This window comes from Tripterygium wilfordii, chromosome 22, assembly GCF_013401445.1.
Source record: "Tripterygium wilfordii isolate XIE 37 chromosome 22, ASM1340144v1, whole genome shotgun sequence".
NCBI lineage: Eukaryota > Viridiplantae > Streptophyta > Magnoliopsida > Celastrales > Celastraceae > Tripterygium > Tripterygium wilfordii.
Genome location: NC_052253.1, coordinates 12,597,727 through 12,666,299, shown reverse-complemented (window position 1 = coordinate 12,666,299; position 68,573 = coordinate 12,597,727). Strand labels below are relative to the sequence as shown.

The 68,573-nt window shown below is 36.6% G+C and overlaps 10 protein-coding genes and 1 non-coding gene across 18 annotated transcripts; 6 read left to right on the top strand and 5 right to left on the bottom strand.

Moving 5' to 3' along the window:
- Positions 1-196: 196 nt before the first annotated feature.
- On the top strand, positions 197-1,458 carry LOC119990417 (probable WRKY transcription factor 51). Its single transcript, XM_038836315.1, has 2 exons — positions 197-319; positions 1,225-1,458. Exons 1-2 carry the CDS (start codon positions 255-257, stop codon positions 1,418-1,420), a joined length of 261 nt encoding a protein of 86 aa, XP_038692243.1. The 5' UTR covers positions 197-254; the 3' UTR covers positions 1,421-1,458.
- Positions 1,459-9,320: 7,862 nt separating this feature from the next.
- LOC119990898 (MLP-like protein 328) lies at positions 9,321-10,492 on the bottom strand. The gene is made up of 2 exons (XM_038837033.1): positions 10,209-10,492; positions 9,321-9,807 (listed from the first exon to the last, which is right to left on the bottom strand). The coding sequence occupies exons 1-2, from the start codon at positions 10,411-10,413 to the stop codon at positions 9,545-9,547; spliced, it is 468 nt and encodes a 155-aa protein (XP_038692961.1). The 5' UTR covers positions 10,414-10,492; the 3' UTR covers positions 9,321-9,544.
- Positions 10,493-12,129: 1,637 nt separating this feature from the next.
- LOC119990342 lies at positions 12,130-16,733 on the bottom strand. 3 transcript variants are annotated; one of them, XM_038836210.1, is made up of 7 exons: positions 16,147-16,733; positions 14,342-14,583; positions 14,106-14,228; positions 13,829-13,945; positions 13,436-13,618; positions 12,998-13,098; positions 12,130-12,581 (listed from the first exon to the last, which is right to left on the bottom strand). In XM_038836210.1, exons 1-7 carry the CDS (start codon positions 16,559-16,561, stop codon positions 12,533-12,535), a joined length of 1,230 nt encoding a protein of 409 aa, XP_038692138.1. In that variant the 5' UTR covers positions 16,562-16,733; the 3' UTR covers positions 12,130-12,532. The 3 variants fall into 3 exon arrangements, with proteins under 3 accessions (XP_038692138.1, XP_038692137.1, XP_038692136.1); XM_038836209.1 differs by having other exon boundaries at positions 12,957-13,098; positions 14,342-14,442; positions 16,147-16,729; XM_038836208.1 differs by having other exon boundaries at positions 12,957-13,098; positions 16,147-16,727.
- Positions 16,734-19,995: 3,262 nt separating this feature from the next.
- Positions 19,996-22,969, top strand: LOC119992093. Of its 3 annotated transcripts, none has more exons than XM_038838717.1 (7): positions 19,996-20,178; positions 21,027-21,263; positions 21,433-21,488; positions 21,597-21,675; positions 21,761-21,899; positions 22,021-22,134; positions 22,445-22,969. In XM_038838717.1, the coding sequence occupies exons 2-7, from the start codon at positions 21,094-21,096 to the stop codon at positions 22,634-22,636; spliced, it is 750 nt and encodes a 249-aa protein (XP_038694645.1). In that variant the 5' UTR covers positions 19,996-20,178; positions 21,027-21,093; the 3' UTR covers positions 22,637-22,969. The 3 variants fall into 3 exon arrangements, with proteins under 3 accessions (XP_038694645.1, XP_038694643.1, XP_038694646.1); XM_038838715.1 differs by having other exon boundaries at positions 20,992-21,263; XM_038838718.1 differs by lacking the exon at positions 19,996-20,178 and adding an exon at positions 20,223-20,364 and having other exon boundaries at positions 20,992-21,263.
- Positions 22,970-24,673: 1,704 nt separating this feature from the next.
- Positions 24,674-25,552, bottom strand: LOC119992092 (10 kDa chaperonin-like). Its single transcript, XM_038838714.1, has 3 exons — positions 25,319-25,552; positions 25,096-25,235; positions 24,674-24,977 (listed from the first exon to the last, which is right to left on the bottom strand). Exons 1-3 carry the CDS (start codon positions 25,421-25,423, stop codon positions 24,929-24,931), a joined length of 294 nt encoding a protein of 97 aa, XP_038694642.1. The 5' UTR covers positions 25,424-25,552; the 3' UTR covers positions 24,674-24,928.
- Positions 25,553-25,920: 368 nt separating this feature from the next.
- On the bottom strand, positions 25,921-26,002 carry TRNAS-AGA. The gene has a single exon. It is a non-coding gene; the product is annotated as a tRNA-Ser (tRNA).
- Positions 26,003-29,969: 3,967 nt separating this feature from the next.
- LOC119991002 (probable sulfate transporter 3.3) lies at positions 29,970-33,932 on the top strand. The gene is made up of 12 exons (XM_038837170.1): positions 29,970-30,444; positions 30,542-30,590; positions 30,696-30,903; positions 30,986-31,157; positions 31,389-31,454; positions 31,666-31,779; positions 31,896-32,012; positions 32,162-32,288; positions 32,405-32,882; positions 32,987-33,072; positions 33,484-33,560; positions 33,671-33,932. Exons 1-12 carry the CDS (start codon positions 30,130-30,132, stop codon positions 33,830-33,832), a joined length of 1,971 nt encoding a protein of 656 aa, XP_038693098.1. The 5' UTR covers positions 29,970-30,129; the 3' UTR covers positions 33,833-33,932.
- Positions 33,933-34,593: 661 nt separating this feature from the next.
- Positions 34,594-39,271, top strand: LOC119990599 (SEC12-like protein 2). The gene is made up of 10 exons (XM_038836587.1): positions 34,594-34,956; positions 35,750-35,844; positions 36,495-36,645; positions 37,153-37,244; positions 37,365-37,464; positions 37,569-37,644; positions 37,749-37,869; positions 37,977-38,093; positions 38,187-38,251; positions 38,904-39,271. Exons 1-10 carry the CDS (start codon positions 34,657-34,659, stop codon positions 39,023-39,025), a joined length of 1,239 nt encoding a protein of 412 aa, XP_038692515.1. The 5' UTR covers positions 34,594-34,656; the 3' UTR covers positions 39,026-39,271.
- Positions 39,272-40,323: 1,052 nt separating this feature from the next.
- On the bottom strand, positions 40,324-54,966 carry LOC119991738. 4 transcript variants are annotated; one of them, XR_005466252.1, is made up of 26 exons: positions 54,619-54,966; positions 53,326-53,438; positions 53,079-53,205; positions 52,597-52,695; positions 52,452-52,520; positions 52,218-52,352; positions 52,077-52,145; positions 51,309-51,364; positions 51,035-51,194; positions 50,015-50,179; positions 49,653-49,737; positions 49,305-49,538; positions 49,090-49,184; positions 48,928-48,970; positions 47,811-47,968; positions 47,382-47,492; positions 46,203-46,271; positions 45,870-46,013; positions 44,944-45,018; positions 44,681-44,857; positions 44,475-44,560; positions 43,432-43,486; positions 42,668-42,793; positions 42,434-42,547; positions 41,308-41,470; positions 40,324-41,005 (listed from the first exon to the last, which is right to left on the bottom strand). XR_005466252.1 is itself a non-coding variant. In XM_038838173.1 (26 exons), exons 1-26 carry the CDS (start codon positions 54,715-54,717, stop codon positions 40,940-40,942), a joined length of 2,847 nt encoding a protein of 948 aa, XP_038694101.1. In that variant the 5' UTR covers positions 54,718-54,966; the 3' UTR covers positions 40,324-40,939. The 4 variants fall into 4 exon arrangements, 3 of the variants coding, with proteins under 3 accessions (XP_038694101.1, XP_038694102.1, XP_038694103.1); XM_038838173.1 differs by having other exon boundaries at positions 41,308-41,424; XM_038838174.1 differs by having other exon boundaries at positions 40,940-41,005; positions 41,308-41,424; positions 53,079-53,200.
- Positions 54,967-57,162: 2,196 nt separating this feature from the next.
- On the top strand, positions 57,163-60,210 carry LOC119990830 (nudix hydrolase 25-like). The gene is made up of 6 exons (XM_038836955.1): positions 57,163-57,474; positions 58,399-58,449; positions 59,008-59,100; positions 59,318-59,412; positions 59,730-59,841; positions 59,953-60,210. Exons 1-6 carry the CDS (start codon positions 57,409-57,411, stop codon positions 60,058-60,060), a joined length of 525 nt encoding a protein of 174 aa, XP_038692883.1. The 5' UTR covers positions 57,163-57,408; the 3' UTR covers positions 60,061-60,210.
- Positions 60,211-65,664: 5,454 nt separating this feature from the next.
- LOC119992194 (homeobox-leucine zipper protein HOX3-like) lies at positions 65,665-68,119 on the top strand. The gene is made up of 4 exons (XM_038838862.1): positions 65,665-65,851; positions 66,040-66,251; positions 66,442-66,521; positions 67,653-68,119. The coding sequence occupies exons 1-4, from the start codon at positions 65,773-65,775 to the stop codon at positions 67,978-67,980; spliced, it is 699 nt and encodes a 232-aa protein (XP_038694790.1). The 5' UTR covers positions 65,665-65,772; the 3' UTR covers positions 67,981-68,119.
- The last annotated feature ends 454 nt before the right edge of the window (positions 68,120-68,573 follow it).

Sequence of the window (68,573 nt, the reverse complement as noted above, 5' to 3'; positions counted from 1 at the left end):
GAGCACGTCGGGGGCAGCTCAACGGAGCATAGTGTTGCAACATTAAGAGATACAACCATGCAAGTGATTCGCTATATATCTATATCTATATTTATATGTATATATATATTGATCGATGAATCGGCTTTCGTTTGTTTGATTCGCATGTAAGAATTGAGATGTAGATCGTATTCCTTTTTTGGAATCGCAGGAACAAGAACAAGACGGAAGAGACACAGAGGATTGCATTTAGGACTAAATCGCAGCTGGAAGTGATGGAAGATGGGTATAAATGGAGAAAGTATGGAAAGAAGTCTATCAAGAACAATCCCAACCCAAGGTAAGGACATATATGCCTTTGATTTCTATCATCTTTTTTATGCATATATTATAGTGAATGCTTAAAGATACTAATTTTGGGAAACATATATATTGCTTAATTATTTAAAATTTCTTGAAAATATTTATTTCTTTCTTTCTTGTTGTTTTTTTAAAAAATAATAATAATAACAATGCTTGTATCAATACTATTCATACTACCAAGAATAAACTTCCACATTAGTCTGGCATAACCCAGTCAAGTAGTTTATAAGTAAAATTCAACTATTCTCACATTGAAGACGCATTTTTATAGGGTTGAGAACCAATGATAACAACTCATGAAGAACAAATCTGTGTAGGTTCCTAGCTAGAATGAGTAATATTTTTAATGTGTTTAGGATGTGAATTTCAACAAATACAGGCTATTCTATAGTTTGGTGAAGCTAAGTCTATAAAAATGATCCGCATGTGAGAAAGCTTCATATCTATGTGTGTGTATGCAAACCCCGCATCACACTCAAATACTGAATGTTAATTAGGATATTCTTGCTCTTATTTTTCTCAACCATGCCATATATGTACATTAAATCCGCGACTTAGATTTCCAACCATCGATAGTAGTGCCCGCAGATTTGTGTTTCAAGTTTCAACGGTCTTACGGATTTCAATATTTTTTGTCCTAACTATACCAAATATTGAGATAGACACACACGATTTCATATGAATCACATAGAGTCCACGATTTCGGATTTGAGACAAAAAACAGTGAGATCCTTAACATTTTTGTTTGTGTTTTGATTGGCCTTTCAAATTGGAATTTATAGTGTATACTGTATAAATTCATTTTCCTTCTTTTGCAACGCTGCTTTACAGTCTTTAATGTGCATGATGACATGAATTTGAGATTATACTTAAATTGCGCAGGAATTACTATAAATGTGTAGTTGGAGGATGTAATGTGAAGAAGAAGGTGGAGAGGGACAGAGAAGACTCAAGTTATGTGATAACAGCATATGAGGGAAAGCACAACCATGAAAGCCCTGGTGTGGTCTATGACAACCAGATGTCCCCTAATGCTTGGAATTCGCTAGCATCTCTTGAGTATTCCACTTATTCTTGAATTTATTGGCTTCCACATATATTATATCTTTCATATATATATATATATATATATATATATATATATATATATATATATATATATATGAATTCTCTCATCCAGACTAAAAATAAAGACTTTAAATGCGTGCATATATATATGAATCCTGGAATTTTTTGGGTTGTCTATAGGCTTTTTGGACATTTGGACTTGACCCATTATATTTAAAGCACATTCTTGAAAGGGAGGGGCGGGAATTCTAATTGGCTGGAATTATTGTTTATCTCAAGGAGGGCAAAGCCATGGGTTCGAGGGCAACATTCTGATTTTTTTTTGAGTTATTTATTAATGATGTTTTCAAAATGATAGAAAACAATATTATAAATCAAAAGGTTGTAGCAATAAGTAATAATTGAAAATTAATTTACAAATATCCTTGATGAATTTTTCACATTTTGAAATCATTTCATGACAACCTCATTTGGAATAGTATCAAAAATATATTTATCAATGTAGACAACTAAACTATCATTTAATTATTGATCGTTCAATTGATTCTAAATCCGATTCTTGACAATCTTCACGACAGAAAATGCTATCTCTATTGTAACAGTTGCAACCAGTAGAACCAATCCCAAACTCAAAAAATCAATGTGTATACGCTATGTCTTGTAGTATCAATCATTTCCTAAGAAACATTACAAACTAGAGAATCTCGTAACAAGATAAAAGTTTAACCAAGAGATGACTCAAAGTGCAAAGACTAATATGCAATGCAGGCTGCAATTGCGGATGTCGATTGATGATCTAGGGTTTGAGACTGAGAGGTTGAGACTAAAGTTGAGTCTCACTGACTAAGGGAAAGAAATGAAGGGGAGCGTGAGATTACTTAAAAAGATATCAAATATCACTTAACTATTTAAAATATTACAAGACTACTATTGATGTAATTTTCTTTTCTTTTCAAAAATTCTTGCCTATCCTTTCCCTCATGTGCGTCAGCTCCGGGCTAGAATTGACTGCAATTCCTCCTTGAGTTTGATTTCCATTGATATGGTCTTAAGGGTTGATCATGTTTCCTAGCACTTTCTCAAATCACCTTTAACACAGCACCCACAAAAATTATGTGTTTACTTTCAAAGGGATTTCCTAGTTATTTCTTGGAGGACCTTACCACACATTTGTAAGCACGTTAAAGGGTTGGGGGTTGCAATTTTAACCAGAGAATGAGACGTCGCACTCATAAGGGAACTTCCTTGTATAGCTCCAGGAAAGTGTGTACGAAGGAACAAGTTTCAAAGAAAGTCGAACACACCATACGTACAAAAGAAAGAAAGAATTAATGTCTTGACATTTATTCCCCCCTTACACTTCCAGCTGGTGTCAGTTAATATGGAACCTCCTCATCAAAACGCTAACCCTAATTTTACTCACTTCAGCAGTCCATTCGTTGATTCATTATCGTCATCGGACTTTGAGTTCTCAGAATATATCGACGATGTATTCGAGGATGATCATTCTTTGCTGCCGAGTATGGTGTCATCGGAGAACATCGGGGCCAGCTCAACTACGGGGCATAGTGTTGCAACATCAAGAGATACAACCATGCAAGTGATTCGCTATATATCTATATTTTTAGGGGTTTTTATCTATAAGGACAAAACTTAAAAGTTGTATTCCAACAAGTACAATCTAAAAAAACCTTTAGAAAAAAGGACAAAGCAAAGCAACTTATCACAATACCCTCCTTTCTCCTTTCTTCTTCCTCCTCTTTCTTCTTCCTTGTGCCTTCATATCGGAAGTTGGTCGTCCGACCATCATTTTCGATGAACGAACTATCGAAATGAAGCTCTAAGTCAGCCCGATCAAAGCCCAATCATCACCAACAATAGAAAATCACTTGAGTATCCAAAAAAGCTTCGTGAAATCATGGTTATCAATTGAAAAAAGAGTTAGATTCGACCAAAACGGCCAACGTCGGCGACCATCAACACCTCCAATCAACTCCACAGTCCAAGACACATCACCTTTGAGGTTTTATTGTTTTTTTGAATTTATTTTTCCATCTGAAATCGGATTTGAATCTGCAAATATTATATTTGTTCGTATATGATATTATATCTGTTTCGTATCTATTTTGTATCTGTCAATATTCTTTTGAAATCGAATACGAATATGCAGATATTATATCTGTTATGATATGTCATCGGTTTTGGTTCTTTTGGAACTTCAAACAGATAACATTTCATTAAGAATAGATAACATTTTAACAAAACAAATAATATTATAACAGAAATCATATTAATTGAAACATATAACATATCACTTGCACTTTGCAACAGGAATCAGAACCAAAAAAATACGAAAAATCACCACAGAAACTTTCAAAAATAATGATTGATGATAGATCAAAGGAAAACTACAAGTCTCGTGGTGAGTATGATCAGATCTAGAAATTCAAACACCAAGAATATCCAAAATCAATAGGATCGCAAGGTGAATCATTATAGAAATTCAAAATTGATGGCAAATTCATATTAGAAAATCAATTTCACGAAGAAAATTGAAAAGAAAAATATTCCCTACAGTTATAGTCGTGAAAGATGAGCTTTCATAAGTGAGAGAGGAATTTCTGTAAACTTTATGATTAATTTCTAAAATTTAAATAATTAAACTGAGGTTATTTTAGTCATTTAAAAAAATTAGGATAAGAGTTTGTCCTTTTTGGAATATTAGTTTAAAGTACATGAACTTTATGGAATAAGACTTTTAAGAATGTCCCTATTGGAACAAAACTCTCCCATGAAGGACTTATATTTAATTTTCCCATATTTTTATGTATATATATATATACATAAATCTATAGGTATTTTTTTTTAATTGGTCGATGAAGAATTGAGATGTAGATTGTATTTTTTTTTCGCCCCTGACCCACATAATGTCTTAGTCCTTCTGGAGGGAGACGTAGACCATTATGTCAGACTAAGCAGAAAAGTCACAAGGGACCTTCCTCTTTAATTATATATATATATATAGAGAGAGAGAGAGAGAGAGAGAGAACACCATGCGAGTGAATTCAAAAAAAGTTTAAGAAAGCTGGGCCTTGGACAGGAAATGAAACTGGAGAGCTTGGGAGCTTGATCAAAGAATTGTGGCTGAATACATATCAACAAAAAGAAGAGCTTGATCAAAGACTTGTAGCATTCAGGGTTATGAACAATTCAGATTGGTTCCTTATGGTAGGAAATACCTACAAAGCCACTTTTGCTTACTTTCCAAGACAACTGAAGGCATGGAAATTTCTGTTGTCTTGGAAAGTAAGCAAAAGTGGAGAAATTTCTATCGATTTGATTTGATGACCTTCTTGCCCGTAGAAGTAAGCAAGATTGGCTGAACAATATAAAATCGTTTCTCTTTTGTGTGTGATTGATCTTGATTTTCAATTTCTTTATTCCTTTTGCATTGGTTATTGCTAATCGTATCGATCATGAACACCTTTTTTTCAATAAAATTTTACCCATTTCTAGTACATTTTTTTGTTACATAATTTGTGTATCAGTAATGATAGGGATCCCAACGGCTGATATCCCCAGCAACAGCAACTAGTATCCTAATTATTCTAGTCGCTGAAATTGTACACATAAATTTTCATGTGCATCATGTGATACATGTAGAGCTTATATTACAAGATGAAATAATATTGGTTAATTTTTCATACTATTGGTTAATTTCTAACTTTCTAGTTTTAGAAGTTTGTCTTTGTTACTAGCTAGCTAAAGGCACGGTCTCAAAAAGATTTATATGACAAAAGTAGTTTTATATTTTGTATGAATTATGGTAATTTGTTAGGCAGTAGAAGCTTGATATGTGTACAACTCTAATAAGCCTTGCCAATGTCGGTAGACTTACTCGTTTGTGTGTTGACAGGAGAGAATTACTTCAAAATTTAAGATAAGACTAATTTGAAACGATCGAGAATGTCATTGTCGTTAAACGATGGACCACGTGTAGCCCAACGCTAATTCCGCTCTTGATTATAATAGGGATCCTAATAGTTGTTATTTCAACTGATGAGTTATACGCATAAGATTTCATGTGAATCATGTGAGAGATATGGAACACACGAATTTAGTTGGATCATATGCGTTCAACTTAGTCCCTGGGATATATAATTGATAAGTTACGTTCCGATTAATTATTGCAACCATGCATTTGGTTTCATGCAAAATGGTTTCCAACATACGTATGTATGATGTATTGGTAATTAAGATTAATTGTCCTCCATTACGTGCCTAGTTTCTTACATAATCACATGATTAACCCTCTACAAGCATACAAACGTATCAGACTTTTAAGTTTTAATACTCTCTTAGACTCATAGTAGTTGAGTCTTTTTTTAGGTATTATTTATAGAATCTCATGGTGATTGAGCTGATCAGTATTTGGACTCCAAGCAATTAATTAATTCTAAAATGAATTCTGTTTTTTGACTGAGAACAATACCATACAAGTTTGTCATTTGGACATTCGATACGTGTTGGCCTGTGCACACAAAAGTTTCTTACCTGATAAGAGGATAAGTTGGGTCAAAACTCAGAGTGAGGCCATAAAAATATTACTCCCTATGGAAATCGAATTCAGGACCTTTCAAGTCCAAACAGTTACTACCCAAATGCTATACAATGGGTTGCAATTAGACCTAAATAAATATAAGGATATTTTTCTAATATGACTTGTGTGTCTCAGATCCCATGACGAGTTGTCAGTACTAATCCAAAGGTAAATAATACTGAGGTTAAAATCATTTTTGCACACCGAAAGATAGTCAGTGTTTCAATTTGCATACCGTTGTTTAAAATGTTGGAATTTGATCACCCAATGATAAAATTGTTTCAAGTTGGTCTCTCGGATAGGTTTTTCCAGAGCTTGACGGAGCCATGAGAGTCCCATTCTCCTTCATGCACGTCGACAGTTTCAATATGTGTAGGAGCATGGTTAGGGACATGGAAGGCCTGGCTCTTGAAGAGATTGTAGAATTTATCAGCAGGTGCTTCGATTTCGAACGAGGTCTCAATCTTTCTTTGTGGATACATATGTCGCAATTACTGCCGCCATTGATTCCCTGCAATATTTTGTTCGTGATTTGCAAAAAGATGCAGGGTTATGCATTAATGTATAGAGGTACGTAGCGGTTGATGAAGGGGTTTTACTTGGATCTTGCATCATTTAATGTGTATAACACGTGGTTATCGTTAAAAGGCAGATAAATTATTGTCGAAAGGACACATATTACCTACCATAAACGTAGGTGGAGAGTTGATTAGCGCTGGAGGATCAGTGTTTGGAGCCTGACTGGTCAAGTCTTGTGTCTTCTCAATCAAAATATGTTGGTAACTCTACTTTTTCGATTGCATGAGCCCTACGCGCAAGGATTGCGCTTAGAGTAATGCAATAATGTTACGGATCCCCAATTTTAGAAGTGAAAACGGTTAGTTTTTTTTCAATTTTTTGACGAGTTATATCGATCGGTCGATTATTGGTTGATTTTTAAAAAAAATTCGTATATTTTTTTGAAAAAAACCGACTGACTAGTTCGATTACCGATTATTCGATTTAGTTTTTAACAGTCCTATCCAATTTATGATCTTCACTTTACCCTCCATCCATGTGACATGTGGGATAATTATTTCAGCATTTGACAATAAAATCAGGTCTCAAGCATTTTATCTTCACAAGTCACAACTCACAAGCATATTTGATTGGGCCTAACATTGCCAAAGTCAATCTGGCTCAATTAAATTTTATGGTCCAGTATACACAGTACAATTGGGCCCATTACGGAGTGATAAAAACGTAAAGCTCACTTGTGTCTGTCAGGTGCATTAAGTTATGGGCCTCAATTATTTCGCAAGCCTGGCCCACTTTCTGTATCCAAAGTAAGAAACCCTAGAATGGAAGAAGACACAGTTAACAGCAGCGGCTTTTTTAAATAAAAGGAAAGAAAAAATTGAGAATGACAGTATACATGTTTGTTTTTTGGACATACAATGTGGCTATAAACTCGAGCCTTCATGCTTGCGTGCACAGAAAGTTTTCCATTTGAAGGTATGATAAGTTTGCTAAAGTATAGTGCGTGGCTACAATGGTATTGTTTTTAGTACAAACCGAACTCAAAACCTATCAAGTCCATATGATTTTGCCCCAAAAAAGTTCACCAAGCAAGTTATCACTCAAGTGGTTAACAATATCTTCTCTCTACACCAAGCAGAGGGGGGCATCAAAAACAATGATTGATTTTTTAGCCGGCCGCTCACTCCTTTGCATTTAATTTGTTGATGGTGAGATCAGTACATTTGGCTGGATGGCTAAGAGAGTGGATGGATCGACGTGATCACAACTATAATTGCAAACCATTAATATCCAGTTGTAGAAAGATCTGGCATGATCATTAGGTAGATGACATAATTAATAGACAGACATGGCCATTCAATGAACTAGCAATGGATGTGGCTCTGCCTGTTGTTGTCAAGATACTCGACGTTATCATCTATCGGTGGTGGTTAGGCGTAAGTGCGCTACTTCAAAGTAGACCCTGTATTGGCAGAGGCGCGTTAGGGCATTTACATCAATTTCTCTATTCAGATTCTTAAAGGCATTCCCAACCACAAAAGTGATAGGGATCTCAATTTCATGTGACCCGAAATTTACCAATCAGTTATTCGTTGAACAACTGTGTGAGTTACACACGTTACCAAAAAATTGTTTAAAAAACTCATCACATTAAAGACACTTGAAAAATGAATGAAAAAAAGAGCTAATTAATATGACATCCTCCACAATACCAAACACATCCTCCATTATCTTTTTTTCATTCATTGACCAACGTCCTACACCACCAAACTTTTGATTTCTGTGCGAAGGATTGTAAGAGGTTCCCCATCAAGTCAAAAAATTTTCATATTAGCCCCAACTCTTGATTTCATTAGTAATTTTTTTGATAATCAACTATTGATTTGATTAGTAATTGATCAACAAAAAACCAATTATGCCTAACACACACTAAGAAATCAATAAGTATAGCATATTAGTAATTTTTTTGATAAACAACTCTTGATTTGATTAGTAATTGATCAACAAAAAACCAATTATGCCCAACACAAACCAAGAGATCAATAAGTATAGCATATTAGTAATTTTTTTGATAAACAACTCTTGATTTGATTAGTAATTGATCAACAAAAAACCAATTATGCCCAACACAAACCAAGAGATCAATAAGTATAGCATATTAGTAATTTGAAAATCATCCAGGCATTCTATTGAACACTTGATAGACTCCAACACAATTTAACCCTAAATTAGTGTGAATAAGGGATCCAAGCCAATTCACAATGTAAGCTAGTTGATTGGCACATAGAATCAGTCACACAAAGAATCACACGAAGCTTGGGCAAGCCAGCCATTGGACGGCTCAGTAATATAACACTGCCAGTAGTTTAGAATTGAACTCCTGACCTCGAATGAGATTCTTTACGTTTGAAATCCGGATAGATAACCAACTAGGGCTACACTAATTAATTAAGCCTTTTTAACTTTTTTTCCTATTGAATTAATGTAATATTTTATTTAATCACATGATAAAATTGTTCCAACTTGGTCTCTCGGACAGATTTTCTCACTTTGGGACAATCAAACTGCACATATGGCACATTGACTGTCCAAATATTGATTGCCACATACGCATTTTGGCTGTCCCAAAGTGAAAAAATCTACCCTTGAAACAATTTTATCATTGGGTGACCAAATTGAAACATTTTAAACAACGGTGTGCAAATTGAAACACTGACTATCTTTCGGTGTGTAAAAGTGGTATTAACCCTAAGAAAACATGTTCTAATTTCATATTCACAACGAGAGAATATATAGAAGCAGCAAGCTTTCGACTTTTATTTATGATGAAAACATTATACACATACACACTTGAAGCTGAAGCACAAACACCAAGAAATCGCGCACACACAAACAAACCCAAGTGAGCCTATACAATACTGGCTCTTACATATTATATATGATCCATCAATATATACATACACATACTAATGGACACACACAACTGATCATACGGCAATCCTTATATTCCTTAATTTAGGACTTGACAATGCCCTCAGATAAACTCTTGGTGAGTCCAATCATGAAATCCATGTAGTCAGGGACTTTGATACTTTCGCTGATTTTCTCATACACAATTGTCAGTATTGCTTCGGTGCCTGTGCCCTTTGGGATGAACTGAAAGATTGGCACATACTGCTTCAAATAAGTGAATGGATCTCCATCAATACCAACCAGTTTCACTATCAGCTTCTCATCATCAAATTCCACCCTCTCCTTGAAGGTCGTAGTTTTCCCTTCTATACATACATAAACATATACATATATTAATGCACAAAATATCCCGAAACATTAAACGGGTCATTTGAGGTCCTTAACAGTAGAATTTGCCAAGAATAGGTTGGGGTTAGTGGCACAATGACTAGCTAGTCTTGTCAACCACATCGAAATGAGTCTCCCAGTCAAATTTCGCACATTAGTTTTCAATATTATCAATCGGTTTCTTCCTCCAACAATACATCATTTAATTTCGGGTATCACGTTAACGAGTATCCTAAAGACACTTGTTTCAAATACTATATGCTTGAATTGATTCAGAAAGAAAATGTAGCAAATGAGGAATATTACATATGGGAACCGATCACATATATCACCATAAAAAAAAATGTAATTTAGATGGGTTGTGTTGCATTATACGTACCAAATGTGTAGGTCCAGACCTTAATAGAGCCATGTTTGTCCCAGGCACCTTCATGAACCTCAACGCCTTGGATGTGATTAGGAGCATGGCCTGGAACATGGAAGGCTGTCTCCTTGAAGACATTGTAGATCTTCTGAGCAGGTGCTTCTATATCAATCACTGTCTCCATCTTCCTTTTGGGGTATTTTGTGATGATATCCGACATTGTTTCTTCGCTTGCTTCTATAGGTTTTGCAGAGAATATATAAAGAGAAGTGACGATCGAGTTGATGGAGATGAAGTAAGTTGGCTTGTGATTTATATAGAGAGGTCTGGGAGTAGTGACTCATGCAGAGAGGTCCTACGTAATAAATTAAATATGAAAAATTATTTTTGACGTGGAGTGAATTGATTTCTTCGTCGTCTTCTTCCTTTTCTTTTTATATTTTTTAATTTAGACGTCCTTATAGGGGGATCTTGGTTATGGTCACCATATCCTTTGGCATCGCTGTCACCAGTTGTATCCACATTATGAAACTCTTTTTTTCTTTCTTTTTTTTACCCTCTTGGATGCATCTTGACGGAGTAAACCCTCGGGAATTTTCCTACATAGGATCTGGGTATCTCATTGACATTTTATCAGGGGTATAGTCTCAAAATATTGACGAAGAGTTTCGAACCTAAGATTCAAACTCTGCCAAGGGATTGGATTACGCTATAATAGTTGACAAAGAAGGCAATATTAATGCATAATTTGGAGATAAGCTAAGCATGAATAGAAGAAAATGTAGTTTTTATTAGAATTTTAAATTAAGTAGTTGATATAACGAAGACAAAATGCCACATAATCGACAAAAAAAAGTGATCCATTTTGTCAAAAGGGGCTCCAGGAAAAGTAATTATAGTAAACAATGATTGAGAAAGCTTCAAATTGACCCATTTTTTTACACCTTCATTTCCATGATTGATCATGATTCTAATAAATTAATAATTGTTGATCAATTATTTTTATTTTATTTTGTAGCAGGTGAATTATTTCACTATACTAATATTAAAGGTATAATATAAAATCAGGGGGAAAAAAAAGAGGAAGAGAATAATAAATGTTTGGGTAGACAAAAATGGGGTCGGCCAGATATGTGCTCATCTAAACCATCGATACCATCACCCAAAAATTAATAATATAATAATTAAAAAATAAATCAGTGACAAGAAACATGTGATTGTTTATGCTAATTATGGTGAGATTAGTCACGTCAAGCTAGATTTAGATTCAGATTTTTCTAGAACTTATGATTTGAAATATATAATAGTAGGCCCCGCTGATACATTTACGGCTGAAGCAGTCCACACCATTTATAGGGTAATGCGACTTTTGATCATCAAAATAGTTGTTAATTTTCAATTCGATAATCAAATGTTCAAACATGAACAATATAACTTGAAAACCCAAAATTAAAAATTGTTCTAATATGTAAAAACGAACAAATTTCTCATTGTTCTAGAATATGTCTCATATAGAATTTTTATGTCACATCAACAATTTAATTGTCTAAATAGTCGAAAATCTATCTGAGTGTACATATTAGAACAATTTTCAACATTGGGTTCTTTCCAAGGATGAATATTCGGTGGCCGAACAAGACCTGATCAACTCTTTTGGTACCAAAAATTAAATTACCCCAAAAATAATGACTCATACATCACATTACATGCCTGTTGACATTCATAATCTATAGATCAAATCAGACTTCTTTATATAATCCTTTGTCCTCTAAAAAATTGTCACTAAAGACGAGCGACAATTACGGATATCTACCAGCACAATTTGTTAAGTCATGAAGCTAACATTCTCGTTTTCTTTACTACGAGTAGTACAGTTCCTTCATATATCATCTTCAAACACCAAAAGTATTCTGAAATAATTCAAGCTTCCCAACAGTTCTCCAAAGAATATTCATACTTAATAGCTCAAAATAGTACACAAGATGTAGAATTACATTTCAAATACCAGTCATGAATTCATGATACACTTACAGTATTGCCCATATCCAATTCCATTATATATTTGTATAGGAGTATCTATATGTAAACATTACTTTATATACATTCAAGGCAAAGAGCCTTTTGAGGCATTTAACAGCCATTTAAAAGTGGCTATAGATCAAAGACTATAAGACTACAAGATGATACAACTAAATCAAGTAGAGGGAAGGAGTTACCCGCGATATTACTTTAAAAGATTACGACGGTTATCGTTGGAACTAATAACAACTGGGGTGGTAGAGAGACCATTTTTCTTATCTGATAACAGATCAGCTCTCTCTATCAGCCCTTCATTGACATCAGACTGACTTGGTGATGATGCGAGTATCTGTACTGTTAAGCTTCCACCTACAAGATAAGATAAAATTTAAATTTAATACATCTATATTAAACATCATCAGTTCAAAGTAGGAATTTCACATACAAGCCAATAATTAAAATAAGGTCATTTGTTTCAAGTTTAAACCCCTAGTTCTCATCAAGATATCTGATCCGTTCATCAGGTACGTCAACAGCTAGGTTTCCACCACAATGATTGGAAAGTTTAAGTTTCACAATATTCATATCAACTGACATCAACTCTCCAAGTTCAAATTTTGAAAATATCATCGAGTTCAATGCTGCTTTCGTTGCTAAACAGATCAGTCGAAATTCATAGCAAAATATGCATCCAGAAGATACAATCCCTTTTGAAGAAATAATTTCAGGGGACAAGGTTATCACCAAGCACAAGGGCAGCCCCGATCCATCCAATGGCACCCCACCTTTCACCAAGGAGAAACCAGGCAAAGCCAGCACCCCAAACAGGCTCCAAGCCGTAAATAATTGCAGTTTCGGTGGCTGATACATCACGCATTGCAGACATCTGTACAACATCATTCAACCCTTTGAAAAACGAGAAACTGGAAAGCAAAGTTTGTAAAGAAATTAGGGTAATTCATTATCCAACTAGGTAATTCCCACAGGCCTTATGCCAGTAAAAAATGTGAGACATTAGCTTTAATCAACATTAAGGTAAAAAAAAAAATGGAAATATCAATGCAGAGTTCTGAGGGATTAATATTCAGGAAAAAACTTTAGTTAAAGGAAGCATATCAGCCAAGGAGTTACAACAAAATGACGGGGCAGTGAAATGTAGTAAGAAGAATATTTTAAGCCAATCAACAAACATATGAACTCTACATCTATCCTATGAACTGTACCTCTATCCATAAGCATAACCCCGTCGTCAATATGCCTGTATAAAGTGCAGGAATCCATGGAAATGTAACCATCCAATCCCAAAAGACGGTCCATGTCCAAGACGATGGACTAGAGTCTTGGATGCCCCCAAACCAGCCTTGGGAAAAATACCATATTGTTGAAAAGAGGGCAATAACACATACCTACATAAAATCATAGAATTGTTAAAATACATAAGGGCCCCCCCCCCCTTGGATGCCCCCAAACCTGCCTTGGGAAAAATACCATATTGTTGAAAAGAGGGCAATAACACATACCTACATAAAATCATAGAATTGTTAAAATACATAAGGGCCCCCCCCCCCCCCCCCCAAGCTGCATTTCAATTTTCGATAAAAAGACAACATACGCACCTCAAACCCAAGAAGAGGTAAGAATTTCTTTTTGTGCGTGGTCCTTGAAATGTGTTCGGTTCTTAGCATATGTACACCAAAAAACACTGCACTTAAGAAGTTGAGTAAATCTCCAACCTGAAATGTATAATAAAATTGAATGAAAAACAGAAGTTAAATGACAGCTCATCAACCATTTGAAATAAAATTCATCACTCAAAGAACAATGGCGGTCATCATTGGTTATATCAAATGTACCACAAGCGCCTAAAATGATAATGATCAAAAGAGCACTTACACTTGGAGGAGATCCACTGGACTCCAGCATTGCAACTCCTATGATGGACATAAGAGCTCCAAACCAGGTATGGGCAGGAACTGTTGCCCCTAACATACCATCAAGCAAGGGAACCACAATTACCTGATAGATTCAGCCAAAATATGCTAAAATTGCACCTTCATGTGCCATTATAAAGAAGACATATAAAGAAGACACATCTTGACATATCTAAAGAGATTAATCAAGAAACTTACAGTGAGCGTAGATATAAAGGACGCACGCCCAGCATCAGATGTTAGAAGTCCAAGAGCCTGCATAAGGTATCCTAGACTAACCCAAAAACCTAACTCTATCCCTGCATTGCGAGTGTGAATATCACCTCGGGATTTTAATACAAATGGGAGGAATGGAATGGCACAAGCAACAAATCGCACAACAGTGAAGGATGCTGGATCCACGATGGCTTCAATTTCTTTCAAAACCGGAATATCACTTGCTACAACAACATATAATAAAGAAATCAAACATATGACCCATCCTTTATTAATACACATGGTAATGAATTTTTGAACGCAATACACCAAGTAATTAATTGGATATGACCAACACATAACCAACTTGCTATTGCTGTTCATCCATCAGAGCTCATTTAAGGGGTGGATAGTCGTCAAATCATAATTCTAATGTTAACACTTCCTAGACTGACCTGGTCCCTCAAAGCCCACCTTCTATTTACAAGTTAATGAAAGGTGCGAAAGCAGGTCAAAGTGTCAAACATCTTTCAGGTATTTATCAGTTAAAACTTAAAAGCATAATGACTCTCAAAAGGTAAAGAGATCTACTTGGTGTTTCAGAAATAACAAAAGATTTTAAATAGCCCTCATTCACATATGTTGGACATGGAAATACAGATTAGTGTTTAAGATATTTCAGAAACTAGATGATAATTGATAACTATACAAGATAATTTACAAAAAATTAAAAATCAAGCTCTCAAGATGATTTGAACATTGCATCTTGAGAACACAAGTAAGAGACATAACCAACTCCTCTGGTGACTTAATGGTTAGTCTAAATAAGCAAAAATAATACTTATTTTCTTTATTTAACAGGAAGATAAATTAATAATTGGAGCAATTAATAGCATATCCGACTCCTTTAATGACTTACCAAGAAATTTGACAGCCAAAGCTGACAACAGAAAGTATGACCCATGGCTGTACTAAGTTAACAAATTATATACATTCAATGTCTCTGAGCATCATATAAGCCCAACGCAGTATAAGCCATGAATATTATTTTTATTCAAATTATAAAGTTGATGTCCAACAAACTCACCCACTGACATCATTATTGGATGTCATTAGTCAAATGCATAGCCAGGCCGCGAGCCTGTGAGTGAATTCCTTTTGCAAAAGTAACTTTCCAATTAAGAGCCTAAAAATGACGCTGTATTTCTGTCAAGCATTGGATAAAAGTCCCAGATCTTGAAAGGGTATCAAGGATCTATTATTAGGTAGCGAATCAGAATTTTCATAACGTAAAGTACCAGTCTAATTATTACTGTGCGCGTAAAACTACACAGGGTGAAACTACAAAGCAATCATCGTCGTCTATATGAATTGACATTCAGCCACATAAATTCCCCTTTGCCATTCATTCCTATCAAAAGATACTCTCCACTAATCCTATAGAGTCCATGTCCTTGGATCTCCCTTTCTATTTAGTATCTCCTACTTACATTTTCCCTGCCCTGTCCACTACGGAATTAATATGTTCCGAACCATTCCAGGCAATCTCTTGCGTCTAATCTTCTATTGGTACTACCACTACCCAAGATCAAATATTCTCCTTACCAACCTACATTAGCAATATCACAGACATTATTTGAGAAAAACAAAAAAATTAAATTACTGTAGAATACATCCAGCTAGAGAAAAAGCAGCCGAATCAGGGAATTCGCCCCCCAAATATCCAAATTAGAACCTTGGAGGAATTTACAGATTAAAGTAATAATTAACAACAATTAGAAAGAGAGAACAATAAATAAGAAGCTTACCATAGATAAGCGTAAGGACATTGAGCAAAATTATACTCCTGACTTTCTTCGACGCGAAAAAAATCCTTCGCCACAGAGATCGCTGGGTTTGTTTCTTCCGCGACCGATTTATTTGGATGGAACCCGCCGAAACCTTGGAGGTGATGCTATTTGGACTATTATTACTGAGCTCGGCCTGCTTCCGGCTCCCGAAATCAGCCCCAGATCTAGACCTGGGATTTTCATCACCAAGAGGATTCGATGATGAGGATGGTACTCCTGACGGGGAGTTGTGCAGAGAGAGAATTCGAAAACGACAGCGCTTTGACGGAGTTTCGTGAAATGAGAACACGATAGAATAAGACAATTTTCTCGAGTACGAGTAGCTCCTTGTCCCGCACGACCACCGACATGACGGTGGTGGTGGTGAAGCCATGGCAGAGTTTGGCTTGCTCCCTCAGTCCCTCTAGCGCCTCCGCTTTTAAACTATCTCTGTTTCTCATCTCGTGCCACGCATCAGTACGAGTATCCTTAAATCGACCTATCACGTTTCGACACGAGCATACACAGAGTGATGAATTGACGCTAATGCCACTGAACTTGGTTCGTAGTAGTTCTGATTGGGTAATTGGTGGGGGTATATAATAGTATGTAAATGGTCGGTGAGGGAATATAGGCGCAAAAAAAAAAGGAGGAAAGTGGGATTCAATTTTGTTTTTTTGGCCGAGCATAGAAACAAAAAAGCAAGAGCAGGTGCAGGAGGTGAGGTTTTGGCGGTTTCACACAAAACGGTAAGGAATGGGTGGCTAATGTCCCATGATGTTTATGGACATAAAAAAAGGTATTCCGAATATTTAACTCCAATCCAACAAAAAAATAAACAACTATCACGTTTATTTGGTTCGAATTTGGAACCTGGTCTGATCAACGTCAAGTTATGGTGGGCCTTGCTTTGGGCCCACGTATATGTCCAGCCCAGGCATGGGATACGTACGTGAGTGATTCATATAGAAAACCAGGCCCATGATGTCCAAATCCAATATGATAAACCGACATTATTAACTTATCTATTTATTTTGGAAAGGTAAATTGACTTCAAACAATTTATTCTGTCATATATATATATATTTATTTATTTATTGCAGGCGAAGGTGATGGGGAGACTTGAACTCGAATACTCGATACCTCTATGAGAGACCACACATATGAATATGAGTTACTCATAGTTCTCAAAACATGTGACTTTCAAACAAATTACCATATATTATCCATTTTCGTGACCTTTTTGTGTTATACCTAGGTCGGGCCGTGGGCAAAAACTTAAAACTTTTTGAGTAACGTTGCTATGATTGAACATGCCATGGGCTTGATTAGAAGAGGGAAGCTATGAGGTTCTCCAGGCATATTTAAAATTGGGCCTCGACGATTTTTGGCCATTAAAACAACCATATGTAACCCATATGTGTACCTTGATGTGTCAAAATCTCCCCATTGATTCCAATGCTGTAAAATCCGATAATGATGATGTATAATTCTCTAAGACGGAAATAAATAATGCAAGATCAAGTTAGAGTGAGTTGGTGACTTGGTGGGTGGAGGCAATAAACAATTGATTTAATGGAAATTGACGGGGAAGAGAGAGATGATGAGCCATAACATATTAACAACCCTCTTTAACTCGGATATTTAAATGCGACATTAATGGCCTCCCAAGCAAACATTCATGACTTCTCTTCTTCCCCCCCCCCACAACCCCCCCCCCCTCCAATAATTTGCACATAATCTTTTGAACTTTGTGAAACTTAATTACACACTAATTACATTATATTTATCTTTTGAACTTTGTGAGAGTATTCTTGTTTTAATTTTCTTAGGCTAGACTTAAACCCTAATCAAGGTTCTTATTTAGATTTCGGTTCTTTGGTATATTATTGCCTCGATTTGCTTGGGCTAGGGTGTGGGTATTTATGTGACTTTCCATCGAAGAGATTGTATTAGGGTTTCTTTTTGTAAATTATATTCAATCAAATCTATCCTCATTTTCAATCATTGTTCTTATTTGCAGTTGTTTGGTGCTTTGTGTTGTTCCGAGTGGTTTGGTGTTGGATTTGGAATCGGGTCCCATCAATTTCATACAAAACATAAATGATATTAAATTGGACCCAAATATTTATACACTTAATATAAGTTCATTTTTATATGTATATATGTTAGAGCAAATGCTATGGGTGTAATTTAAGGGGGCATGGAGGCCATAATTTGTCCTTTTTAATGGGCCATGAGAAAATTAATGCTCCAATGGTGTCCATTTGTTGTCTCAATTATGTTAGCCCAAACATGAAGGAATGGAGTCATGCTTGCCCACATGTTGGTTTCATTTGGACTCACCTCAATTATCACACTCACAACTTTGTCATATTGGGCCAATCCATATTGACCCGAACGACTTTATCTTTCTAGTCTTAACATCAATCCATACTAATTTGAGTTCAGGTAAAGTGTTTGTTATTCCAGTTTGGAAGAGTTTGACGTGCTATATTTTGTTAATTCACATCTTCCCTTGAAGGATGTGAAACAAAAGACTTAACCTCATCATCACTCAATAGCTCGCTTAACATCACCTAATTTGATACTGCATAAGCTTGTACCCCTGCCCAGTCAAACCGGTGCCAACCTTTCCTTGGTTAGCTAATTATCCGTGTGTTCTTCGGTTCGTCCTCTTGTTTTCACTACTTTTTAGGGCATGTCTCTCTCAAGTGGCTTAGAGGGACTGTCCGGTATTAAATGCCGTTGTCTACGGATTATTAATTAATTGTTATTATAGTTCAGTGTTTTGTTTTTGCAATGAGACAAATCAAGTAATCAATCTAAGAAAATTGTCAAAATCTGTCTTCAAAAGATTTGTTTACCTCATCGTATAGTTTTGAACATTTTTTTATGGTATAAGTTTGTTTTAAAAGAGTTTAATATCTAGACTTCAAGTAACCACTTAAAATATATATATCTATATATATATATATACGAAAAAAAAATATTTTTTAGAGAAAAAATTATCTTTTTAGAGTGTTAGAAAAGTGAAATGACAAATGGTGTTGTTGATTTGGGTCCAACTTATTTACAAAAATAAGAAAGATTCTTGAGTCTTCATCTTAAGTCCGCAATAAGAAATTTCTGTATGCAATAAAGGTTTTGTTTTGATGAGTGGATGAGACTCCGTATAATACAAAATTATCCTTTAATGAACTTATCGGGAGTTTGGACGATTCTTAAAATACTCGGGATAGTATAACTTTATACAAAAACGGTTTTTATACGATATCGGTTGTATAATATTAGAATATCTCCAACTCGTTTTTATTTTATACGGAACACTTAGTATAAGAAATAAATATCAAATGACAAAAAAAACCCTCACTCTCACTTTAATTGAGGGTAATCCAGACATATTATCATAAATCTTATATTATATAAGCCTAATATAAGATTATTTCCAAACACCGGATATGATTAAATTATACATTGGATAGAAAAATTATACTATCCAAACATATTATCATAAATCTTGTATTATATAAGCCTAATATTAATTTTTTTTCAAATACCGGATATGATTAAATTATACATTACATAAAAAAATTATACTATCCTAGACGGATTTCCAAACGAAACCAAAGAGTTTAGAATTTAGAGTAAAGTAAAAAATCTACAAATCGTTGAACATTATTGTAAAAGGACTCTATTGTCCCTACCACTTACGTCCGTGATCACCAAAAGAGAACAACGTGGCCCAATCAGACCGCGCGTGTCATTGGCACTGCGTTTCCGCGAAGTCTTAAATGGCATAAGATGATTCGAGCGAAGAATATGCGAACAGTCGGCGGAGGAAGATTCGTGACTCACGCGGCATATGCCGATGGTCGAAAACAACAAATCTAGCAATTCCTATTTCTTCTGCAACTGAACTTAACCACCACATATCCTCCTTTATATACATAGCACAATCCCCTCCCTCCCTCCTCAGCTTAATTACTGGATTCGCCACACCAATTCCAGGTTCTTGTTTTGAATCTTCTTTCTTGTTCCTCTAATTTAATTTCGCTGTTTTGGTTGTTTAATCGAAGACCATTGCGGATTTTAGTTTTTCGATGCATTTATTGGGGGGTTGTAATTTGTTTAATTGAGCTGTTCAACTTTTTATTCTTGAAGGAAAGATTAGTTGTTCGACGGAACTAAGGCGAGGTAGAATTTTGGTCATCTGTTTGGTTTTCTGATTTTGAATTTGTTTGGTAATGCTGCTGGTGACGAGTTTGTCATAAATTTTGATTTATAGCTGTCCAGTTATGGTGGTCAATCTGGCTTAAAGGCTAAGATGTTCTTGTTTTTGTAAATGGATTATGCACTTGAGCTGGATGGGTAGCTCGAATTTGCCTGTAGGAGGAATTCTTGCTAGATTGAGTCCAAATGCTTCATATATGATATAGAAATCGACAACAAACTCCAACATGACATTGAGACTTAGCAAACACTTACAATCGAGCGGATTGAATTTCCATTTATAGTTGTGTATGTGGAGCACTAGCCCTATTCCCTTCATGAGGTAACCCGGGAAATAACTTTTTCTGGGGGCGAATATTGTGTGAATTCATAGATAGCGACTGAGGAATTCTGTTGATAGTCTCAGTGACATGCTTAACTGTATTGTATTATCATTTCAAGCAAATATTTTAGTAAAAAAATTGCACTTGTTTGAAGAATGGAAAATTGGTAGGACACCATCTTTGAGCAATTTTTTTAAAGATGGATTATTTCTTGGAAGTCTTGGTCTCTGCTCTACTCTTCTTAAATTGTTGTTCTCTACTGGTACAGGGATTTTGCATAAATATTGATTGCTTCTTGCCCAAATATTCCTATTACTGCCAGCAAGCTCTTGCTGGCGGTCGAATTGGTTTGCTGGCTTGTGAATAGCAGATGAATCCCCAGAGCACCCTGAATCCTAGTAAAGCCCTTGAGGGTTTGCATGGAGTGCAGGTGGTGCCACACCCATCATCTTTACTAGAAGAGACTACTGAACATGGGGAATTCCCACAATCAGCATATGGAAGTTCAGGCACTGGAGTGAATGAGACATTGTTGATGCAGTAAGTGAAAAGTAAACCTCTACCAACTTTTGGAGAAATGTTTTCAAAGTTGTGACCAATTTGTTCACTTAATTCCGCATCCCTCGTTCTCTGAAGTATAATTGCTATGTATGCTTGACTAAAACTTAAATAAAATGTGTAACGCTCACTGTATTTAAATTTTCTCCAGGCGAGTATGGCAACAAAGACCAGCATGTTTGAGGCCAATCCATTGTTCTCTTCCTGGTATTATGAGGAGAAATACTGTTCTTTATTTTCTTTTTTATTTATTTTAGTTTTTTGGTTACTCGGCTGGACTTTGACAGGAATTCCAATGACTTGTGCTTTTGCTAGGTGATCAAAATCTTGCAGAAAGATTTGCTAATGTGCTTACTTCACTTCCTTTTATTGCTCTTGGAATCCAAGCCCCGAGGTAATATCTATCTTCAACTTTCTTAAGAAAAATAATGCAAGCTGATTTATGCTGTGGCTGATTACCAACTTTACCATGAATGCAGGAAGGACTTGAATACTAAGCTGTATGCCAATTCCTTAATTGGAGTTGGAGTTGCCTCAAGTTTGTATCATGTTTCCCAAGGAGAAATAAGGAAATATTTGAGATGGGCTGACTATACAATGATAGCCACAGCCACAGTAGTAAGTTCAAATTCATCAAATTTCGGGAAGTATTTATCATGGTTATTGTGCTGCTCAATTGCGTATATTTTCGAGTGTTATCTTAGATGTAACATTCAAAGTTGTTCTAATTTTGTTGCAGTGTCTATCAAGGGCCCTCAGAAATGAGAACCCGAAGTTGCTGATGGCTGCATCTGCAATGTTTTTACCATTCCAGCCTCTGATGGTTTCAGCAGTTCATACTGGGATGATGGAGGTGACGAGTTGTTTCCTGACCTCTTTGTGTTGAGTTAATTATGCTGCATGCAATTATCTTTTACTTCTATAAATTGTGGCTATTGAATCACAAGACCTAGTGAAATGTGTTTGACAAAACTAGAGACGGTTAACTTCGTTGAACATATACCCATTGGATCTTCTTCCATCTCTTATTTTCTATATGAATGCTAGAGGCCATGGTAGTTACTCCACTGCATATAATTATTAGTAACATACCATCTGAGTGAATATCGTTATTATTTTCGCGGTGTAATTCAACTGGAATGGTTTTTTACTTATTATTATAGGTTGCTTTTGCAAAAAGAGCGTTGAAAGATCCCGACCTCAGGATGGCGCACAATGTGCATAAGATGTCATCATTGTTGGGAGGTTTTCTCTTCATTGCAGATGATGTCTTTCCAGAAACTCCTTTCCTTCATGCCGGTTGGCATCTTGCTGCAGCTGTTGGTGTTGGCACCTGTAACAAGCTTCTACAGTAGTGTATGTATAATTTTTTATTGAATCAATGCTTATTGATATATTCAAACAACTTCCCTCGAGGATCAAAACCTTTTTGAACTCACAACCTTAGTAGATACTCACCACAATAAGGTGAACCAATGTAGGAGGAGTTGTTTAGCTTGTTGCAGTTCAATGGCTCATACTAGTTTAGGCTTCCTAAAAGCACATTCTTTCCATGAGTCTATGTATTCATTATATATGTTCTCCAGCATGCCTGTGAACTTTGAGCTAAGATGTAAAGTATTTCATGTACTTTCTTTCTCCAAAAGGAAATATATATATATATATATTTTCTTCCTATTTTCCCATAATTTTTGTCCTCGTGATTTTATGTTTCCCCTGCTGAAAGTTATATTTCCTTGCAAATGGGATACTTAGCTAACCCTCTGCAGGTTTGAAAACAACCTGAAGGTGCCATCTGCCTTGCATGGTAATTCAATTTGGCCCTTGAAGGGATGAGCAGAGTAAACCATAACTGTTTGCAATTGTTTTTCACGTTCAGTGCGGGGTAACTAATAAAAATAAGTAATATACATGTACGTGTTGACTGTTGTCCATAACTGGTTCAATAACAGACAACCATCCCATGGCCTGTCTGATGTCCGAGGCTGTGTGCCGCTACGTTCTCTTTCAGTGTTCGTGAGTGGTTAAAATTCACAGGACGAATGTTTTGTTTAACTAGCATTATAAGGATACAAAGCACAGCACTGGTTACCTTCTTCGAACTTCAATCTTTCTCAGGGTCTGTCAGGCAAAGAAACCAAATATTTGATCGAAAGGTCGAAGCAGAGTCAACAAGAGCCCATTTGATGTTGGATTTGTTATGAAAAAGTTCTAAACGAACCCAACACTTATTGCAGGAACTCAAGTCTAACTCAGTTCTTTATTTTGTGTTCCGCAGGGACTTGTTTTCCTGCATAGAACTGCAAGAGCAGAAAGCAAAACAAATGGTTCGACGACATTTGAGGGGGGGGGGGGGGGACTCCAACATAAAAGTAACATGCTGGAGAAGCATCAAACTATACAATTGTCCTGCTCTTCTTCACATCTCATGAACAGCATAACACATGCTTTGGATGCAAGTACCTAGCAATGACACATCTATTACATAAAAAGTCGACCCTTCCTGAATCAACAATGGACTGAAAAAGAAAATTTAAGTGGCAATCCTGCCATTAAAGTGAAACAAATGACAATATCTATGCCTTGTTCACTCTGAATCACAAAAATCACTTCCATTGTCGTTAAAAAGAATCCATCCAGATTCAAACAGTTTCTGGCCCATCCAACATGATTTTAGCATACAGGGATTTCATTCAAAATCAAAATGAAGAAGAATTAATCTAACCTCATATCAACTCCAATCATTAATAAGTATCACATCTATAGAGAGAATTCCTTGCAGGCTAGCATCCATGAGCAACAACATGAAAACCAATCAAAGCAAAACAATCCTTCCTAGCAAGCTCAAATTACTACTACTGAAAACACAAAAGCCCCATTTATTTAGTCCTCCAATCAGTTACAGTTGGATTTCGTAAGCGTACTATTAATACATCCCCTCATGTTCTATCCTACTATAATGATTTGGTTTTGTAAAAGCCTCACGCCTTATCCAGGGCTGGTGTATGACCTAAATTTACTCCTCTACATTTATTTATACATTCTTTTTCTTAATTAGAAAGGCAGACACAAACGCAATCCAACTCCGGTTTCCACAAAACGACTCATTTGCACATCATAACTGAAAAGAGATGAAGAAGCACTAAAAACATAAATCAACAACCAACTTCAGTTTCCACAAAACGACTCATTTGCACATAACTGAAAAAAGATGAAGAAGCACTAGAAACATAAATCAACAACGGCAAGTTATCACTGGTTTCCATAAAAGGAATAGTGTCCCTTCGAGATAATCTGCCTACTTTTACACAATCACAGAGTTCCAATTCAGCATGTTTTCTATCTTCTTCTATAAGATTTCAACTTCCGAAGATTGCAACATATATATGAAATAAGCAGAAAAACATTTTCAAACTGTAATTCCATACTTAATAAAAGTAAAGAATGACAATAAAGCAAAAATTAGAGAGAAAATATGTCCAACATTTATCTGATTCCAAATAAACATTAGCATTAGGGGTAAAGCAAGGATTATCGTAATCATTAACTATAACATCCTCGTCCTTGAGTAAAACCTAAAAACCCCAACCATAACCCTCTAGAACAAAACCCAGTAGACCGTACCAATCAATGGCTGATTCAGTATTTTAATCATGCAGAGTGCCCAAGATGTCCTCGTCCCTAAACAACAGATACCTGTAAAAAAAAAACCAGCAGCCCACATACACAAAATAGTCATTACATTCATACAGGGTGATATAAAACTGAAATGAAAATAAATCACAAAGAATCAAGGCATAAAAAAAAAACATACTCTTTTTCACCAAGCTTCACTTCAGTGCCACCATACTCGGGCAAAAGCACAGTGTCGCCTTCCTTAACAGCAACAGGAATAGCATTCCCCTCTCTGTCCCTTCCTCCAGGACCCACAGCCACCACTTTCCCAGAGTTCAGCTGCATCCCCATCAATTCAATCAGAACCCTCTCATCCATCACATACATCTATAAATACAAGCAAGTAAACAAAAAAAATTCACCTTGGATACTTTCTCAGGGAGGAGGATGCCGGCGTTGGTTTTGGCAGGAGGGACGATCTTCTCGACCAGGACGCGGTTTAGGGTTGGGAGAAGGCGCTTCGCCATTGCTAAGATCTAGTTACTGCTTGCGTTGGATGCAAATTAAGGGTTTTGCTGCGTTGAGACAGAACTTTTGAGCTCTATTTCTTTCTCGATTGGGATGGAAGTTTCTAGGTCCTAGGGTTTTAGCGAAGAGTGTATAGGGTTTTGCCGTTTTGGAGAGATGTGGGCCTTTTGGATGAGAGTTCTGGCCCATTTAGAAGGCTAAAAAGGCCAGGCTTAGTAAGAGAGAGGTGGATTGGGCAAAAAGTATGGCCCAAAATGTCGTGAGCGGCAGGATTCGAACCTGCGCGGGCGAAGAGACAGAACTTTTGAGCTCTATTTCTTTCTCGATTGGGATGGAAGTTTCTAGGTCCTAGGGTTTTAGCGAAGAGTGTATAGGGTTTTGCCGTTTTGGAGAGATGTGGGCCTTTTGGATGAGAGTTCTGGCCCATTTAGAAGGCTAAAAAGGCCAGGCTTAGTAAGAGAGAGGTGGATTGGGCAAAAAGTATGGCCCAAAATGTCGTGAGCGGCAGGATTGGAACCTGCGCGGGCGAAGCCCACATGATTTCTAGTCATGCCCGATAACCACTCCGGCACGCCCACCTTCATATTTCCACGTCCCTTTATTAATTATGTAACGCCAAATCAAATGATTGATATGGTTCGTTCTTACAATAATTTTATGAAACAAGAAAAGGCATTGAGCAGGCAAAGAGGAGCCCCTCTAATCGAATGGCTTGACTCTCTCTTTTTTTTAATCGATCAACCCTTAGCTCAACAAACAGGGCGTAAACCTCGGGATATCATAATAGTTTGCACCATGTTGGTAACAGATAAGATTAGATTGAAGTTCATGCTAGTAGGAGCCCGAAAATGGGACAAGTCCACAAAATCGACAGGATTCTAGCCACTTAGCTTAACATGCCCTTCGGATGAGCATAAACCTTGGGTCGTAAGAAGAGTCCACACCACGCTGGCAACAAGTAAGAGTAAGACCGTGCCAAAGCCTATGCTACTATGCGAGTGGGAGCCCGAAAGTAAGACAAGTCTACGGAATCAGGATTTCACAAAAAAACATCATAGCTAGTTGATTTGAACTGCCAAATTCGGGCACCATAAACCCTAAATCCGAAAAGATAACTAACAAAGCGATCGCCCATTGCGAATTGTGGTTGGAATATCTCGACTCCCAGCCACTTTCCTCTTGTTCCAGGTTCAAATCCCTCTATTCCCAAATTCTTTCCAATAATAATAGTGACAAACAAAAAGATTCAAAAGGAAAATACATGAACCACAGTTGGGTTGTGGGGATGAAACTTTTGCAAAGATTGATAGTACATGAAGAAGAATCCATGCATGAAAGGTAGTAGACTAGTAGTAGTGGGGTAGGCACCACAACACAAATCTTTTGAAAAAGAAAAACCTGTGATATATATATGGTCCACTAGCAAAAAAACACAGGCGTCAGGCATATAATTTAGATCAGAAACCCTTTTAACACAGGCCATATATGATATATCCTCTTTGGACGGCAAAGTGGTGATGGAACTGACAATAAAATGTGGTTCTGAGAATGTCGTGCCATCTTTGTATCTGGTTCCGCCTGCATTTTTTTTTGTTAATTGTAACGATTCAACGGTGGAGAATAAAGAAAATATTACGAATCTCAATGTTTTTTTTGTCTCATTTATCTCAAATGTTGAGATGGACACACATGATACATATGAAATCGTGCGTGTCCTTCCCAACATTTGAGATATTTGAAACAAATAACATTGAGATCCGTAAACTGCTTGTGAAAAAAGAAAACATGTATTTCATGTCTCTGAGTTCCAAAAGGTTGGTGCCATTATTTGCACGGTCTAGATATTATTTTTACGATAGAGTGAGTGACAAACGTCACAAACCCCAAGACGATAATGTTGATCCAGTAGTTATGGTGAAGCTTTTTACTTCTTAGTGGGCGTCCATTTCATGATCCTTGATGAATATTCAATGCTACTCCATTGCATTATTCAATCTTATATACATACATATATATATATAATTAATCTGTTTTTCTAAGTATAAATATGCTTATTCACCTTTTGCTTTTGCTCTCTTTAGACAGAGCCTTGTGTTGATTAGGATGACTATGGAAGAGTATTGATATACATTATTTAATTCCCAACAAATGAAGTGAAATGTAATCTGGAAAAGTTAAAAACTATTTTGTTATTGTGAGGGCAAAAATCCTAGCACGAGGATTTATTGGAGACAAATCTTGTATCAGCCCGTTGTAATTTTAGCTCTAATAGCGTATATTTCCGTTGTTGTAGTAAAAAATTCGTAGTTGGATCTTTAGTTGGGTAGAGCTGTCCGCCTCTCAATGTGCACCTTCCCTCCTGTCTAGTACTAACGAGACACTCTAGTCCAGTGTAGATTTTTGTGTCCTCTACAATTTTTCAACGTGGGAAGTTAATGTTTGACCTCAAACCTTTTTGCTCTGATACCATCTTATAATTTGTTACGTAATTACCTACGTAACACAATAATATTTATAACATATTCTAACCTATCCCTCTCAAATAACGTGAAATTCTAACCACTAGCTTTGAATTGGCTTCCAATTTAACCTTAGGTTCTAAGGAGCTAGCTACAATGCCATTGCTATGGACCAAACACCTAATCAGGAGTTTAGCCACACTCATAAAGTGCACCGCCATTTTCTGCGGTTGCTACATCAAGCTCGGTCCTCATCAGTGACCCAATAAGAAAAAGCCTAATCAGCTGATTGAATATTCTGTAGAAACATCGAAGATAAGAATCTCTAATCTTCATCATTTGGATGTTAATCTGTCTTTGCTTTGGCTTTATGTCATATATGGATATTCTTTTTCCATAACTAATCATTATTTTTGTTCCCTTTCTTCCAATCCCTTCTGGGATTCCTCGTGTACCAATACATTTTTGAATATAATCTTCCTGTTTCAATCAAAAAGACTTGGTGTTAGAGAGTTTAGTTTCGATTCCCATTGAGAGCAGGGGTGAAGCCATAAATGTATACGAGGGGACTAAAAAAGTTGACGGGTTTCTCAAAACTTTTTTTATGGTTATTTATTGAGAAATTACCTAATTTTTCATTGATTACGTAATTCATTACTGTTGCCCTTCGTGGGATCCTGGCCTTGCACTCTTGCCATGTTAATGGTGGGTCAATTGGCTTTGGATTGAGCTCTGTGGGCCTGTGACTGCTGCGATTCTCTACATAATATGAATGACTTATGATATTATATATAAACAAAAAAAAAATTAAAAAAAATCCGGAAGGGTGATAGTTTATTCTCTTCATATACTAAGGGTCTTACTCCTTTAGTTTATGTTCATATTGAATATCCAAAGAATAAACTGGTATGGTTTATTCTCGATTAACAAAAACAAAAAAGTTTAGTTTCAATTTCTCACTTTTAATAAAATGACATATTTTTCAAGGGAAAAAAAAAGCCATCCCTACGAGTATCCAAGGATAACAATTTCTTAATAAAAAAGGCGTCTCTCTCTATAATATCTTAAAAGTGAAGCTAATCTGGATCATAGATATATATTTTACATGTTTAGATATGTTTGTGCAAACTCAATAGGATAGGATGTTGTCATAAAATTGATAAATGTCTGCAAACTACCCTATTTGGAATCATGCACGCATCATCAAATAATAGTGCCTATACATGTAAAGTGAAAGAGAGAGTCACATTTATGGGAAGACTTAGGGAAGGGCGATCTCAATTGTATGTAAACCAGGCCAACTCTACTACCTCTCTCTGAACAGTATTAATCATCTCTAACCATCCTCCTAAAATTCATAACCAGCTTAGGGGAGTGCACCATGCCAAGAACCGAAAAGGACTTGCACTGGCTCTAAAAAAATGACATTTGGCAAAACTAAATTAAAGTGTGAAATTAATGGGTATTTACGTGCTTGATTTTTTATTTATTGAACATAAGATATAATTACATAATATAAATCTATGTTTAATGAAAATATAAATCTACTTAAGTGAAGAAAAACTCATCTACCAAACAAACCTTTGACCATTACAATCAAAGCATGGGCCCCACTTAACTTTTAAAAGAAAAAATTTAAAAAATACAAACCTCTAGCCATAAGCTTCGTATTGGAGCTTATGGCTAGCTATAGCTAGCTTATTGTGCATGTTTGGCACTAACGGTTCCGTAAAACGGGACCACCAGTTCCGCTTGGTGGTCCCGCTTTGGGAATCGCCCTCCCAAACAGGCACTAGAGGTATTATGCAGTTTATTGTAAAGTTTGAAGTTTAATTCCCAAACCATTATCATCTATAAAATTCGAAGCGTTTGTTCATATAGTTACGATCTTGTAGCATTTTTTGTGTTACTAAAACTAGCGCATTATGTCATTTTTTTATAAAAATAAAAACAAAAACAAAAACACTTATTTTCGTAATTAAAGTTTAAAAATAGGTTTGTACGGAAATAACTCTTCTACTTGCAATGTATATTGTGTACAATGATATATAAAGCTATAACAATTAACATTACCTTGTTCTTGAAATAATCTGTTCTCTTTTTGTTCTCTCGAAGATGAAAGATGAGTATATCTTTGTTGCGTAGCGGTCCCCAAAGAGATTGATTGATTGATGGGTGGAGAACAGAGAGATCACTCTTCACTACCATAAAAGAGAGAGAGATGCAAAGCAGAGACCACACACCCAATGGAGGCAAATGCAAGCAACAATAACATGCAGCAGTCTCACAGTCACAGCTGCCTAGAAATAACCATGGAGGTTCACAAGGTTGTGCCACCGCCACCTACAAGCTCCTTGAAGAAACTCAAGACCAGGCTCAAAGAGACCTTCTTCCCCGATGACCCTCTGCGCCAATTCAAAGGGAAATCTCTCAAGAAGAAGTGGGTACTTGGAGCTCAGTATGTATTCCCAGTCCTTCAATGGGGTCCTAATTACAACCTTAAACTCTTGAAATCTGATGTTGTTGCTGGCCTCACAATTGCTAGCTTGGCCATTCCCCAGGTCACTATCCATTTCTATGTATTAATTCACAACTCAAGATATCTATCTATCTATCTGTCTCTGTCTGCATTTGACCTCTTTTGGTCTTAATTCACAGGGCATCAGCTATGCTAAGCTTGCCAATTTGCCTCCCATAGTTGGTCTCTGTGAGTATACATGTTTTTTTCCCTTCATTTTCTCAGAAAATATTAGTTTCTTTGATACACACATAGATATGTAATAAATGTGTGTCTGTGTATGTATCTGTGCAGACTCCAGCTTTGTTCCTCCTCTTGTATATGCAGTTCTGGGGAGCTCCAGGGACCTTGCAGTAGGTCCTGTTTCAATTGCTTCTCTAATAATGGGATCAATGCTTAGGCAAGAAGTCTCTCCAACCAAAGAGCCTGTTCTGTTTCTTCAACTGGCCTTTTCTTCAACCTTCTTTGCTGGTCTGTTTCAAGCTTCTCTGGGGTTGTTAAGGTGATGATGATCCTTCTTTAATTTCTCATTACTGTTACTCAGAAATGAAAACAGGGCACTGATGGGTGTAAGATTTGTGCAGGCTTGGATTTATTATTGATTTCCTTTCAAAGGCAATACTTATTGGATTCATGGCTGGAGCAGCCATTATAGTCTCATTACAGCAGCTTAAGGCCTTGCTTGGGATCACTCACTTCACCAAACAAATGGGTTTGGTTCCTGTTTTGAGCTCTGTTTTCCATCACACTGATGAGGTAACTTTACTCTCCTAAACAGGGAGAAGAAAAAGTCCAATTATGTTTAATTTAAACACTTAATCAAACGGGTTTGTTATCATAATTTTATCATAAAAGTATACGGGCAAAGGCAGTTGCAGAAGCAGCCAAAATTATTTGAAGTATCGAAACAGAACATTTATAACACTGTTTGCTTCTTTTTTTATAATTTATTCTTAACCCTTTTGCTGTGTGTTTCTCGGGTGGCAGTGGTCATGGCAAACGATACTGATGGGCTTTTGCCTTCTTGTGTTCCTTCTGCTATCAAGACACATTGTACGTAATCTCTCTCTTGTAGATTTGCTCTTATTATGACAATGATACTGTTGGTAAATTGCATATCTGGATCATACGTGCATAATGGACCCAAAAATAACATATGCGACAGTTTTATATTTGTATGCATAGCATGTGTTGTATAATGTCTCTAGTTTTTATTTTATTTATATTTATATGGTAATGTGTGCCATCTGCCATGTATGTGCAGAGCATTAAAAGGCCAAAGCTGTTCTGGGTCTCAGCTGGTGCCCCCCTTGTCTCTGTGATTCTGTCCACTCTCTTGGTTTTTGCATTCAAGGCTCAAAATCATGGAATCAGTGTGGTAAGTTTCTGGGTTCCACGTACTTATGGTCAATTTGACGTAGTTCCGTTGATCTATCACAACCAACCTGATCTCAACATTCTTTGTTTCTAATTAGTGCTAATTGTTATATTTAGATTGGAAAATTACCGGAAGGACTAAACCCTCCTTCCTGGAACATGCTGCGCCTCCATGGAAGCCACTTAGGACTTGTGATCAAGACTGGACTTGTCACTGGCATTATTTCCCTCACTGTAAGTTTATTTATTCAAAACCAAACCCAGCATGAAATTCAGGTTGACAACATTTTTACAGGCCGGTATCTTGGCCCATGATCATGTCTTGTGTACATATTTTTTACACAATTGAATTCATGTTGTGTTTTGACAACAAATATTAACAGGAAGGGATTGCAGTAGGAAGGACTTTTGCTGCCTTAAAGAACTACAGAGTTGATGGTAACAAGGAAATGATGGCAATTGGGCTCATGAACATGGTTGGCTCCTCCACATCCTGCTATGTCACGACAGGTTATTAAATTTTCTCCAATCTCTTCTTCTTCTTCTTTTTGGGTACGGAAGTGGGGACTCGAGCTTGGCTACCACCCAATTCAAGCATATGCTTTAACCACCTTGGTAAACTTCAGGCGCGTTTTCCCGATCAGCGGTGAATCACAACGCCGGAGCGAAAACAGCAGTGTCTAATGTAATAATGTCAGTGACAGTGATGCTGACACTCCTCTTCCTGATGCCTCTCTTCCAATACACACCAAATGTTGTATTGGGTGCCATAATAGTCACAGCAGTAATTGGCCTTATAGACATTCCTGCAGCTTATCAGATCTGGAAGATCGATAAATTCGACTTCTTTGTTCTGCTATGTGCTTTGTTGGGTGTCATTTTCATTTCTGTCCAAGACGGCCTCGCCATTGCCGTGGGAATATCCATCTTCAAGCTTCTCCTGCAAATCACAAGGCCGAAGACAGTTGTGCTCGGAAATATTCCGGGGACGAACATATATCGCAATCTGCATCATTATAAGGAAGCAGTGAGAGTTCCAGGTTTCCTCATTTGGAGTGTTGAAGCTCCCATCAACTTTGCCAATACAACTTATCTCAATGAGAGGTTGGTATATATATGTGTGTGTGTATATATATATATATGCATTCATTTTATGATGTGCATGGGTTCAATCTCAATATGATTTTCTGAATTTGTATGAAATTAAGGATTTTGAGATGGATAGAAGAGAATGAAGCAGAGGAGGATGAAAAGAAACAACCGAGCCTTCATTTTCTGATACTTGACATGTCAGGTGAGTTTTGAACACTGAACTTCGCTCATCGAATGTTTAAACGTTCTAACTTGATACCTCAAAGTTGAAAATTATTACAAATTACGACACTCGAGCAGATTTTCGATTGTTCGGGCAGTCAAATTATTGATGTGGCATAAAAATCAATAAAAAGAATCCACCTGAATAGTGAGAAATCTGCCCGTGTGTGCAATTTGAACAATTTTAAACTTTGGGTTTTCAAGTTGAAACGTCTAAACATTTAGTGACTGAGTTGAAAATTAACAACTATTTCAGTGATCAAAAGTCGCACTACCCCATGTTTGGCTGAGGTTCTGATACGTAAAATTTTCAAAACAAAGCCAATTTCATTAAGCAATGCCTTTCATTAGTGACTGTAGTGATCAGAACTCTCCTTGTAAATGTTTTCAGCTGTAAGTTCTATAGACACAAGTGGAGTTGCATTCTTCAAGGAACTCAACCAAACACTGGAAAACAAAGGTGTTGAGGTTAGCATATATATATACATACACACACTCATGACCTTGTTTCCCTCTCTGATTTGGACCTTAATTTCTTACTGCTGCTAAGTAATTCTATGTTAAATTTGGTGTCACAGCTTGTGCTGGTGAATCCTTTGGCAGAGGTGATAGAGAAATTACAAAGAGCAGATGATATTCGTGATTTTATGATGAGACCTGAAAGTCTTTACTTGACAGTAGGAGAAGCTGTAGCTTCACTCTCACTCACAATGAAGGGGCAATCATCAAGCAGTGTATAACAACAACATTTTTTATAGCTAATTCTTCATTTCACAAATGAAGAATAGGAACATTATACTATGTATTAATTTAGTCTATATATTTTTAAGCTTTATATTTTGCAAATTTATGCTATATATATATATATATTGTATTTTTTTTAATCTGACAATAGAAGTACACACATGCAACCCACACACACTCACATAATTCACACAAACGCACACACAAATACTATCCATAAGAATTGAACCCTTGATCACAAGGTAGAAATATAAGAATGAGAACTAGCTAGGCTGACATCCTGCTTGTAATATATATATTATTCTTATTGTAGCAGGTGTTTGACATTTTGTTTTGGGGGGTAATAACACAATAATCTGACCCAGTTTAACTCGGGAACTCATTTTTCAAACTTTTCAAGTTGAACTGGGTCAGATTATTCAGTACCTAAAAGTGTTATTACCCCTTTTGTTTTGTTTAAACCGAGAACGAGGCTACCACTATTTGAACATCCGATATATGTCTAAATTCGGGTTGGTCTACAGTTTCACACTCGATGATTGGATAAATTGAATCAAAGTTCGTGTAAACAATGACACTGTTTATAATGAAAATCGAATTTAGAATCTCCCAAGTCTATATGCTTTGGCCCCACAATTTGAAGGATGGATATAAATTTTAAACATTCCATTTTTCTACATGCCCTAGTCGGTAATAAATAATAGACTAACTATAGAAGCTTTGATTAACGCGCATTCGCAATCACCACGAGAATTGCTTTGATCGCGCGATACCACCGCCAGCGCCACTAGCAGCAGGGGCAGCTGAGATAGATAAAACAATGGGGAAGACCAAAGGCCCGGACCCTCCATGCTTTCAGAAGTACGGCGTCCCTTTCTTCGGAGCTGCTTTTGTTCCTTACAAGGACGTCAGGTCCAAGCTCTCCAATCTTCAAGAGGATCACCGTGATTCTTCCACCGATGAGAATTTCGATGATAAATCAGCCGCTCTGACGGATACTACCGATGACGGAAACTACGTCGTTTTGGCAGGTGGAGGCGGCGAAGGTCACAGCGGGATCCCTAACTCCATCCTCCTTGCCAGTTTCGACTTCGATTCCAATTCTCTCTCTGCACAGCCGGTAATACCTTCAGTCCCCCCTCTATTGCTCTAATTCATATCAGAGTCTCTCTTTTTTTCGCGTTTTCAGTATAAAAAGCGCTAGGTGCTTATGAACCTGCGTTAACATATAAGTATTGCTGTATTGGCGAAATTTATCTTCTCCTTGCTGACGATTGACTGAGAACTTAGATCTATGGAAGCTGTTGTTATAGATTTTCCTTGAAATTATGTCATTATAGTGCTAAATCCCCTTCAAATGTTGTTCTAGTTTCAGCGCATCCAAATGGTACATGATCAATTGATCTCGTATATCACTTTTCAGGTTTACGTTTATCATAGTACAGCCATCAGTTTCTCAAAATAGGTTAACTAATATTGATCTCTATGTATATAAATCGTGTTTCCTCAAGCAGAGCACACTTTTTACATCTTGATTTCTATGTAAGGTGAGACTTGACAAAAAAAACTCTTGTCAATTGGAATGTTACCTAACAAATTTTGATAGGAATGTTTTTGGGATATCTTGAATTGATATCATCGTGTTAACACATTTCGGTTGGTATAATTGCTTTCATTTTATCTGCAATTTTTTTGTTTCATTGTATCTGCAATTTTTTTGTTTTTGCAATACAAAGGCTGTGTAATTGATATAATTATTGCTACCTTGTGTAATTTTCTATTTTTGCTAAATCATAAAGTACTAGTAATAGAACTTCTTTAAGTTGGGCACTAGTAGTTTACATGTTTAGGTATTTGCTTTTTCTTTCTCTTGTGTCAATTACATCTTCTCTTGTGCTTTATGTGTTATTCAGGTAGCGAAGCTTGGACTTGGTTCTGATTGTCCTTATAGAATGGTTGTTCACCCAGGAGGAGATGGTATCATTTGCGCATTGCCAAAAAGTTGCAGGTGTGTTCTCTATATAGTCATAGTGTGCCTCTTACTTTATTATTAAGCCAAGATTTTAGGGGAAGATATGCTTATGGGTCAATGCGCTGGTGGAATGAAGTGTCATTCTTCTTTTGGCATTGGGAGGCGTTTTGGGGTAGAATTCTCACTATTGACAATCTGAAAAGAAGAGGCTACATCTTGACTAATAGATGTGTTCTTTGTAAGTCAGAGGAAGAAACAGTTTCACTTCTCTTGCTCCATTGCTCCAAATCTAGGAATGTGTGGGGACCTGTGTGTAATCTAATGTGGTATTAACTGGGTTCCGCATAGTTGTCTGGCCTCAGAAGTTGAGGCTTGGCGCTTCTTATCTATTGGCAAAGACTGGAAACAAGTAATGCTTCTTGTCCTTCAAGCCACCTGTTGGCTAATCTGGAATTGGAAAGAACGGATCTCCTGAATTTTTGAAGATACAGAGTACTCCATCTTAGTTTTTATGGATAGGTGACTTTCTGCAGTGAAGCTCTGGTTGAGTGGTTATTGTTCCAATTTATTAGATTGTCTTTAAGTTCTCAAACGTTTAATTTTGGTTTCCTGCACAGTTGCACTCCCTTGGTGCTGTTAGTAAACCTTTTCTTGTAAAGAAAGATGACCATGCCTTTCATGGGCAGATTTTTTGAGTGGGATGAGGTCAAGAGTGCTGAAGACCACAAACTTGGGTTGAAAGCGTCAGATAAAGTGCTCAACCCGCTAGAAGACATTGTGCAGCAGTTAGCATTGGCGTTTAATGCTGAGGGTTCTATACTTGCTGTCGGTGGAGAGGTACAAATCGAATTTCATAATTTCCTATAAGATGGATGCAAATGATGTATGAAAGTCCTGTTTGGTGTCTGTAGCTATACTATTGACTGAAAGGCATGTGAAAGTTTCAGGTTCTGAATCATTCTTCATTTTCCACATGAAATGTTATCAGTTTAGTGTTTATTTCACTTGTTAGGCATGAATATTATATTAAGCAGAATCAAGTCTTGGCTTATTAAGGTTATTATTCCCGAATGCAGTGAGGTTTTAGGATCTGCTTCTCAGATACACTCTCTCAATCGTAAGTCATGTTCTCGGAAAGCTGAAATGTTGCATTAAATACGGTTAACATCTCTTGCTTAGGTTCTTGTTCTAGAAAATGATTTTTTCCTTCATCTGAAAATTGTTAATTAAAGGCACCAAGAGGTGCAAACTGAAAATTTTAGATAATGATGTTGAGGAGCAATAAAGATATCATTTATATCAGAAGCAGCATGATGTATGATCTAATGATTTTGTGCAGTACAGGATGGAAATTTAAGGGTTTTTAACTGGCCTGGTATGGAAGTTCTTCTCCACGAGGCTCAAGCTCATTCTTCTGTGAAGGACTTGTCTTTCAGGTTTGCAACCCTTATGAAATAATTATCTGTTTCTTCCTGATACTAGATTCATAGAAATGAAAATGCTGTTGTAACTTCGCTGATATTGGTCACTACATGTTTGGCCGGGTTGTTTTGCAGCCCTGATGGAAAATTTCTCATCTCCTTGGGACGTGGTGGCCCCGGTAGAGTTTGGGATGTATCATCATCAATGGTAGTGGCTTCTCTACCAAAGGAAAATGTAAGCCTAATCATGATAAGTTCTTGAAGCATTTCGTCTTTTTAAGTCATTTCAGATGCTTCATGATGAATTTTTAAGTCAATTAAATTATTTCTTTTGTCCAGGATGAAGTCTTTGCCTTTTGCAGATTTTCACAGCGCAATGATGGGCATCATGTTCTATACACTGCTGTAGTAAAAGGTGAATATTTGGTATTAAAAGCAACTCCCTGTTTCAGGAGTGAAGTTGCCCTCAGCTGCATGGCTGTTTTATGAGCTAACCATCACTGATATTATTTAACATAGGACAACGTGGATTTATTGTGTCTTGGAACACAACATCATGGAAGAGAATGAGCTCAAAGCAAGTCGTTCGTGATCCCATATCCTCCTTCAATGTTTCGTCTGATGGCAAGCTCCTTTCAGTGTAGAAAATCTTCGCTTAATTGTTTGATGTACTTGAACTTGTTTAGAAGCACCAATATGCTTTCCTATTAACATTTTTTTTTCCTCTTGTGATTGCTTGACATGCAGTGGAACAATTGAAGGAGACGTCTTGGTACTAAATTCAAGGAACATGCAAGTTCAAAAGCTAATTCGAAAAGCGCATCTTGGGATGGTTACGACATTAGCATTTACTAATGATTCAAGGTTAGATGTGAATCCGTTCTATTAAAATTTAACGCTATTTCCCTTTTGCGAATATCAATTGGTAGTGACCTTTGTTTTTTTTGCTGAATTTAGGGCTTTGGTGTCTGCATCTATGGACTCAAGTGCAAGGGTAACAGTGATAGAGGAAAAGAAAAGAGGTATATAGCTTGTGTATTCTCTTTCTTCTCATTTTCATCTGGATTTTTTAGTTAGTGGTCATGCTCTGACCTTTTTTACTCGATGGTTATGTGTAGCCACTAGCCAGAACCTCACCACTAACAAAAATTGTGTTGGCCTCACATTCAAGGCTGTCTGGCTAGAAGATTGCTCATTAATATGAGCAAGCAACCATCAGTTTAATTTCATCGCACTACCTGCTCATTCTATCTTCTCAATCACGTCTTTGTTTTAGATGCAAGTTAATTTAAAAAAATGTGTTTTATTTTCTCTAATTATAGCATTTACAAATTGGGAGATTAGGTTAAGGCTAGATGCTTCATACATGGAGGTTGACATTTTACAATAACTGAGATGAATCGGTTTGAAGTATGAAAGTAATGCAACACAGAGAGAACGTGAAAAAAATGAATTTGTGATAATATTCCATAGCATGTAACTTGTGCTCTGTGATAACGTCTCTCGTACTTAGCCTGATATTTTCCATGCTCATGCACTGGCCTTGTTGGGTCGAGCACTTGGATCTGCTCTAGTACATTTACTTCATATTTCCTCTTCAGATTAATATTTTGAAAATTTGGCTTCTAAGAGCTTACTTATAATGTCTTTAACTTCTCTTTTTAACTCTTGCAGGAGGTCTAAGCGTGTGGGGCATCATGCTTATCATTTTATTTGCAATTGCTGTGTATTTCCTGAAGCAAGAAGGAATCCTTCCTCAGCTGATAGAGAAGAGTGGCTTCATTATCCGAATGTGAAAACCATGCCCTTTTGTTTTCTACATGAATAATGACAAAGAACAAATGAGAAGTTGACAATACTCGGAAGGTAAGGATACTTTTTTGATGAAAGAACGGTTATGTTGTTTTAGGGCTGACTGCGCTTAGCTTATTTTAAGGCAGCTCAATTTATCCGTGACGAAGGAACACTTTATATGGAGCGTGGCCTGCCTTGTAATTGTACATTCAAATAAACTTTATATCTATTAGATATTACATTGTCGAGCACTGCTCTATGTGGGATCCCACATTTTATTTTTAAAGTGTCTGATCCATCTAACACTATTCATGTGTGGATCCCATCACATTTGAATCCGCACTTACATCAAAATGAATGATGTTAGATGAATCTCGCATTTTAAATAAACTGCACTGGAGAGGGACTTAGATTGTCACCTTAATGAATCTAAAATATGTTCATCCTTCTTGATTCGATATTGTAACTGTTGATCAATTAACATTCTGGAGATGTTCTGCAAGGAAAAGTTTCAGCTCCTTCCTTTTTAACCATCGTGAACAATCCTATGGCCCAGCCCGTTTAGGCAAATGTGAAGAAGTGTGGATTTGAACTTAGCTCGTCAATATGAAAGCCAAGCTTCGAACCACTAAACAACTACATCAACAATCCATCTTTCCCTCTTTGGCTCTTTAATATCTGTAACAGATTCAACTTTCTTATACAACATTGCATCCAACCATGCAGGCCCGCTGGGCCCAGAATGGCCCATCATCTATAACTACAAGATTTTACGCCTCGCCTGTAAAGATGTGTTGGGCAGGGACTAGCATGGCCCATTAATTTACGCCTCTAGTAGAACCCAGTGCATAGTTTCCCCATTCCATGTAAAATTGTAAATGGTGGCTTCCGCCATCACTAGAAGATTTTACATCGCGAGGCTTTGAAGTCCAGGGTAGAGCAAATAGGCCAATAATTTGAATTTGAAGTCAAATAGTTGGAGGCACTATTCAACTGTTATCTAAAACTTCTTAGCAAAATCCAAAGGCTGTGGACCTTCTGCAAATTGGCATATTTAATGCCCACTCGAGAGTTTGATTGGAATCTCATCCACTAGTTCTAATCAACTAAGAAAAATACGCAATGTAAACGGTAAACAAAACCAGCTTAGGGATAGACGTGATATAGGCAGGTCTTAACACACATAATGTGGAGAGACTTTTTTGATGAACACGGCATATATTAGAAACAAAACGAGGGAAAGAACAGGGCATCTAAAGGATGGCCTGGCAGAGAACATAAACAAGAAGCAAACCAGAGAAACATAAAAACCAGTACAGGATCAACGTAAATAAAAGAACAATGCAAAGGACAAGGACTACAAGTCATTGTACATCTGCAACTCTACCACTAAGCCACATACTCGCCTATAATATAAAAGTTAGCAATGAGCAATGTGACCCGAAAAAAAACAATTACCTGTGAGAATTCAGAAGTCCGGGTGAAGATTAACTGCAGCTTCTGCTTGACTTGCGTCAATCACATTAATACGTAAAATGTGTGGAGAATATACCAAGGGATCAAAATTCTAATTAGTCACCAGAAATTATGAACACAAATTCAACGCATAAAGAGCATATACCACCTTTGCCATTTATGCATATACTACCTTTGATATCTTTAATTCTAATAATCGCCTCTCCAAACACTCACTCCCCTCAAAATTAAGAATTCACAACTCGGAGCCACTGAGCAACTAAAAATTTTGCTTTGAGGTTAAAGTACCTCACTATCACCCGCTCCTGGAGGAACTGGACGCTAAATGTAAACTGTGTCAAGAATCCAAGTAAGCAGTTCAAAGAACTCCCGTGAGAAATTCAACGAGAAAAGCTCTTTGACAAAGCAAAATCCGCTGGCTCGACAAGCCATAATCAGTATTACTGCCGCTTTCTCTGGTAAAGTGAATAACCAACAAGGGCAGACATCAGGAAAGTCCATAGTACCTGCCACGGAACGATAACTTGAGTGGCTCTATCATGAATTCAAGGGGATTAAAAGACTTTGGAAGTCGATCAAACCAAAGACACAAAAGCAGTCAAAATAAAACAATAGGCTTCATTTGGCGCATGGATTGATTACTTTAGGTATCTCACCCAGTTCCATCATTTACAATACCTATACTGGCCTTGGCTGATCAACTCCTCCAGAACAATAGTAAAGTAGAAAGCATACCAGACATTAAGCTATTAATCTAAACGAAGACAATTTAATACAGCAGCTTTAGTGGAAAGAGCATTGCTACTACCGTGTTAATAGTATGCCATCGTTCAAGCCTTCTTATCCTGCACTGCATTTCTTCAATTATGCCTTCCAGAGGGGAAGCCTCCCTACTTTGTGAGGATTCTGAAGCTGAACTGCTTCCCTGGTAGTTGGACAACAATATCCCAACTAAAATTAGCATTTTCCGCCTAAAGCCACAAAATATCCAAAGATCAACTTTAAAGAGAAGTTTCAATGTATCCCATAAAAAGATTCAGAGCTGCATACAGTGATGGCATTGGTTTATCCATGATTATGTTCATAGTACATACTACAGAATAAAATACGGTTGCTTTGTTTTTAGTTTCATCACAACTCCACTAACTATCACAATTCATTACAAAAAAAGGGCAAATATTATGGTATCTCTTCAGATCCTATGTCACGGTGATCAGATGAAACCAGCATTCTGCTGAGCAACCACATACATACAATCCATCAACACAAGCTCAAGTTGAGGGAGGTCTCTCCCCTTTAACATTGATTGTTTTCACACCACCTGCGTATTCTTACTGGCTTACTGCACATTCAGCCGTTTCCAGTTCAATTTAGAGTTATGTTTTCCTAAAGCTCATAAGCTGCTCATGGACATAAAATTTTGCATATAGTTTCAGATAAATGGTAGCTTCCCATTAATTATTATTTTCTACTAGTGCAAAAAGGTAAACGAGTTTAATTTCGCAGGACAAAACTCATATCCCCAACCAAATTTCTATTTCATTCATTTTGATAAAGAGATGCAGACTCTGTCACAAAACAAAAAATAATGTCACGATATTATTTTACTGCAACATTATCCAGAGAATCTACAAAACCTTACCATCTCAATACCTGTAGCACTATGGTGATTGCAGCTACAGAACTACAAAAAGGTAAATAACTCTCATGCACAAAACTCTGCAGTGGGCGAGGTCGGGGATAGACAGAATGCACGCAAACCTTACTCCCACATAATATGTGGACAGGATGTTATGTGGGGAGGCTATTTCCAGGAATTGAACATGTGACCTCTAGGTTGCACCACTGCAACTCTACCACTGGGCCACATTACACCTGATGAACTAGCAAAGATCTAAACTCCAACCTGACATCATATAACAATAGTTAAATACCTGAGATTGTATAAACTCAACAAGTTCTTGCAACCTTGCAGCTTGCTGAGCATGGATTCCGTTGGAACTCCTCTCAACGGGTGGTAGTCTTTCCAAAATTATTTGAAGATAACTCTGAAAGCAAATTACCAGTTCAGCATTAAAAAAAAAACGCAGCTATAAAACACACAATAACAGACCAGCACTAATACAAGCAGAGAGTGACATTGGTATGCTGAAGATAAATGGAAAAACCTTCGTTGTATATGAAGCATCCAGTTTAAGCATTGAACCAGCAGCAGCCACAGCCTCCTTATCAACCCCTTTGATCTGAAGGTAAGGGCTAGGGGAATCTTGTAGATGATCAACCTCAATAAGAATCTAAAAGAGACCATCAAAATAAAATCATTAAGCAGTCGTACACCCGGGAAGGGATGTATGTATGATAAACACAAAGAAAGCCCCAGAAAATATGAAGGAACTTATAAATGAAGTAATATGAAAGGAAACCGAGAAGAAAACCAAATCATTACACATAAGTTTTCAAGAACCATTAAAGTACAAAAAAGTGCAGCAGTTTGAGTCTATCCTTAGTCTTTAGGTCAAGATCAAAATAGAAGAGAAAGAAATCAGCTTTCAATCCTATCCCAAATTTACTGGAAAATCTGAAATCTAAATGTGGTAGACATTGCAAATAAATGTCAGATTTACTGAAATTTAGATAAAAGATGTAACCTATTTACTTTAAAATGTGATCACGACCATATTCGCATTGAAGTAAAACTCAACATGTCAACAGCGAACCAAATTTAACCACAAGCCCAAACCATATGGTCATTTTCATATTACACACATCATGCTTAAGAGTTAGCTGAAGCATATAGGGCAGAAATAGTAGCTTTGAATAAACAAAAACAAAGACTTTATGATGAATGGAATTGAGATGGACAATGAAGTTGCTAAAGTGACAAATAAAGAGAGAATAGATCCTTAAAAGTGTAAAAAGAAAGAAATATAACCTTTCCATCCTGGTATATGTATGCGGATGCTTCAATATATGTGACAGCTTGATACCTGAATATCAAAAGATAAAAATTACTTTTCAGCCATAGAACCTCAAATTATAGATAACCCATCCACAATTCCATTAGAATGTCCCAAAATGTTGGTCAGTTGAAAAAAAAAAGGAATAATTATTTATTTTGACTCCCTAATACACTGAAGATTCTCAAATAGCTACAACTCAATCAAAATCAAGGGAGACAGTTGTGTTATGTCTTAAGTAAACGTCAATGCAATTAATATAACCTCGTACTGAAACAAGCCTACAGACTGCCAAAACGCACTCCAAAGAGAAAAGAGGAGATGTATTTAAAGGTAATTGAGAAATTGGCAAAGGATTACCCACATCCTAGTAGTTTTCAAAAGAATAACAGATGCTGAAGTTAAAACTCATTTATTTCCTTCTCTTGCTATCTATGAAATTCCAATGCACTTAATTTAATAGAAGAAACAATCTGCATCCTATTGCAATACCAAAACAAAAAGGTTATCTGTTAGAAGCTATGAAAATGTTCATTAACATTAACATGGATGCGACACGTTGAGAAGACTGTGTCGTATCATGCTGTGGACAACATAAGACCAAGTTTTATACGGCATGTTTATGATGCTTAAAAAACTTGAACCAATACAAAAGTCTAAGAAAGAAAGAAGAACAACAAACTTAAGCTCCCTGTTCCAGTTATTGACTGTTCCCTCCCAAGCTTATAGGAATAATTGTCGTGTCATGAATGTACTGCTAATATAGTACAACATAGACAGTCAAGAAGCGATTAAGTGTGTATTACAAATACAGATAAACTTACAAGGCCCTAAGCAATCTTGGGTATAAATAAATTCGCAGCAGAACCTCCTGACCTCAGTGACCAAGATAGAGAATTGGTATTGGTTATGAAGGACTACTCGAATATTAGGGGGAAAATTACAAGAAAATGAAGATTACTTGAAAAGAAAAGGAAAAGGCATCAATCATTGACTTTTAAACCTCAAAATATCTTACCCAAGGTTAAGAAGGCCGGCCACTGTACTGATGCTAATATCAAAATCCACTTTGGGCTGAATGATGAAATCCCCCTCTCTTATGGGCTAAAAACAGTGTTTCGAAAAAAAGAAGTAACATTCAAATATATTATGGAGAAATTGAGAAAAAGCATCCACATTTTATGTAGAAGAAAAAAACATGCTATACATGACATCAATACAAACCTCTCGTATAAGCAACGCAAATCTACCCTCACATATTCTGACACGTATGCAATCACTCTCTGTTAATTGCCCATTAGTTGGAATTCCCGGAAGCCTCAAGTATATATCAATGAAATTCTGAACAGAACTACAAAACTTTGCAGGATCTAGGACTTTTAAAATATCTTGGTAAGCTACCTGTCATTCATTGCAAAGACTATTATTTTGTCAATTGCAAACCACCTTACTTGGCATGATGACAAAAATGTCGAGGGTGAACTTACTTGCTTGTTAGTCTTTAAAACAAACAACGAACTCTCGGGGGAAAGCACCGGATCAAAGTCATTTCGAATCTTTAGCTGCAATAGTGAAAAAAAAATTCTAAAATATTTCGTTGTACGTAAGATAGTCAAACCGGACATCAAGCATAGCAAGTAATAGGACATCAGGTGCCAATGCCATAGACTGGCCAGCAATCAGAAAGGCGGGAAACAAATGCATGTGCTTCTTCCTGCGTGCATGTATATGCAACGAATAAAATCAAACAATCTGCAATGACCAAACTCTCTGGGGAAAGCACTGGAACAAAGTCATGTTGAATCTTTAGCTGCAATAGTGAAAAAGTTCTAAAAGATTTCGTGGTACATAAGATACCAAACTGAATATCAAGCATAGCAAGTAATAGGGCATCAGGTGCCAATGCCAGAATGGCCAGCAATCAAAGAGGGGGGAAACAAATGCATGTGCTGCTTCCTGCGTGCATTCCTGTAAATTCTTAATTGCTTTCCAGTATAATATTTGGCTACTCAAATCTCACAATTAATGCACGCAATTGGTGTCCCATACAATTTAGGTGGCCACAGAGGTATCTTGTACGGAATGCACTGACAACCCAAATTCCCCTTGATTTAGCATCAATTTCTGAGGGCATTAACTAGTGGTCCAAATAATGACATGAATTTGCACCCTAGATGCTACAAAGAATAAGGATGAGCATGTTAAATTTCATTGAGACAAACCAGGTCTTGATCATGTTTTTCCAGATCCAAGACTATACTAAAGAGATTTTATAGGAGGTCTGCAGAGGAATGATTTGATAATGCCGATATCAATTATGCTGAAAATTTGAAACTATGGTAGGCAATGGAATAGTCTTATATTAAAGCAAGAAATAAAATAAAAGGTTTCAGAAGTTTTCATCTTTACTAACATGTGCATGAACGAGATGAGGTTCAATGTGCTGCTGGAAAATGGGAAACACCGTCATCATGATCTCATTTTGAGATAAGAAGCACCCCACTTTACTCTTGTCCCTCTGAACTCGAGAAATCAGATGCGAATGAACACCTCCAACCTGTTTTGTAAGAACAAAGTTACTTAATATACTTTCGCATCAGTGATGTTGGTTCCCATGTATTCACAAGCAGATTCCCCAACAAACACAGACACACTTGACGCACACCAATTAATAATGTACACATATGCCCATAATGAACATGAACATCAGAAAGAAACCCTCAATGAGCCGAGAAAGTCGACTTACAACAGCAATCCACAAGTCAAGTGACTTTCGGATCTCAGGATGCAGAGCGTAAACACCTTCAAAAATTATCTGGTCAAAGCAAACAAATAAAAGATTAAGTGGATTAAAAAAAAAAACAAGCCAACTAGCATAGCTAATTCATAAAATATATAGACTGACGAAACAATATCATAGATGATTCTGATCATGAAAATATTGAGGACATCAGAAGATTTACGCAAGTTTTAGAAAAAAAAATCAACATTCCGAATGACATTTGTCTGAAATCTGAAACCGACTGACATAGTTCTTCGATCACTTCAGTGCCCCCCCCCCCAACCATTGCTTGAATAGTATGACCAGAGAGAAATAGAAGAGTTTCAAACTGCATAAAAACTGAGAGCAGAAATGCAACAGAAAAGTAGTCTCTGGATTTTTCAAAGCTGTAACTTCAATCTGTTTCATCTTACAGAGAAAATGGACATGTCTTTCCATTGAAATAATGCTGTTCTTAGTATATCATCATCATCATCAAAGTTGGGGCCGGCTACATAAATCCAAATGAGAAATTGGTAAAAGACTAAAAGTTGTCGCATGACACTAGTTCTTATCATCTCACTTTCACCAAGCTGCAGAGCAACGGAAACCATAAGGCAGTCTCCCCCTTTCTACTCTAGTCTCAATCAAGAGGCCTGGATACCCATGTAGAGCTCCCTACCTCATAAAAGCAGTCTCATATATATATATATATATATATATATATATATATATATATATATATATATATATATATATATATTCAGAGAACCGGACACCATGAGCCCTGTAACTCACGCATGGAACAGGTACAGCACAGTGTAGACTTTTTTGACTTCATAGAGTATTGCCTGAAGGTATTAATCAAATCCATAACGAGGAGATTTCTCGAGAAAACAGCCAATTAATTTCTCCATACAAAGAAAAAAAAAACCTAATTATTGTGCCCATGGCTCAAGTTACAAGGGAAAATAGCGTCAAGTAATATAAGTGAAACCACACTCAAAATTGATGTTTGCAAGGATAAACAAACAGTGGGTGACTTTCTACCTCCATCTCTCCCACACTCCCTTGTGATGCATGTTCTTCAGGACATAGTAAGACTACAATAAGCAGAGAAAAGCAATGGCTAGCAGCAAAAGAGAATTGAGTTAGAAAACAAACCACGCCACAATCTTCAGAAACTTCAAGCTCCTTGAAGCCACTACGAGCACCAGTCTCCAAGTCAAAAATGGGTACTTTTGTTCTTCGACGGTTCAGGATGTCATCAATGTTCTGCAAATGAAAGAAAAAATTGATCATCCTATCACAAATAGAGGTGAAGCAACTTACAGATGTTATATAAACTGGATGATGTAATGAGAAGCTAAAACCATCGTCATTTTACACAACTACCCAAATTTTTACTGAAATTGCAAAACCCACTCTTATGTTCATTGACTTAAACCCTAAACCCTCACTCATCAACACCAATCACACAGACACTTGCATACCAATGTCTACTAAAATATTATTTAATAAGCATGTTTGTATGACAAGTCAAAGTACACACGGAAGAACTAAACAATATGCAACCAGTGCTTGTCATCTTACCTTAGAAAGCAAAGATAGATCAAGAGAGCTAAAGTCATCATACTTATAATCCTTCACTTGTTCAGATTTAAAATAGCTTTCAAGGGAAACTACTTCGCAACCAACAATATTTGCCATTTTGTGAGCCAAACTAGTTTTCCCAGATCCACTTGGACCTCCTGCATAAAAAAAATCAACAAAGAGGGGGGGGGGGATGTTTTAAGCAGTATAAACAGGAAAATTATGACAAATTCCAAAACTAGTAGCAGGATATTGAATCCTTTTATCCTAAAATAGGTGAACATAATCCCACTGGTAGGAGCAAGCAATCCTTGAACTATTTCTACTAATTAGCATTTCAAGGCCTCCATCTAAATCAGGACACACAAATTGCTATGGTCATCTATTTTCAGCAACTAATTCATGGGTCGAAAGGATAGGGCTTTGATTGCTATATTTTCAACTTCTTAGGCTGGCCTTCCAAATAACCAAAACCCCTCATAAGCATCTACATTAATGATTGTCCACCATAAATTTCCAATTGACCCAATCCTTTTATCCTCATATGCCCTGTGACATTGTGTAGAAGTTATAGTATCAACTTGTTTATGGTTGTATCTTCTCCATGATATAGCTTGAAGTTGGTGTACAGATTGTCATGTTACTCTTTCAAGCTTAAACCATATCTGCAAAGAGGGTGTTAATAGGGCTTCTACGTAAAAATGACCTCACAATGCTTGCCACTCTTGCATCTAAACATTACAAAAAATGATAAAAGATGGCTGTCAAAGAACTACAGAAAGATGGAACTACGCTGACAACACAGCTAAGTCTCCTACACATTTTTAATAACAAAGACTAAAAATGAGCACCTGTTTATTTAAGAACAGATGCATCACCAGCAATTGGTGTTACTTGGTTCTGCATATCCCACAACCTTGAATGTGGATGTAACAAGTACAAAACTATTAGTTATGACCATGAACCAAATTGCTTAATTTTTACTTCAAGTCTGCTAATAACTCAGCAGATAAATGACTAAGCAACTATTAATATCACTCTGAAACATCACCAAAATTAACAAGCTGGCTACAAAGATATGAATAGAGATAGATCTATATTGTAAAGCATGCATTACCAATTCCAACCACAACAGGGAGACCTTTATTCTCCAACAAGGCCTGTAACAACAAACACAGACATATGAACTCAGAATCTGACTGTATATCCTGATAATATCATTGGATTTAAGGTATTTTGTGAAAGTTCATTAACTAATCTCATACACGGTACTCCTTACTTGTATGGCTTGAACTGAAAGAAGCAGTCCTCTATCTAGGTCATATGAATCAGGCATTGGAGCAAGCTTTATTGTATCCCTGAAAGAAGATGAATCTGTGGTTGTTTCATGAGAAAAGCCTATACATAAAAATGATATCATAGTCCTGCTCATGAGAGAATCTGTAATTGATCCTCGATTAAAGCTGGCGCATTTCCCATGTGGGAAAGACTTACCTATTCCTGAGCTATCAGCATGCGATGGATCTGATGAGATGAAATGCCACGTTGCTAATACAGGTTCCATTTTCGATTTTGTTGGTGATCGTGTCCAAGGCTGAGATAGGTCTTCAAGCCGAGTAACAAGGTTTGGAGTAGTACGAATTGGCCTTGGGGCAGCAATCACCCTTTCTTGGTTAATAGCTATAGATGAGCTGGAAATAGGCGGTGGTGTATTAAGACGTGGTACACCTGCAACAGTAAGTTGACATTTTTTGAAAGAGTAATAACTATGATCTGACAGACTCAAAACAAAGCCACAATGAGGTTTTTTTTTCCTAGACAAACATATATCCAGCTTGTCACCTTTTCTCTCAAGAATCATCTCCAGATATGATTTGGTGATCCATGGGCCATTGATAGCCATCTTCAGTGCTTCAGCTCCAACTGTCTAGACACAGTAAAACAAATGTAAGCTTGGTTCAACAAATTCCTCCCCCAGCCCAAAGAGGAAAAGACCCCATAATCATATGCCCAGTTATATCCAGGTCGTTAATACCCATAGGCAGCATAGAGGTTAGCATTCACAAATATGAAATAAGCCATGCATTATCTTGTTCTACTTTCATCCAAGAAAACTCTCAAATGCCCCCTAGCAAATATCAAGAAAGGGGAGGGACAGGAAAGATAAATATTACATCTGTAGAGATGAGAAAATAAGTTCATACTTTCCTATCCGTGCCCCTCAGCACCATGTACGTCTCATCAAGAGTGTCAATGGTTTCACGTGATAATGAAAGACTGCCGATATTAACAGATACTGATGCCCGTTTATAGCTGACAACAACAGTATACCCCAAAGCCAGCAATCCACCGAGTGTCATACGCCCAACCTGTTACCATATAAAACAATACAGGTATGTGAATCACTTAAATAAAATGTTAACCAGTAACAAAATGTTCTGAGAAAAGAATTGTAATCATTTTCTTTCTCAAATGAATAAATTTTCAGTCAAAAATTCTCTCAGAAGCCTATGTCTAAATGTCCTCTATCAATACATGGCATTACCCAAAACCTATAGAAGCCAGGAAACAGGAAGGACGACAGCAAAGGTGTGGAAAACTAAGACCTAATAACTAACTTATTGACCAAAAACTCACTAAATGCGACCGGTTCTGCGTGAAAAATTATTTAAATAATGGGATCGTGTCAGTATTTTAAGTCCAGTTGGAACTATGAAAAGTTATTATCATTTGTTTGGCAAAAGATGACTAAGCCGAGTTGGTGATAAACTATTTTTATGTGTCAATCTGCAGGGAAAGGAATGGGAGAGATTTTGAAGACAAAGAAACTGCTACTCTCATATTCCATCCCAATTGGTTTCACACCTTGAACTTTTGGCTTCAGGATTATTCAACCGATTTTTAAGAGACTAATTGCCTAGTTGACTCTCCTGTAACTCTAGAGTTATTGTGATTTTTATTACTATTACTGAGTATTTTCACTCCCGTTCTATCTGTTTTTGAGCTTGTTTCTCAGTTTGCACACGCCTGGTGCTCCTTTATTTAAAAATTCCCGTTTTCAATGAAAGAAAACACTCCCACTCATGCTTCATGAATCGTGATGCTCATATGATAGGTATGATCAGTGCAATCAAGCCTTCTTTTATTTTTCTGAAAGATTCTACACTTATCTACATGGAAATAGAGTTTATACAAGAAATTCCAACTTCAAAAGCGTGTCTCACCTCAAATTCAGCTTTTGGCCTGATAATGAAACTTTTTTCAACAATCCTCTGGTCCCCAAGCGACAGATAATACCTTATACCAGATTGCCGCACCTTAATCCAATCATTTATCCGCGCCTCTTCACTTGCCGATGGAGGCCTAAGATACATCTCAATAAAACTGAAAGCAAATGAATCTTAGGCAGTCATTTGCAACCAATGGTCAGAAAAGAAACTAATCAGGCTTCTTCAAATAAAAGTTAGGTTGCAGTTCGAACTTGAAAAAACCACTCACTTATCTTTTTGAGCTTCATTTTCTTGAAAGGCAAAGGCAGAATGCCCGTCTGGTGTCTGTCAAAATGATGTAATGTATTTTTAACATCCTAATCATGTACGCATTGATAATTATCTAATTATAAACTAATACTAATATTGTCTGAAATTCGGGAGGAGGGGGGGGAACTAATATTGTCTGAAAGAGAGAAACATCTTAATTCACTATTACAAGGCACAAGAGGAGATAAGCCAATGAGTAATCAAAGAAAGGATGTAGACAAAGTCCATTCTACATAACAATGAAAATTAAAATGCAATTGATACAATAACAAATTAAAAAGGAAAATTAAAAGACCGGGTCAATGCATGAATCAAGCAGATCATATACCATAAGCAGTTGTGGTGCATCAACAGTTTTTGACTTTGAGATAAACTTTTGTTTTTATGTATTATTTAATTGAAGATTTAACAGAAGAAAAAGGTCTATCAAGCATGTCGCAAAAAACCCATTCAGGCATTTTATAATCATCTCTGACTACATTCTGTAATTGCCAATCATGATATCTAAAACAAGATTCCCGAAACTGCTTGCTAAAACTTCTAAATTGACCTTCATGAGAAGAAGGTATTTTATGTGATATTAAAAAACTACAACTTCACATACTCCTATCAAGTTTTAACTTCAGAAGATGAAATTGCTTTTTAGTTTCCATTAAGGCTTTCAACAGTAAGATCATATTGTAATGCTTATGGGAGGATGACAGCAATGGATAGAACATATACGAACCTCACTTCTACGCTTCAGCTTGTAGATTGCTTCTCTAAATGATGAAACAAAGCTGTTGTTTATTCTAATCTGCAGGGTACACTCCATATATAAGAGGCTTGCAGTAAAATTCAACATTGACAAAAAACAAGAACAACAAACTTGTGCATGATGAAGGTCTGGCTCAATGTGCTTTCTGAACAGTGGGAAAATGCTGTCAATAAGATAATCCAGGGAACAAGAATCCCCAATGTCATATCGGACTTTAGAAAGGAGACTAAAGTGAACACCACCAACCTGTCTCATCCGAAACATCTCATCAGTATCTGAAAATAATTTATGATTTAAAGGCCAAGTACAAACCAAATTACAGATTCTAAGAACAAAAACAGTTACCACTGCAACCCGTATATCTAGCAAAGAGCGCAATCTTGCATTCAGAGCATAGGTACCATCAACTATTACCTAAACATAAAGTGCAAAAAAATGAACCTCTAGTAACCACGGTTAATCATAGTAACTGTAGGTTCCAAAAGCTTACCACCCCAGATGAAGAACTTTTTATTGCCTTGGAACCAATGCATTTCTTTTGTTGGTAATCAAACACAGGTATCATAGTATCTTTGCCTTTTGTCAAGTCCTATTTTCAACATAAAAGACTGCTTCAAGATACATAAACACAAGAAAACCTCACAGATTCTGAAGTGGCAAAGCATCACCATTTGTTTTAAATGCAATGCATATAAAACATAAAACACAATTTTTTGTCTTGACAAATTATGAGGACGCATCGTTATAACAAGTAATTACTCCGTAGTTATGCGGAAAACCATAAGTAAATCTTCTGAAAATCTAAAGGAAACAGAAAAATAAACTGTACAATTCCAAAAATTCCTTACCACCAAACCGGCTTCAAAGTTAAAAAGAATATAAAGGAGTTTGCCAAGTGTTTCGATCAATTTCACTGAAAGTTAGTGCATAAGAGGGATCCCCACGTCAAAGAAATAACAAGTAGATGCTAACCTCGAGATTTTGTACCAATGTATCAAAATCTATTGAGTCCAAAACATTCCCTTCATCAACACCATCGCGATAGTTCTCCATTGATATAATAGTGCAACCAATTACAGATGCAACCTTCTCAGCTAAGCTTTATGGACCACCAAACATAACACAATAAGTTAGAGCATATCAGGGGGAAAATGCTGCTTTAATTTATTCATAATTTTTCTGTGGTAGAAATGAAAAACTGTAAATAATAAATGCATACCTTGTTTTACCAGAACCGCTAGGACCGCCAATACCAACCGTAACAAGACCATCTTTTTTCTGTCTGAGTTCTTGAATGGATTTTACTAACAAGTAATACCCATGATCAAAAGACTGCATCAATTCAATCCAAGGAACGATTAGGCTTCTCAATGAAATTTTAGAGATCATGATTCAAATCACTTTATCATACTTTAATATGCAAAATATACATATGTGTGTGTGTTTTCATTTTGATGACGTATTTCGAGTTGACAACAATAACTATCTACTCCGCGTGCAAAGCAGCGGCAAAAATGCATGCACAAAAGCACACAAGGAAAAGTTTGACTCATAATTTAAAAAAAAAATTACCATCGCTTACTGAAAAAATATTAACTGAACATACACACACGCACGCACTTAACAATCAAATATCAAATTATTGATGAAAAGACCTGAACAAAGAATGAACACCTCAAAAGGTTTATGTTCACTAAGCATGCACATCCGCTGCCCTCAAACATACACAATTTGAAAGTTCTTGCCAACAATAATATACTATCAATCATCAATTCTAGTCATGCAAGAATAGAAAAAGAGTTACCGAAAGCTATAATATAAACCAACTCAATTCTCATATAGTTCATGTAGCGACTCAACTGATTTGTAGATGATGGTGATAAAATATAAATCCAAAATTTGCAAATCCATTTCTCTCTGTTTTTCTTACTCCGTCTGCTTGCTTTTTGTTTCTTTGCTTCGTTTTCGGTTGCTTTATTCTTTTGTTTTTATCTTTCTTTTTTTGTTGAATTGCAGGCTAATTTCACCATTAATCTATTCTAAACTGTACAAATTTATCAGCATTGCTCATAGCTCATAGCCCAATTAGAGCACGTCCATGGAAACCAATATTGGGAAACCAACACGCAAACCAATATGAGGCATTAAAGCATGCACTAAGAAGAACTTGCAAGTCAATTGAAAATATGAATCCTAAACCCAATAATGAGCGAATAAGCAGATCCGTTAATTTGACGGAACTAGTTTGATTTCACGAACAATATCTCATCAAAAAACCAAAAATAGCAAAACGAGCTAGAAACAAACAGAATCTAGCACGCACACACTCCACCCGTTCTAGGTTACCAAAACGGCGAAACCTCACATCAGAGAAGGAATCAACACGCAATTACAACTTAAAAGAGCATCTGAACCTAATTAGGAAAACAACAGAAGAAATTCAAGAAACAAGCATACAAGGTGTTCTGAAACCTGAAACATCCACTCATAAATACATAACAGCACACATTACCGCATGGAGGGGAAGAGATTGGAGAATGGAAGAAGTTGAGGAGGATTCGTAGTCTCGGCCTCCTTGCTGAAAAACTCGCTGAACAACGCCGTCGTCCATGTTTGGAGCCTCGACAAAACCCCAAACCCCAATCCGACACCTGCAGCTCTAGAATCGCTTCTCTTTATTACGCAATTCGCGTGAGCGTGAGGATCGAATTAAATAAGCAAGAGAAATCGCTGAATCATGGGCTTTTTCGGTAATAAATCTGTTGGGAAGCGCTTTACCGTTCACTTCCCACGCAGGCCACAATTATTTCCCTTCAAAGCGTCAGGCTCCCGCTTGTTTTTCCTCCACCTGATTCCTAATTATGTTTTCCCCTCCATTTATAGTATTTTTAATCAGGCGAAAATAAATTTCAATAATTATAGATTCTACTTTATGTGGAAATAAAAGGCTATCTAACTCTTTTTTTTTCACTTTTATTTGTCAAATTTATAGAAGTAGGCATTTCCTTTAAAAAAAAAAAGTAGGCATTTCTTAAATTGGTTACCAAACATGATCATACTCATTCCATTATTACTATCTCACTCATCCAAACCCCTCCAATCTCCACTCTTATAACTTTTGTCAACTTTTTTTATAATTGAGAAGGATATCATATAAATTTATCTTTTTACGTTCGATATGGGTCTAAACTCATACCATTAGGCTCGCACGTTTAGAAGTTTTCCACTTGATTACATGATAAGTTGGGTCAAAACCCAATACGTGATCATAAAGGTATTACTCTCTATGGGAATCGAACTTATGACCTCCCGAATCTAGATTATCCTATTATCAAGTGGAAAATTTACATGCACGAATGTAATACCATATCAGATGTTCAAAGAGAAAGACAAAGACAAATTTATATGATGTTGTTCTCGGTTTTTTTTTAAATATGATGCAAATTAGTTCTTAATTTTTGTGGAGGGATTTTACATGCGGATCGATTTCAACTGTCATTTAATTTGATGTAAGGACAAAAAAAATATAAGACGTGGCAGATTCATATCCTACATTATCCTATACTCTCATAAAATAAGGGAATCTAATTTCTTAAATACGGGAGAATCTCATTATTTGGAGTTCTATCGTTATCATTTGGTTGGTTTTGACGTAAGATTTAAAACAAAAACAAATAAGTATTATATGGGTTTGTTAATGGCCAATAAAAGCAAATAAGTATTCATGACGGGATTAATTAATTTACTGGAATTATTGAGCCAATAAATTAAATTATTTAAAATAATAGTGTGTTTAATTAGCATTCATATATTTTCTGTTGTTTTTTTTATTTATAAAAATCAACAATTTAGGACTCGAATATAATGTTACGCCATCAATTAATCATTGGTCAACAAGCAATGGTTGTCGTCCTTGTGGCATGAAGTGTGTTCGAATTGGGTTTCTATTAAAAAGGCCCATTTAGTAAGAGGGCCCTTTCAGGAAGTCCAAAACATTGGATCTTTAATAACGAAGATGCCCAAAACTTATATTTGAGGCTCCAATATAATTTTATAGAACTAAAAATCGGCTAGCTATTGCAAGTGCATAGAAGTTAGTGGGTTAATCCGAATGTTAGTGGAACACATCACGAATGAGAAGAAAAGTCATATCTATATATATATATATATATATAATCTTATCAAATTCAACATGGATATGATATATATGATTTGGTTATGGTATCATGTCATCCCTAATATTCTCTTTGATTTCCATATAATACATTTTTTGGGTAACACCATACAAATTCGTCATTTAAACATTTGATACGAATTTAAACTCGAAATGTCAAATCCATTGCATACAAGCTTATCACATGAAAACATAATAAGATGGGTCAAAATCAAATACATGACCTCAAGAATATTGCTCCTATGAAAATCGAACTTCCCTCGAGTGGTTTGAGTTACATATAAGACCCATATGAAAAACACTTTTATAAACGGACCATGAATTTTTTTAAAAAAAGTCTAACTTCTCATATAACTCAATTTTGAACAATATAGAAACATCACACCCAAACAAAGCTTCAAAGTCATAACAACCAAATTGGAGTTGGACCCTAGTTAGAAAATGGGCCCGAAAGGCCACACGAATTCACACAAAGAGAAAATTCGGACTTTTTGTCAACCATCGCAGCTGGAGGAGCGTGTAGTCCACTAGTCGAAACAAGAAAGAGGGCCCCAGGCGGAAAGCAAAGGAATGACCGTTGAAGAGTGTCGAACACGCGTTCAAAAGTAGCGAAGTAGGGAAATATTCCCCAATATTTAATTTTTTTGGACTTTCTCCTGACGATAATGACGATCTGAAAAAGCAGATTCTGCCACTCAAACACTGAAAGTCAACGCCTTCTCTTTCCCCCACTACTCTTTGTCCTTCACTGCTTTTTTTTCCCCACTCGCAACACCACCCCTCGGTACCGTGCGCCTCCCTTCTCTTCCATCGATCAAGAATCAAAGCGAGACACGTCACATTCTTCAACGGTGATATGCTTGCTGCTCCTGATATGAACAAGAGGAACCTCGCATCTTAACATTCCTTTATGGTGGTGGAAGGGGTGTGCGCAGGATAAGAGTGTCACAAGCCGCATAAGCGCACAGAGAAACTCACTAAAAATTGGAGTAAAAATAGTCGCCAATTTGTCGTTGGTCAGCGTCACATGTCGGGAAAACCCACATCTTCTTCTTGCTTTGATTGATCGATTCTCTCTGAATTTTCTGATTGCGAGATATCGTCTGTTGCGAGGAATCAAAGGAAGGCATGGAGGGCTGCCCCTCTGGTTATCGCCCCAACGTTGGCATGTGTCTCATCAACTCTGATAGTCGGGTATTCCGTATATTATAGATTATGTCTTCCATTTATCTCTCTTTAGTTGAAAATCCGTTTGGCTTTGTATATAGTTGTTCCTTGTGTGGGAAGTTCAGCTGTGAACTTGCATGTAAGGAATTTGGAGGATTGAGAACCGTGTAGTTGTTAGCAGTGCAGTGCATGGCGAAAATTTGAAACAAGTTTCTCTGTTTCTGGTAAAAGGAATATATAGCTGACTAACTTGGAAAGTGTTTCTCTGGGGAAAAATGAAGGGATCACTGACCTTATGTCAGGAAGAAAAACCAACTGAAAAAATTCGGAAACTTAGAATTTCAACATTTTAGTTCACTTTCAACTACTCTTTGAAATTATGCCAACTTTTTCTCGACAAATTTACTTATATTTTTAAAAATCCGTTAGGAAGGGTGTCAGATAGGCTTTTGCAGTTCAGCTGATATGTTTTATCATGTCAGTAGTGGATATGTTAATGATACGGGATACAAATTGAAGAAAGTAATTTTTATGGAACAATAGTTTGCAATGTTCATTTGCCGGTTGCTGGTACTGTGTTTAGTGATTGAATATTGGCTGCTAAATGCAAATGTGCTGGCTATTGTTTTGCCGGGGCAGGGAAGATTAGACTCCTTGAAGTTTCAAACTTATTGATGTAAGACATATGACGAGGTTAAGCAAATAATCTCTTCCATGGCTGGGATTTTGTAAATATATGCATCTTTATATGTGTTTTTAGATCTGATTTCCTTTTCACGAGTTTGTTAAGGTTGTAGGAAGACGATTTGGTAAGTGAAAAATAGGTGGCAGGTATGCAGGATTTAATATAACTTGTATTTGTATCTTTTAGTCTTTTTTTTTTCCCCCTTCTTCTTTTGTGTTTCATCAAGTCTGGAGAGAGTTGGTGATCCTCTGTAATTTAATTTGCAGATCTTTGTGGCGTCGAGATTAAATGTTCCAGGAGCATGGCAGATGCCTCAGGTGCTACCCCATTTGCATCTGCATTCGTTTTTTGTATGTAATTTTTATTTCTGTGCTTCTCAGGTGGGGAAAGACAGTGAAAACTCTAATGTCATTTTTTTTAGTTTGCCCAAAGGCTTGTTCAATAGCTTGCAATAGGTTGTCTTTCTGTGAATGTTATGCCAAGCAATTGCATTGCCCTAGAATTGCCGAGTATTTTCCCCTTACTTTTTCACTGATCTTATCAAAAATTTATGGCTTTTCTATTTATGATCACCTGTTTCCTTCCAAGAAATTTTCCTTTAAATGCGTTACCCTCATGCTTAGGTGAAGTCTGCTGTTACCTAGATTCTCAGGACAAATAATTGTTTGTCATTCTTTTGGGTTTACTTGGGTGTTAAGATTCTTTTTGTGGTCGGTCTTTGAGTTTAGGTGTTCCATAAGAAGAATTTTGTCTACAGTTATTTTATCAGTGAGCTCTCCTCTACTCTGTTCTCATTTTAGGAAATTCTTGTTTTTTTTTTCAACCAAGGTATTTTACAACTCATTTAACGGTAACTGCCCATTTTCTTCTCCCAGGGTGGAATTGAAGATGGCGAGGAGCCCAAATCTGCAGCCATAAGGGGATTGCGGGAGGAAACTGGAATAGTGTCCGCTGAAATTGTTGCTGAGGTTTGTGAAAACTGATTTTCCCTTGTATGTTCTGGTTCACTGTTCATATATTTCTTCTTTGTTAGTGGTGGCAATCTATGTGGACGTCTAAGTATGTACTGGCAGATCTTTATATTGAGATCATTTTTGAATTCCATATTGATTGTTTTTTAGTAAAATTTGGATTCTGAAGATGCATTAAGGGATCGAGCTCGTTACAGAGTTTGTATCTTAACAGGTTCCCAAATGGTTGACGTACGATTTTTCCCCTGCTGTCAAGGCCAAAGTGAATCGTCTCTGGGGAGGTGAATGGCATGGGCAGGCACAGAAATGGTGCATCTCATTTCCTTTCTGTTTTAATCATAGACGTGCACGCGTATTATTTATATATGTTGCTAGAGAACCATTTTGGCTTCGAGTGGCTCCGTTTATTATACAATCAACATCATGCATATGTCTCAGCTGTAGCAATGGAATTCAATGTTCGTTTTGTTGAGTTCATAAGGCCGGTCTTTATTGTCATCTTCTTTCTATTAATTCAGTCTGGGTCATTCCTGTCTTAGCATAACACGTTCTTTTCATTTGGCACATTTGAAAATACAATTTCTATTGTTTGCTGCCTTACAACGTCTGATATAAATGGTTGATAGGTTCCTAATGCGATTGACCAATGACGATAGTGAGATTAATTTAGCGAATGGTGAAGCAGACACGGAGTTTTCAGAGTGGAAATGGGCGAGCCCGGAAGAAGTTATTGAGCAGGTATGCTGCATAAGACTGATCATTCTTAGTTGTAATGGTAATTACAGTAAACTTTTTTAATACATTTCGTATGTTCGAAGGTTAACGAGAGTTGGGAATTTGTTGTTGTAGGCAGTGGATTACAAGAGGCCTATGTATGAAGAAGTTATGAGAACCTTCCGGCCTTATTTGAATGAAGATGGAAAGGCTGCTAGATCATGTAAATCATCCAAGTGGTGAACTGGTGTGTTCTTGTAGTCACTTCCCTCTAGTGATATCCTTGACCCTCTGTTCTCCGTAAAACTTTCTCCTCTGTAAATGGATATGGCATCTAGAATTTCAAATTAGATGTTTGCTGCTTCTTGTCTATAAAAAATAATGCTCATATTATGGGGTGTGTTTGACAAAGCGGTTGCCCCATCGGTGCCCCACGAAAGAATCAAAAAAGAAAAGAAATCATGCTCTTTCTTAGCGCACAGACACTCCGTACGTACTCTCCAGGACCCACAAAACGGAAGCCATGGACAAGCGGTGACAGCGCAGGATGAGCTAGCTGCAGAGGCACATTTGTTGTTCCCCACAAAAACGGAAGCCATGGGCTCGGCTATAGGAGCACATTCGATATAGTAGTCGCTCTGCATTTTGGGTGACTGAACTATTGCTGTGGAAGCTTGAGAAATCACAACTAATTATCTTCAGTGCAAGCTCTTTTCAGTGAAATTGTAAGTTGAAACCCAAACTTTTTAATCGAGAATGATATCACACAAATTTGTTCTTTCATCTTTGGACATTCTAAATGAGGTTGGATTCGGACCATCGACCCGCACAAACCATGTACGCTAATCAAAGGAACACTGATTGTTTCGAGGAAAAAAAGAAAAAACCCTCCCGAAGTTATTCATGAAAACACCGGAGACCAAACGTCAGTTCAACTCTTGAAATGGCAGACAAGTGGGACCCAGTTCGGTTCCTTAGCCAATCATCAAAGCGGGATCCATCAGGTGTACTTCTTGGTCTGTCTGTCGGTTCATCATCAAGGTTGGGCCCACGTAGCCATGCTTTTGCCCTATAATTTGCCGCACTCTGCTTCCCTCTTTAGAACGTTGCTTCTGCTCTGTGCTCGTGTGTTGTTTACGGAATATAAAAACCATGCAAATGCAAAACCCACCTATGACTGGATCGGGACTTTACTAAAGCAAGTATGGCAACCTCTCCACGGGCCACGGTTGATCTTGAAGCTTGAAAGCGTGTCTTCTGATCATTTATGTCTTCAATTAATCCAACTCAAATGGTTAAAAGCTTTAGCATTAAAATGCAGATTAAAACAAAGGCACGTCTTTGATCTCTTTAGTACTCCCACGTCCGTTTCCTTAGCTTACATGAATTCGTGGGATCCACATAACCTATATGATATACATGAAATTATGTGCGTTTGAATAATTAGAATACATATTGATATTCCTATCATTACTTATATTTAGGGTTTAGGGTTTTAGTCCGACTAGTTTACATGAAAATTCAGGCAATATAAAGTCACCTTGACGCATTCTTAAAAATGGAATTGTTCCTTTGTTCTACATACATAGGAGATATATTTGTCGACTTAGGTTTCCACTAATTTTAGCAAAAAAGGACAAAGACTTTTGACAAATTTTCCAGCAGTGCAATTATAACAAGCATCAAATTAACATCCCACATATTTAGAGACAAATGAATAAATACTCAGGAGTATATAGTTAAGGCACCAAACTCCAATAATATTAGGAAAATCCCAAAAATGGAAAAGCATGTGTAATCCATCTGAGACAGAAAGTCACATGCTTCTGCAATTGCAAGACATACGCCACATAGAAATTTCGTCCATTGAGAGCCCTTTTAAAGGATAAAATCGTACGGACTTTGGGAGCAGAGCGAACGATACCTCAAATGATGTTTCACATGGTCATAAATTAAAGAAATCTCACTAGAAAATTGAACTCCATGTCCATGTCCCTGTAGGCCACTAAGTTGGCATATATGCCTTTAGAGCTTTTAGTGGTCATGAAGATTATGTCTGGTGGATATATAAATTCCAATAACATCATGATCAGTTCAAGAAGGGAAAAACATGTATATATGTCAAATTGTACAACCTCTCCAGCACCATCTCATTGCCAACACCACCCCTAAGAACCATTTCATGCACATGTAGAGCAAAGTAAAAGAAATAATTGGTAACCAAAATAATTTATTCTTTATATGGGAAATTCAAATCAAGTGACATCAAATCATAAAATTAATCATCAAGACCCAATTGTAATTATCAAGTTCCTTATCAATCTCCTAGCTAGATTAATAATTATACAATATGTGTGTCGGGTAGATTATGATCTTTAACATGAACGGGGAGTTGTTGCCTAAACCATGCATGTAGTAATATATCGTTCAATTGGTTATATCACTGAGTTTTCAGTTATTAAGGTCAGGAGTTTGAACCAGTTGATCATGAGAGTATTTCCCTGAATTTTTCTAATCTTGAGAAAGGATTAGGAGCCTCATTTTCACCCGCATGGGTTTTGACTAAGTCTTACATGTTCGAATGTCATGTTAAGCTGGGTGTTTCTTTGGCGGTTATAAAAAAAATGAGTTTGCCTAAATTATAGATTCAACTCAAGACGTCTCCCTCTAATGTCGTATTAAATATATCATCTAACCTATGTTCAGGTGAGAGCAATTTTCTCTATGCAATCACACACCCTAATAAGGAAGTAAATCTTGTTGAAGCCTCCGATGTTAAAACTCTTGACCTAAAAAAAATCATGGGTTCAAATCCTCCTCCCCGCTCTACTATAAAAAAAAAATCATGGACCCTATAATAGTTACAGTTTTTTTTCCCTTTTAATAAAAGAAAAAATCCACAAGCAACTTATCTAAAATATTATAAAATTATCCAACATTTCTGCTAGTATATCTACTACTTTGAAAATTGTTTACCAAACTAACATATATAACAATCAATTTCATAATTTAAAGCACCACACAAGGTAGCAAACAGAGGGAAAGGTGGGTTGGGAAAAGGGCAGCAACTACAGTGAATTTTGTAGCAATGATTGTGGCTTTTGATCAAATTGGAATTTGTTTTGGTGGCAAAACTGTCGGAGGGGACATAGTCCTTCAAAATCTACAGAACAAAATGTTGGGGACATGTTGGTACATATACTCTTCTTGGTGGATATATATATATGGAAGCTTGGGACCTGCTGTAATTTTATTACAGCAGGCCCACTATAATACCCTTTTTGGGCATTAAAAAATTTTATTTTTATTTTTAAAAATTATAAATATGTAATGTTCATCGCAATGAACACAACAATATTTTTTTGTTAGAAACAAAAATCAAAGTCAACATGAAAAACACACGACAATTCTAAACCATCGGATATAAATTCAAAATATTTGATGTTTTGATCACGATGAATTTGATTTTTGTTTCAAACAAAAAATATACCGTTGGATTCGTTATGAAAAATACTATATATTTATGATTTTTAAAAATAAAAATAAAATTTTTACTACCCATAAGGGGTATTACAATAGGACGGGCTGTAATTTTATTACAATAGGTCCGGGGCACCCATATATATATATATATATAGCTGGAATCCCCTCTCTTTCACACACTATTTACTTTGTAGAGTAGACACTAAGGACGTCATTCATTGTAAAGTTTTTGTTTTTTTTAGTATTATTCATTGTAAAGTTAGGTAGACAATGATGCTCTCTACAACTTTACTCTAATTTTTAATATGACAGTTCTCCAATCTCCATATAGACATGAATATAAACAGAATTATTTCAACTTTTTAAATTTTTTTTTTTTAAAATTTTGATGATACTACCACCACATGACTTATAAACAAGCACTAAAGTCAAAAAGGTTTTTTGTTGTCATGCTGACATGCGTGGCAATGTTCACATAGGGGGACTGGAATTTGGAAGTGTATAAGGAACGTGTAAAGAAATTGTCGGGAATTGGAGTGGCATGAAACATTATTTTTTCTTGTCCTCCAATTCTAAAAAGGGAGAAAAAAAAGAGAGTAAAATATTTATATGAGGCTCTGTGTTACCCTAAAACAACTGGTTTTAGAGGTAATAATGTGTCATGTTACTGAATCTTCCTCATGTCATCTTGAAACGATATGTGTTTGTGTGTCTCCTCTCCCCCTACTCTCCGCTTATATATATACAAAAGAATGATTCGTTGAAACTTGTCTGGATTGGGACTAGGTGGGAATTACCTAATATAGTTCCATATCGTTCAATGACACGTGAGTTATATGGTATATATGAAGTTTGCGTTACCCTAAAGCAATTGGTTTTGGACGTAATAACGTGTCTAGTAACTGAACCTCACTCACGTCACTTTAAAAAATGTGTATCTCATGTGTGTCTGCCTTCCCTATTTTCCACGATATATAAAAAATGAAACATAAAAATCTGATACGCTGCGTCCTATGATTGGACGACACAACCACATCCCCCTCCTGTTTGAATAGTCTCATCCACCAAAAGCCTTGGAATAGATGCAACCAATTAATGATATTTGTTATTTTATATATATATATATATATATATATATATATATATATATTCTCTTTGTTTGGTGGTCAATTAGTACTATAGTAGAGGGGCCGTAACCACACAAGTCTTTGTATCAATATTTATCCAAATTTATTCACATTAAATTCGGTCAAGCACCTCAACTTTAACCCAAATCATTCAAAGTTAAGTGGAAACCAACCCCTTGAATAAGCAGATTGATTGACCCACCCATACACGTTTTTATTTTCAGAGTTTCAGTTTTCTGGTCAAAATAGGAAAAAAAAATGTTGGTATAGTACCCTGATGTCAGTCAAACTATTCTTCCACATTAACTCTTAGACCATAATATAATGACAGTAATAATAGGGATCCGATCCGATCAGTTAGTATTCCAATTATATTAATTATTGAGTTGTATGAACAAAATTTTATGTGCATTATATGGAACATTTGAAACACGCGAATTCACTTAGATAATGTGAATCCGATTCAATAGTAACTGAGATATCAACTGCTGAGATCTCTATCATTTTCGATATAATGGTGAGTTAAAAAGGGTACTTAAAAGAGGTTGAGAGGTTCACAAACTAGTGATTAACTGCTTAGTCTTGGAATAATTAAATATTACATAATTGTGATTTGGTAATTCATTAATATGGTCAAGGACACCATTGATGATTGCACACAATACTGCATATAATGCACAGTTTTAATGAATTGACTTTTGTTCCCAAAAAAAAAAAGTGATTCTTCTCTACCAAACTGGCGTTAAAACGCCATTGAATTCCAAATAATCCAGAAAGTACCATACCACTTCACATCGAATATGTGGAACATCAACAATATCTATCTTCCCGTGTTCCACACCCCACAGTCTGTTACTATGTGGATCCAAAAGCGAACGGTCCTGATTAAATTAAAGTAGATTTTGTTCCAAAAATGCCCATGCTGGGGGGTTTACACAAAAGGGGTTCGCAATCATTTCAGCGGCTGACCTCTGAACCGACAATCTGACTCGCCCCAAATAGAAAATATTCTGACAGTTAATTACTTAATTCTCCTCTCCCTAATGAAACCATGTGTTTCATCAACTGACACGTGTCTTTGATCTGGATGGGGTCGGCACTTATGACTGACGACAATTGTCAGAAAAACACTAAACAGACAAACAAAACCCTCAATGGCCTTTTCTTTCTTTCCTCCTCTATTTATTTCACCTTTGCGTCTCATCTTTTTTTTAATAACCTCCTCGTCCTCCTCCATTTCATCCCCCACCCCCTCTCTCTCGTCTATCATTTTCTCTGCCAAAAATCCATTCTTCTTTTTTTTTAAATTCTATAAAATTATTGATCTTTGTTTGTGCAAATTTATATGGAAACTCCTTCAAGCTTGGAATTAACCATATCCATGCCTGGCTTCTCCTCATCTCCACCTCTTATTACCTCATCGGGTAAGTACAAATTAATTTATTGGGTTGAATGATAATTTTATTAACACGATCTTAATTTCACGATTAGCATATATATATATATATGGGGATTGATGGGTGATCTTATTGATGGGTTTAATTTGGTGGGTTATTGTTGCATTATTTGTGGATTTAATTTAATTATACTTACAATTTTTTTTTTGTATTAGTGAGGGATTTGGACATAAACCAAGTACCATCAGGTGGGGAGGAAGAGGAATGGATGACGGCAGGAATGGAAGACGAAGATGAAAGTAGCAGCCTTAACGGAGGAGAAGGAGGAGGAGGAGGAGTCCATATTCCTCGCAAGAAGCTCCGTCTAGCAAAGGAACAGTCTCGCCTTCTTGAAGAAAGTTTCATACACAACCACACCTTAAACCCAGTAATTACTCCTTCCTCCCTTTCTCTACCGACTATATTTTGCCACGTCTACTCCTTTTTAACCCCTTTGTGGGTGCCTGTTTCGGACGAGGTCTGATAAACAGACCGGACGTCTGTTATTAAAACTACAGAGAATTTTATTCTAGGGACCCGTAACCCGGTTTGTTTGGGGTGTGTGTGTGTGTTTGTAGAGACAAAAAGAAGCGTTGGCTTTGGAGTTGAATCTGAGGCCGAGGCAAGTGGAGGTGTGGTTTCAAAACCGCAGAGCCAGGTACGGTTTCTGTACCTTTTTCTGTTGGTGGTTCCGATTAGGATGGCTAGTGATAGTGTAGATAGAGATATGGAGTTGACAGAATATGATAAAGTATATGATCCGAATCCGATTCTACGGCACCGTATAATCGTACTCTTATGAACCCTGAAAGCGATTTAACATTTAAAATATCTTATATATATATATATATATATTCTTTGTCTATTTTTACATATAATTTTATGTTGAATTCTGGTCAATTTCTTGCCTGAAAGACAGATATGTACACCATTGATGATTATCATGACTCCTTTGTGTAGAGGTCTAGGTCAATATTACTTCGTCTGCATATAATCAAGACTTCTTTGGATGCTAAGACTTGTTGTTACATCGACATTCTTGGACATGTGATTGCACGGTTTTATTATTATGGATTGTCGCCTATGATATTTAAGTTCAAAAAAGACGTTGATTGTGCGAGATGAATCCGATGTGAGATTTTTTAGCCTTGACATGTCATGATGAGATTAGTTAGCTTTGTGTGAATGAATCGATGTATATAATTAGGGTTGTCCGAAATATCTATACAATGTCGATAAACCGACATTGATTAACAGGACATAGTTTTAATAATATCTAAGATATGCATATGTTTCTTCGGCCTCGTGTGCCAGTCATATCATGATCACTACCTCTAACGTAATAAGTTTTCCTTTTGACTCATTATTGATTGGACTTCAAATCTTCCCATACCATTTACGTCTTATTAATCGAATCACCAAATCAATAAAAAAAGTAGATACCATTTGGACTCATTATTATTATATGTTTTCTGTCAAAACCAACGGTTGGGTGATAGCTTAGTTACTGAATCTCTCTCGAGTCAAATTGTATAAACTCAGAATGTCTTTAATTTGATTGCCACTAAGAGCAAGATCCTTGTGATCATACGATATATTTTTGCCCAAGTTGAAAAAAATTTTGTACGCTTGTTGTTGATGGTCCGAGTTTAAGTTTATATAAGGTTTTTTTTTTTAAAAAAAAGAGTCAAAACTGACCGTTGTAATATGACCAAAACAAATTGCAGTTTCTCAAGACTTAATTAGTAAGGCGTTAATATTCTTCTGTGTTAAATGTGGTGTGCAATAGGAGCAAGTTGAAGCAGACGGAAATGGAGTGTGAGTACATGAAGAGATGGTTCGGGTCGCTGACGGAGCAGAACCGGAGGCTACAAAGGGAGGTGGAGGAGCTGAGGGCCATGAAGGTGGCCCCACCAACAGCGATGTCTCCCCACAGTTGGGAGCCACTTCCGGCATCCACACTCACAATGTGCCCTCGGTGCGAGCGCGTGGCACGCACTGCGGGTCCCAGCATGATCATTACAACCGGCGCCGCCACCCCTACAATTGCGGCCACCTTGTCGTCTAAAGTCCGCGCACCAACCTTCCCTTCGCCACAATCTTCTGCGGCTTGTTAGTTGGTTAACTTAGTACCGCTTGGGCAAAGTACAATTAATTTTAAATTAATTAGATTAATGAATTAGTGTTCATACTTCTAATTTACACAAAAATGGATGTGGGGAATGGTATTGATTAGGTATATATCCAATTTATAATTTTAATTATTATATTGGTGGCCCGATTCTCCACTCCTATTTTACTTTTTTAGTTGCATGACTTGGATGGGTATTTTGACCAAAAGTGCACACGGGTAGATATGATGTTTAAATGGTGCAAATTTTTTGCTCCGATAACATGTTAGAAGTTTTACAAGGCCCAAGAAGTAGACACGTATAGAGGTTATGTCTAAATGGAATTGAGTTTTTGTTCCGATACCATATTATAAATACAAGCTCAAACACATCAATAAATATTATCCGCTCTTAGCCACATGTCTGTATGGATTTGTTTTCTTGGGCCATCTTTGTAGTACTAAGGGTCAAAAAGCACATTTCTTTTGTGTGAGGTACTTATATATTATTCGGTTGAGTTATAGTAATCTGATGTGAGATATTAAGTATTGACAAATGTCAAAACAAGTTCACGACGTTCGCTTAAAGGCAAAATAAAC

Bases quoted from the DNA above. Each gene is read 5' to 3' on its own strand.
- LOC119990417 (XM_038836315.1), top strand. From the start codon at position 255: ATGGAAGATGGGTATAAATGGAGAAAGTATGGAAAGAAGTCTATCAAG. The intron at 320-1,224 runs GTAAGGACATAT...TAAATTGCGCAG, and splicing joins AAGAACAATCCCAACCCAAG to GAATTACTATAAATGTGTAG.
- LOC119990898 (XM_038837033.1), bottom strand. From the start codon at position 10,413: ATGTCGGATATCATCACAAAATACCCCAAAAGGAAGATGGAGACAGTG. The intron at 9,808-10,208 runs GTACGTATAATG...ATGTATGTATAG, and splicing joins GGTCTGGACCTACACATTTG to AAGGGAAAACTACGACCTTC.
- LOC119991738 (XM_038838173.1), bottom strand. From the start codon at position 54,717: ATGGACGACGGCGTTGTTCAGCGAGTTTTTCAGCAAGGAGGCCGAGAC. The intron at 48,971-49,089 runs GTAAGGAGTACC...TTGTTGTTACAG, and splicing joins TTTCAGTTCAAGCCATACAA to GCCTTGTTGGAGAATAAAGG. The intron at 47,493-47,810 runs GTAAGATGACAA...TTTCATTTGCAG, and splicing joins ATCTATCTTTGCTTTCTAAG to AACATTGATGACATCCTGAA.
- LOC119991002 (XM_038837170.1), top strand. From the start codon at position 30,130: ATGGAGGCAAATGCAAGCAACAATAACATGCAGCAGTCTCACAGTCAC. The intron at 30,904-30,985 runs GTGATGATGATC...AGATTTGTGCAG, and splicing joins GCTTCTCTGGGGTTGTTAAG to GCTTGGATTTATTATTGATT. The intron at 33,073-33,483 runs GTGAGTTTTGAA...AAATGTTTTCAG, and splicing joins TCTGATACTTGACATGTCAG to CTGTAAGTTCTATAGACACA.
- LOC119992194 (XM_038838862.1), top strand. From the start codon at position 65,773: ATGGAAACTCCTTCAAGCTTGGAATTAACCATATCCATGCCTGGCTTC. The intron at 66,252-66,441 runs GTAATTACTCCT...GTGTGTTTGTAG, and splicing joins ACAACCACACCTTAAACCCA to AGACAAAAAGAAGCGTTGGC. The intron at 66,522-67,652 runs GTACGGTTTCTG...GGTGTGCAATAG, and splicing joins TTTCAAAACCGCAGAGCCAG to GAGCAAGTTGAAGCAGACGG.
- LOC119992092 (XM_038838714.1), bottom strand. From the start codon at position 25,423: ATGGCGAAGCGCCTTCTCCCAACCCTAAACCGCGTCCTGGTCGAGAAG. The intron at 25,236-25,318 runs GTGAATTTTTTT...ATGGGGATGCAG, and splicing joins TCCCTGAGAAAGTATCCAAG to CTGAACTCTGGGAAAGTGGT. The intron at 24,978-25,095 runs GTATGTTTTTTT...TTTTTTTTACAG, and splicing joins GTGAAGCTTGGTGAAAAAGA to GTATCTGTTGTTTAGGGACG.
- LOC119990599 (XM_038836587.1), top strand. From the start codon at position 34,657: ATGGGGAAGACCAAAGGCCCGGACCCTCCATGCTTTCAGAAGTACGGC. The intron at 36,646-37,152 runs GTACAAATCGAA...TGTGCAGTACAG, and splicing joins TACTTGCTGTCGGTGGAGAG to GATGGAAATTTAAGGGTTTT. The intron at 37,465-37,568 runs GTAAGCCTAATC...TCTTTTGTCCAG, and splicing joins CTTCTCTACCAAAGGAAAAT to GATGAAGTCTTTGCCTTTTG.
- LOC119992093 (XM_038838717.1), top strand. From the start codon at position 21,094: ATGAATCCCCAGAGCACCCTGAATCCTAGTAAAGCCCTTGAGGGTTTG. The intron at 21,900-22,020 runs GTAAGTTCAAAT...ATTTTGTTGCAG, and splicing joins TGATAGCCACAGCCACAGTA to TGTCTATCAAGGGCCCTCAG. The intron at 22,135-22,444 runs GTGACGAGTTGT...TTATTATTATAG, and splicing joins TTCATACTGGGATGATGGAG to GTTGCTTTTGCAAAAAGAGC.
- LOC119990830 (XM_038836955.1), top strand. From the start codon at position 57,409: ATGGAGGGCTGCCCCTCTGGTTATCGCCCCAACGTTGGCATGTGTCTC. The intron at 59,101-59,317 runs GTTTGTGAAAAC...GTATCTTAACAG, and splicing joins CCGCTGAAATTGTTGCTGAG to GTTCCCAAATGGTTGACGTA. The intron at 59,842-59,952 runs GTATGCTGCATA...TTGTTGTTGTAG, and splicing joins CGGAAGAAGTTATTGAGCAG to GCAGTGGATTACAAGAGGCC.
- LOC119990342 (XM_038836208.1), bottom strand. From the start codon at position 16,561: ATGGCTTCACCACCACCACCGTCATGTCGGTGGTCGTGCGGGACAAGG. The intron at 13,946-14,105 runs GTAAGTGCTCTT...TATACATTTCAG, and splicing joins CCAGTGGATCTCCTCCAAGT to GTTGGAGATTTACTCAACTT. The intron at 13,099-13,435 runs GTACAGTTCATA...GATGTTGTACAG, and splicing joins GGTTATGCTTATGGATAGAG to ATGTCTGCAATGCGTGATGT.